This window comes from Diplotaxodon limnothrissa, linkage group LG1 (assembly GCF_057381915.1).
Source record: "Diplotaxodon limnothrissa isolate DT_005_m linkage group LG1, D_limnothrissa_male_GT1.1, whole genome shotgun sequence".
Lineage (NCBI taxonomy): Eukaryota > Metazoa > Chordata > Actinopteri > Cichliformes > Cichlidae > Diplotaxodon > Diplotaxodon limnothrissa.
This window is the reverse complement of record NC_140596.1, coordinates 37,898,252-37,956,960: the sequence shown is the minus strand read 5'-3', so window position 1 is coordinate 37,956,960 and position 58,709 is coordinate 37,898,252. Positions and strand designations below refer to the sequence as shown.

The 58,709-nt window shown below is 41.6% G+C and overlaps 6 protein-coding genes across 7 annotated transcripts; 3 read left to right on the top strand and 3 right to left on the bottom strand.

The window, feature by feature from the left end:
• Window positions 1-1,906: 1,906 nt before the first annotated feature.
• On the bottom strand, window positions 1,907-22,481 carry serinc4 (serine incorporator 4). Its single transcript, XM_085358120.1, has 11 exons — window positions 22,368-22,481; window positions 17,013-17,180; window positions 16,484-16,662; window positions 14,790-14,869; window positions 14,364-14,457; window positions 11,852-12,063; window positions 11,144-11,239; window positions 3,227-3,353; window positions 2,967-3,079; window positions 2,209-2,362; window positions 1,907-2,114 (listed from the first exon to the last, which is right to left on the bottom strand). Exons 1-11 carry the CDS (start codon window positions 22,479-22,481, stop codon window positions 1,907-1,909), a joined length of 1,545 nt encoding a protein of 514 aa, XP_085214246.1.
• A 5,720-nt stretch (window positions 22,482-28,201) lies between these two features.
• Window positions 28,202-30,941, top strand: hypk (huntingtin interacting protein K). Its single transcript, XM_085358097.1, has 4 exons — window positions 28,202-28,375; window positions 29,603-29,658; window positions 29,762-29,813; window positions 30,748-30,941. The coding sequence occupies exons 1-4, from the start codon at window positions 28,214-28,216 to the stop codon at window positions 30,841-30,843; spliced, it is 366 nt and encodes a 121-aa protein (XP_085214223.1). The 5' UTR covers window positions 28,202-28,213; the 3' UTR covers window positions 30,844-30,941.
• A 70-nt stretch (window positions 30,942-31,011) lies between these two features.
• mfap1 (microfibril associated protein 1) lies at window positions 31,012-36,088 on the bottom strand. Its single transcript, XM_085358108.1, has 8 exons — window positions 35,968-36,088; window positions 34,422-34,638; window positions 34,190-34,328; window positions 33,913-34,100; window positions 33,194-33,463; window positions 32,946-33,105; window positions 32,086-32,175; window positions 31,012-31,507 (listed from the first exon to the last, which is right to left on the bottom strand). Exons 1-8 carry the CDS (start codon window positions 36,047-36,049, stop codon window positions 31,328-31,330), a joined length of 1,326 nt encoding a protein of 441 aa, XP_085214234.1. The 5' UTR covers window positions 36,050-36,088; the 3' UTR covers window positions 31,012-31,327.
• Window positions 36,089-36,973: 885 nt separating this feature from the next.
• Window positions 36,974-39,809, bottom strand: hddc3 (HD domain containing 3). Its single transcript, XM_085358085.1, has 4 exons — window positions 39,609-39,809; window positions 37,670-37,725; window positions 37,342-37,582; window positions 36,974-37,150 (listed from the first exon to the last, which is right to left on the bottom strand). The coding sequence occupies exons 1-4, from the start codon at window positions 39,718-39,720 to the stop codon at window positions 37,020-37,022; spliced, it is 540 nt and encodes a 179-aa protein (XP_085214211.1). The 5' UTR covers window positions 39,721-39,809; the 3' UTR covers window positions 36,974-37,019.
• A 43-nt stretch (window positions 39,810-39,852) lies between these two features.
• On the top strand, window positions 39,853-49,500 carry vps33b (VPS33B late endosome and lysosome associated). The gene is made up of 24 exons (XM_085358055.1): window positions 39,853-39,883; window positions 40,171-40,310; window positions 41,021-41,101; window positions 41,210-41,271; window positions 41,357-41,406; window positions 41,517-41,584; window positions 41,675-41,720; window positions 41,800-41,894; window positions 42,508-42,612; window positions 42,731-42,821; window positions 42,896-42,973; window positions 43,161-43,234; window positions 43,318-43,404; window positions 43,986-44,076; window positions 44,156-44,230; window positions 45,504-45,568; window positions 45,643-45,697; window positions 45,775-45,821; window positions 47,814-47,946; window positions 48,063-48,136; window positions 48,665-48,766; window positions 48,864-48,939; window positions 49,054-49,173; window positions 49,312-49,500. The coding sequence occupies exons 2-24, from the start codon at window positions 40,215-40,217 to the stop codon at window positions 49,389-49,391; spliced, it is 1,851 nt and encodes a 616-aa protein (XP_085214181.1). The 5' UTR covers window positions 39,853-39,883; window positions 40,171-40,214; the 3' UTR covers window positions 49,392-49,500.
• Window positions 49,501-49,930: 430 nt separating this feature from the next.
• Window positions 49,931-58,156, top strand: prc1b (protein regulator of cytokinesis 1b). Of its 2 annotated transcripts, XM_085358066.1 has the most exons (15): window positions 49,931-49,941; window positions 50,163-50,295; window positions 52,272-52,394; window positions 52,663-52,896; window positions 53,100-53,270; window positions 53,359-53,508; window positions 53,618-53,765; window positions 53,843-53,979; window positions 55,622-55,717; window positions 55,807-55,953; window positions 56,035-56,148; window positions 56,240-56,353; window positions 56,823-57,005; window positions 57,136-57,170; window positions 58,085-58,142. In XM_085358066.1, the coding sequence occupies exons 1-15, from the start codon at window positions 49,931-49,933 to the stop codon at window positions 58,131-58,133; spliced, it is 1,845 nt and encodes a 614-aa protein (XP_085214192.1). In that variant the 3' UTR covers window positions 58,134-58,142. The 2 variants fall into 2 exon arrangements, with proteins under 2 accessions (XP_085214192.1, XP_085214200.1); XM_085358074.1 differs by lacking the exon at window positions 57,136-57,170 and having other exon boundaries at window positions 58,085-58,156.
• The last annotated feature ends 553 nt before the right edge of the window (window positions 58,157-58,709 follow it).

Below are 58,709 nucleotides of genomic sequence, written 5' to 3'. Positions count from 1 at the left end.
CTAAACCTGCCATTACTGTGCGTTTAGGTGACCATGATGAGAGAGACAGACAGAGTCTGGCTCAGTCGCTGGCAGTTCTCGCTGCAGTCTACCGGTAGCGTCTCCTTTCAGGCCAGGATAGACGAATGTCACGAGCAGTGACTAAGTTTGTGGTAAAAGGCTTGAACCCATTTGCCACAGCAGATGCCCCCGATTTTCGGTAAGTGAATGTGTTTAATTGTAGGCAGGGATATTACTGGATATTCTTGTGTAATTGCTACAGAATAATTTATGTTATACTTTGTTATTGCTACAGAAGAATATTTATTTTATTATTTTACATTTACAATTTCTTTTCCAGGGGACCCTGTGACACCCCATTGAAAAGCCGTAGGCTGTGGATCTCTTAAGATCTCACTGTTGGGTTTGTAAGGCCATGTTACTCCTAAATTTCTATCTTGTTCAAAGAGAAGATATAAAACAAAGTTCTAAGCTAATCGACCTTAGTGTTCTCCTTTTTTAAAAAGAATCGATAAGAGAATCGATAAAGAATCGAATCGTTAAACAGAATCGAAAATGGAATCGGAATCGTGAAAATCTTATCAATACCCATCCCTATTGAGAAGATCACCAACACTTTTGTGTCTGTGCATTAACAAACTAAAGCCAGAAGTTTACTGGCTTTAGCTTACCTTTACAACTGGCAGCATGGGGAAAAGCTAGGCTGGAAAAGCTAGGCTAATGTGTTAGCGATTTCTAATCAAGATGTTAAGCTAAAAAGAACGAGTTTTTTAGGGTGTGTTTGCAGCTACCATCTGGTTAACCGAGACTGGAGAATCCCTCATGTTGGACTGGCAACCACACACATCAGGCAGTTGTAACTGTCCTCACAATGAAGGAGCTGATTACTGCTATGCTACTGCTATAGCAGTTACGCCCTGCACCGACCACTACAGACATCAAGGCAGCGTCTACATCATCTTCAAATTGGATAAAGTTAACTAATAAAAGATAAAAGGTTAGTTATTACTGATGTAAACTTGAAGATTTTCACATGGGTCTGTCGGGAATGCCTTGTTTTATATGGAGCCAGTCTCATGTGCATTTTTCTTTCTTTCAAGATGACTGGATTATGCTTGTTTGTATGTATGCATGACGTTATTTTAGATGAAAGATGAGTGGGTCAAGTGTAGTTATGTGTAATGTGACCTTTTTTTCAGGTTTGCAGTTGTATGCGGAGGAGAGAGATTAGATGTACAAAAAGATTCAAAGTTACTGCACAGATTGAACTGTAAATGTGTCGGTAGGAAAACGTGTTGCTTTATAGGTAGTTCTTAAACTGTTTGTGTTTTTGCAGAATTTGAAAGATTTGTTCATGCTCCATAACCCTCAATTATTTGTCATAGGGCTAAAAAGGCTCTGTGCTTTAGGGCAAATTCTTTATTTGATATACATGAAACAGTTTTAAATGTTAGGGACATGCGCCTCTGAAATAGTAATCTAGCAAATACATAAACAGTGTTCTCTCTTACAATTTTAAGTGTCTACATACTGCAAAAATAATAAAAATACTAAAATGAAACATTCAAAATCTTTACACCTACCCTCTTACTGCGATACCCAGTATACTGAGTGAGAGTTCATTTCTGATCCCTTTGGCAATTCATATTGTAATGTGCTTCTAAACCACAGTTACATCCTTGTTAGTGGTTTAGGGTATCAAGCCTGTGACATCAGGCCTGTGCCCAGTTCTTCACATGTCAGCAGGGGCACCACCCGTGGGTTTCTCTCACAACACCGTGAGTCTTTGACCCCTCACCCCAGTGACCTCCACGCCTGAAAATTTCCTCCTGCTGGGCAACACGGGGAGGCCCTCCGACACCTGACCTCTTGTCCACTCTTCTCCTGCCAGGCTACTTCCTGAGTGTCAGACACTGACAGTGACATGGCGGGACGATGTTGAGCGGCGTTTGATGCGTGATCGGCGAGGTCTGGATTCGTTCTGACAGCTGCACAAAGGGCCCAGCAGGAGCCAGAGGTAGAGGATCACACAGGCCCAGCAGGACGACATCTTCACCCAGAAGGTAGACCAGCTGCCGTGGGTGAAAGTGGTCTCCAGCACTGCTGACTCGTAACTGGGGAGAAGACGGCACAGATTACAAAAGAAACATCTCAGAAATGTAAAATATATATGTATGAGAACAATGTCTAGAACTGTCACTTACTAACCTGAACCAGTTAGTGAGGGTCATCATGACGTACAGCGAGGCCAGGAAGAAGACAAAATGAAAGAAGAAGTAGCTGTAAGCCACCCTCTGTGTCTCGTTGTGAATAACCTTCTGACAGCCTTTGTTCTCGTCATCAATCGCAAAATCTTCTTCAGCTGGAAGATCACAAGTGATATGCTGGTTACTGCAGAACCATCAGTCCACTGTAGCATCAACTGTGAGGCATAGTTAGGATTACACAACAGCAAAGGTGTTTTTTTCTTCTGCACACACAATCATTTATGAGAGAGAGCACTGAGTCACAGTGAGCATGGTTGAAACATGACAAAGAACCACCTGGCCTACCATAATCTGCATTTAGTAAACAAGTGGAAAACATTATTCTGCTGTAACATTTGTATCATCAAGTGTAAGGATTGGCTAACAATGGTTGCAGCTTTTGTATTTAAACTCAATCAATAAATCTCCAGTGCCCATCAGCGGGACAACGTTAGCTCCTGATGTCAGGTGTCAGTTTCAAAAGTCTGCCGGTGCTGTTGGTGATCCTGGATCGAGCTGGTCTTTAGAAGAACTGCAAGTGCTTCAACATAGAGTTTACATTTGCACACTTCTTGTTAAAGACTGACACAAGTTGATACCAACCTCTTACCTTTACATCCTCAGTTTTAAGGGAGTTAATTTAGTTGCAAGAAGAGTTTTTAAATGGTCAAATGTAGCATAAGGACCAAATGAAACCAGGTTAAGTGTTTTAGTACACACCTTCTTCTTCTTCAGGGCAGCAGAAACAGCATGTAGCTTTCTGGAACTCATAGCGGTAAACTTTGATCATCCAAAATGGCCCGAACACCTCTGCCAGGTAGGAAGCTTCATTACTGGAGGGAAATTAGACATCAACACATTTGTTGCCCCAGCAGAGATATGTGGCTGTGATGTAAAATGTAATGCACGCTTACAGGACATTTTCAGTCACTTCTTTGTATCATGCAGATACTCTGTCTAAAGATGAAGTGTTTACTCACCATGCAAAGAGCACACAGCAGTACATGATGGCGGCTCCAATTATGGCCACAGCGTTGCCTTCTTTCTGGATGCCATCTTGTCCCACACTGGGGTAACAGACGGTCATGTTCATGCCCTGGTACACAACTGACACAAAGATAACACAGCATGCTAAGTTTTACCATCGCATCACACCAGGAAACTCAAACGCTGGTTTATATAATGTATGAATGGCTGAACACTGACAGTACAGGTTCAGAAGATGAAACAATATCACAATTTATATTAAAAAAAAAGAGAGAAATCTTTATTATCAGAATACTTTATTAATCCCTGAGGAAATGATACGGTCACAGTTCCTCCAACACAGTAACTGACTCAATATTAAAATATGACATCTTTTCAAAGGACTCTCGATCTACTGTGTACTGATTTTAAATAAACACAATAATAACATGGACTGAACCACCACCCACAACCACTAGCACTTTATATAGCCTCTGTAGAAATTATCCACATATTTCACTTAGCTTAACTGCACTACTGTAAATGCTGTAAAATACAATAATTATAATTCTACAACTGTTTGCAACTGTATATAACTGTTTATTAATATGTATAAGCTAACATAGCCTGTACACTCACTACAGCTGTAGCCTGTACATACTTATAGTATATTCATAACATACCTTCATACCGTGTACATTGTACCATACCTATAATAGTTCCATATTCTGTAATACATCTATATTATTGCTAAAGCAGTTTGTGGATGGATGCAAACTGCATTTCGTTGCCTTGTACTTGTGACGTGTGCAATGACAATAGACATGAATTCTATTCTAATTCTAATCCTTAGCTATGGTGGCCGCTGTAGGACCAAGAGCCCTGGCCAGCGTTGATCTGCAGTGAGTGTAGCCTGTCAGGCTGCTGTTTACCTCAGCTGTGCACATCTGCTCAGTCTTGCTCACAACAATGATACAAGTCGAGGAGTCGGTGACGCTCATTTGCTGAACATCTTCAGCTTTTCTGTTGTTAGCTGCTGTTAGCCGGCCTTCACAAAACTTTTTATTCTCTAAACTCTCATTTGTCCAGAGGATCACATGACCAATCTGGTGACAATAAGTAACTGCAGCAATATCAAGAATAAATAAGCATATTTATGCACAGGAATTAAAACACCGTGCCATTTGGTGATGTAATTTTGTGTATTTAAAATAATTTTGTTATAAATTGTTCCACAAATTATGTGGCCAGACGTTTGATCTGTTAGGAGAATTATTTACGCAAAGAAAATGTTCTGTTTTGTTATTGTTGAACAGTAAAAAGGACGGTTTGCAGTTATTACAGTTCTTGTTGTCTAAGGTGTTGTTGATGTATCCAAATCAGAGTAACTAAGAAATGAAGCAGAAACTGTTGGCACCTGTCCCAGCTTGTTTTCATAACCTGTGGTTACTGCTCTCGCTCTCTACAGTGTGCACACACTTTGATGTTTAAACTGCGCTTTAAATAAAACTGTAAAAAACTGACTTCTGCCAACCTGCACTGTGTGTTCTAAGGGGGGGGGGGGTAGTGCACCAACGAAAGAAGGACTATACCCCCACTGCTGGGGTAGAGGGCTGGCACGTTGTAGTAGCAGTTCAGCAGTGTTCTCACAGGCCCGCTAAATGCAGAATATTTCCTGTGGTTTTAGCAGAAAGCAAAGCTGCAAGAAAGAATTTGATGAAACTGCTTTGAGAGTTTTGTGCTGTAATATTTTTCAGCTGTCATGGCACACCACGTGGAAATTTTAGTTCACTCTTATCAAAAGCTGTGAGCATCATCCTCATAACCTTCTTCCTCGTTGTGCAATACGTATTTGACATGGATTATTTTTGCTCATGCAGCCCGGGTTTACATGTAAATGATGCAGTCTTCATGGCTGGGCCTCCTTTTATCCTCAGCATGTTAGTCGTGCGAATGGAGTCTCTCTAAGTTTATCAAACTTAGAAACAACGAATAGGAAGGGTAGGCAGTTAATAGAAATCCCTGTCTCTGGATTCAGCAGAGACACATAGACTAGCTGCCATGTGCTTTCATACCAGACCCAATGGTTCAAATTTGCAGAGGCAGTGATGAAAAGTATTTTTGGGTTTAAATTATTTTACTAAATATTGAGATGAAACTATCTGCATTCTGTGTAAAACGTAGAATATATTGTGTTTTCATAGACTACAGATATCAAAATGGAAAGTATAAAAGTGCAGGTTGTAACCCACCCACCTAAAAACACAGCAGACACAATAAAATCCCTCTGTTATCGTATGAAAAACACTCTCACATTAGCAGTGCACAAAGCTGGATGAAATCGAGTCTCAAAGCTGAACTGTTCTTCTACTACATCAAGAGTTTTTGACATTTTTCAGCAAGCATGACTCACCATGTCGAGCTGCTTCAAAAACTTTTTTCATCCTTAACTAAAGCTGTGAGCATCATCCTGCTTCAGTACTTATTGGACAAGGACTATGTTTGTTCCTGCGATCCACATTCACATATAACTGGTGCAGTCTTCATGGCTCTCCCACCTTTAATCCTCAGTTGTTTAGTCACCTTAATTGAGTCTTTCTACAAAAAGACGATTTATTATCAGCGCTATTGTAGTTGTGGTAATTACATGCAGCTTTTTGGCTTTTTTTTGGCCAAATATCTCTTTCTGACTGGCATTTGGGCAGGCGCTGTTCTGCTTGAGGGTGACTGGTACATCTGTCTGATAACAAACATTGGTAGAAACCACAGAGGAATTGTTTGTAAGGAGAATCTGACAAATGAGGAAAAGCACACCAAAGCTACATATAAGAATGAGTCAGTGGTAAGTAAATAAAATAAGATAAAATGCGTTTCTCTAACAGCTCTACCATACAGATGTATTTATATAGATTTAGGTATATATTCATAGATATCTTTGGCAGTTGTGCATTTCATGTAACATACAGATAAATAAGTTTTAACATTTTCCTGCCTTCCCTTGTAGGACATTGGCTTTGGTGTTTTGAGTGTGCTTTTCATTATTTGGAATATCTACGAATTTTGGAAACCCATTTGTATTATGAGACGGTTCAACAACATCAAGTCCTCAGGGTGCCCCTCATACTACAGATGGGTGTACGAAGAACTTCTTTCAGAGGAGGTGAGCAACCACTTGAATGAGCTCAAAAATATAGTAGAAGAAAAAGCAAAGAAACTCTGTGAAGGATACTTGAATCGCATTCGAAAAGCTGAGCTGCAGACACAAACAGAAAATCACCATAGCAACAGTTCCATTTATAACAGTAATGACGAGCCTAATCCCAATAACAGTGAAACTGACGCCATCAGTACCGACACCCTCTTTCCCAGGAGTGATGCCGCTAATCCTAACAGCAATGCTGAGCAAAATTCAGAAACTGACACCTTGGTTGCCTGGCATGTAATTTCTGAACCATATTTCTACCTGAACGATTACACTCAGGTGGGGCAGAGCTGAAAACAATGTTACTGTGACCAAAATAAGCTTCACAGAGACTGTTGTTGGTTCTTGCATTAGTTTCCATTTAGTTTCAAAAGTTTTTTAAACTTTAATGCCGGGCCCCACAAAGACAGACAAACAAGTACACTCAGATCAGGAGTTGCCAAAGCAGCAAGAGCATGTCTCCCTCTTTGAGTTGTGTCTTTTCAGTCACTAATTCTTTCTCTCAGAAACATGCAGATTACTCTGTGTGCGTCACGGTGAGCTCATAGAGCAGAATAAGCCTTCCAGGAACACACAACTCAAACAAAGGCCGAAGAAGAGAGTAACGAGACCCCCCCACACGCACACGCACACACACACACACACACACACACACATAGCTGGACTGGCCATCGGCCCACCGGGCATGGTGATTTTTCGTTCTTATGGGCCAATGGGTTTTGGGGGGGGGGGGGTTCGTTTTTTTTCCCGTAACGGCATAAACACTGAAAGGTGGTGGATTGGCCAGATGCTGGGAGATGTGTAAAAATAACTCAATTGTTTGGTGGTGGCTATTGCGGAGCTTCCACAAATTCAGTAACATTAGCAAGTGGTGGAGGCCAGCAGATGCAACACACTGGCAGGTGGATGACGGAAAGGCAGGAGGAGCAGAGACCCGAGGCAGTGAACTGAACTTCAGGTAAGAAGTTATGACCTGCAGTCTATCTGGTCAGATATAAACCAAGTTTAGGTGGAGTTTATTTTCGTTATGCTGACTTTTTACAGTCAGTTACAATAACTCGTACTGCATACTAGCTAGCATGATGGAGTTTATATACTGCTGGGCGGGTGCTATGATGTTACTGATGTTGAATTTGTTTTATCTTATTTTATTTATAAGGTTAGTTATTAGAGTTTCCAACTGTCCTGTAAAAAACGGAATAGTCTGGTATTCAGAGAAAATATTGCGCGTTTCGTATTGAGGTGAGAAGGAACACAGTTTGTCCTGGACTTCAGCTACAATGAAAAAATACACAAAGCTGGAGTTATTCTGTGTCTTTGCTGTCAGCTGCCTCTTCTTCTCTCATTCTCTCCCCTCTCTCTCCTGTTTCTACTTCAATCATGAAACTGATCAATGATCAGCTGATCGGCTTTTCTCTCTTGTTTGTTTATCGCCCACTTTGTGCCAGAAAGAGGAAACCAGCGGATGTCGCGCTAAACAACAGCAGCATATTTAAGCTTGATCAGCTGTTGTTAGAATTTATTTAATATTAATTTCTAGTATCAGCTGATGTTTGCTGGAGCCACAGCTGTAAAAGCTGCTGGTCATGATACCGGTTTGGATTGTGGTGAGAAGGAAACATGAAGATGAAACCAGGAGATGTCCTTACTGAATCATCAGAGCTGAACAGGTGATGGAGAAACAGGTTTACCTTTTAGGTCAGCGGTCTCCAACCTTTTTTGTACCACGGACCGGTTTATGCCCGACAATATTTTCACGGACCAGCCTTTAATGTGTCGCGGATAAATACAACAAAATAAAACTAGTACCGGTACCGAAAAAAAGAAGATTTATTCATAACCAGTGTTGGGAAGGTTACTTTTAAAATGTATTCCATTACAGATTACAGAATACATGCCCCAAAATGTATTTTGTAACGTATTCCGTTACGTTACTCAATGAGAGTAACGTATTCTGAATACTTTGGATTATTTAATATATTATCATGCTGTTTACAACTACATGAATGTGATTTATTACTATTACTGAAGGTCCGCGGCTCCGAACCGTAGTAAAGGGACCTCTGGCTAATACGTGGGTTCCGTGTTGGGCTCGTAGCTGAAAAATAGCTTTACTTTGTTGTCTGGGTCAACTTTTCTTGCAAGAGACAGAGAGAGGCGTTGAAAGGCTGCTCCAACGGAACTTATTGTTTCGGAGGAAAACACGAACACAGCGTACAGTCGAGTCTTAATAGCTTACTTACAACTGGGCTCGTCAGGAACTCTTCTTGGCTGCAGTGGTTATTATTATATTTACATGCTTCCAGCTCCCGTTTCTGCTCGATGACAGCTCGTACTTTCCCTTTTTCTCCCAATTAAGTTTTATTCTTTCTCACCTGTCTTTCTGTCTCCTTTCACTTTTTAAAGGTTGCCATGTTAGAAAAAATATTTTGCCCTGCCATGCTGTTTATTGATGTGGCAAATGAATGGTTTATGAAAATATATCTAAATCTGTCATCAGTAATCAGTAATGATCATGTCTCCCCTCTAGTCTTCTCTGTCTTAATTTCAGGTTTTCACCATGTGTTGTAGATAGTTCAGGAGGTTAAGTCGACCAAGCAGTTTAGAATACCAGAATAGGGAGGATGGTGTAGGTTTAAGTTTATTAGACTGATACATATATACCAACAAGACAGTCTGCATCACTGTGACAACAGCGTTTGTTTTCATTCAAAGGCTTTATGGTTTTTCCTATAATACCTGGTGGGCCGGTCTCTAGTCAAAATGCCCGGGCCGATTTTTTGTCCCAGTCCAGCCCTGCACACACACACACACACACACACACCCACACACACACGTGCACGCACACAGACACACACACACTTCCCTTCTGGAGACGTTTCCATGACAGGTCAATCCATGAATTAAAGGAAACTCAGCCACAGTAAGTGGGAATTAACTATTACAGTGTGTAAGTATGTGTGTGTGTCTGTGTGTGGTTCCCAGTCTGTGTTGAAAAGTTGTTTTTATAACAAACTCAGAGTGCATATTTTCTCAACATGTTGCTGCAGTGTCCCGAGCTGCCCGAGTGCCTCTGAGCTCTCACACACCTCTCCTACACACACAAACACACCTATAGTTTGTCCTTGTGGATAACAGCCGATTACCGAGAACATTTTCAAACATGACACAGCTCACAGTCTGCTGAGTGACCTTAAAGAAAGCGACAATCTTCATTTAGAAAACAGATGTAGAACTTTTCTGCTGGGCCTTCAGTGAGGGTTTCAAATGTTTTATTGAGTTCTGACATTTACCCATAATGTGTTTAAACAGCAACAGAAAGTAGTGAGAGTCCGTCCAGGACTGCAAGTGTATGCCAGATTATGCCAAAGCACCAACAATGGCAGACGATGACTCAAAGGTAGCTGCAACAGAGCCTCAGCATGAAAACATGCCTTTGCCTTTATACTTTGTGATAATTGTACAGAGAGTAAAGTTTTACATAACTCACTGGTTTCACAGCTATAGGCAGCTATAGCCCCTATGTGTTTGCGAGGCATCACTGCAGCTAATATGGACTGTAGACAATCATGCTGCTAGCATTACCTGTCAGGATTGAACTACACCCTCTTGTTGAATAAATTCTCATTTCTGTCACCTAAAAACAAGGTGGTGATGAAATTAACGCTAAAATTTAGACTTCAAAGACTGGAGTTCTTAAACCGTGGGTGACATCATGCAGTCTGTCGAAGTTATGATACAATTTATGGCTTTTCTGGAATAAGAGCATAAAATAGCAACACAAACAAATTTAGATTTCTCCAACATTTGTGTAAAATAACAGCTATTTAGATTCAAATCGTGAACCCATGTTGACTTTATTGATGTTTTACCTTTGACTAAAAACGCACTGTATTTAACCAAACGAGTCCAGAAGTAGCAAAAATGGACTAAAAACATCGAACTGCTACACTTAATGAGGGATGCATTGGTACTTTGGTTCCTCCTGGACGCCTGCTTTACATCACCCTGCACTTTGCTGTTCATCGGGACAGCTGTGTTTGGAAGTGTAACGACTCTACCAGCCAGTATTGTCAAAGCATCCATGTATGATTCAGACACATTTAGATGTAAAGCCTGGATAAGACTTGGGTTGTGTGATAAGCTGCTGCTCTAATGTCTCTGTTATGTGAAGGGTCTTTGTTTTACCTGGAGCCAACAGGTGAGTCACTGGGAAAACGGAAAGGCAAATTATAGAGGAGTATGTGTATGTGTTAGGGTTACATCCTGGTATAGCGCAAGCTGTCAGGCCTCGTCTGCCTCCATGTCTCTGTGCATTACTCTGTCTTAGTTACTTCCTTTTTTATTTTGAAGATGGATTATTTGTACTGAATCTTGTACTTCCCGTCTTTGTCCTGCATTTGGGTTATCTTCCTCTGTGAGTGTTACACTTTCAGTTTTTAAATTTGTGCATTGTTTCAATCCCTACATCGCAGTTATGCAGAGAAACGCTGCAGGAAGACAACCCTTATAACCCTCATCAGGTTACGCAGGTGTCATTTAATCCAACAACATTGATCGATTGCAGCTCTGAAGAAAAAAGCATGAAGAGATCCGGGTGCATGTGTGGGAACTTGTTGCACATGTTTCTCTTTTAATCAGCATGTAAGGGGAAAGTCCACGTTTCTGTGTCAGTGTCTCAGCCGAGCGATCTCTGTGTTTCTGCTCTGCGTTTGATTATTTACCGTACCTTTCTCTGGTGGACGGCTGGACAGTGCAGAGAACGTGAGGTACATGACATAACAGCTGATGATGGAGGCCTGAAGGAGCCCAGACCGAGGCTGTTCTGTAGACAGAGAGAAAGACAGAGGATGGTACAAAAGTTCTCAAAGGGGAGTCCTGAAAAGTCTGGCCATGATTATTTTTCATCTCGAGGAAGAAACCTTCAGCTCAGCACTTCAAACTGCTATAAAGAACCATCAAACCTGGCAACGCTACTGTTGTCCCAGCACAATGACCAGGATGTAACTGTCCTCCATTCCATATAGGGTCTATTTTTCTTTTTTTATAAATATTTTTATAAATATAGAATATAAAGATTTTTTACCAAACTACAGATTTGCACAGTACAAATGCACACTACACTACCTCATGCTGTGTGATAAATGCAGTGGAGTTAAAAGTCTTGATGTGTATTCCTAGAGTCCATAAACTCTCACAAAATGTAAATACTCATGTAAAGTACCAATACCATTACCTGTACTTGTCTGAAAGTACAGGCCTGTGTTTAATCCTGAAGCCCAGACATGTGTAGGCAAAGCACGTCTGGTTTAATGGGAGAAGCAGATAATGTTAGCTTACATCAGCTCTCCGTTCAACAGGTGTATGTTTGCACAGCTGGATGTGGACTAAGTGTTATTTGCAGATTTGTTGCCGTGAGCGTGTTTCATCGACTCACTCTGTTTCACACACGGTGTGACGGCAATGAAGGACATGAGACCACAGAGTCCCAGGTTGACCCACAGCAGGACTTTGTTGAAGTGGCAGGCAATGGGGTGGGTGTAGTACTTGTACATGAAGGTGAAGGCCATAGTGGCGATGGTGTAGAAGAACAGGGTGGCGCACATTACCGCCAGGTACCAGCGCTTGTTTTCTGCTGCTCCAGTCAACCTGAGAGGACAGATGATCGTCAGAGCTTGACTGAGTTCATATTCAAGTGTCATGGTGTTCCACTGCACGAGTGATTATTCCACTTTGAATTTGGCGAGACAAGGAAGCTGGTGGGAAAGTGGCATCCAATTATTACATCAGGCTTCATTTTTAACTGAGAGTTTATTCCAGCCCTGTTGTTTTACCTGTTAACACTAAAAACAACAGATCTGTATTGTTTTGACTGAACACATCACACCTGAACCGTATGCTTACCAAAGCAGAGCTGGGCTTTGAGCCATTAATAACACCAACTGGGACTGTAAGAACATTTCCTCTGCTAAGGTCCATAAACATTAAAGATGAATCTCTTAGTCTGCACATCTGCATCATATACATGAACTGTGGATAAATGACATGTACAGTAACATTTGCTCTCCTTGCCATCCTCATGGGTAGAACTCGGTGGTTAGTGGTTCAAACCTCTTGTTATGGAGATTTAAACTCACACAACTGGAAAACAACTGGAAGACAGAATGCATGTATACAGCCTACTTTGACGTGAACATGTTTAGCATCTTTAGCATGTAGCTGAAAGTAAACCTAAAGTTATGTTTAGAAGTGAATGTGATTTTCTATGGAAAAGGTTTCAGAGCCTTCATTATAACACGGTCTCAGTCTGTAGTTACTTTCATTAGTTTGTATAGTTTTATGTGTGTATTTGATTTTCGTTTAATTGTGTACATGTTTTTAATTTGCTGTACCAACAGGCACCTATAAATCAAATGTGTGACTGTTATTGTTATTAAGATGGAATTCGGAATATCTCACACAGTCACTGAGTCAGTCGGGTATTTAGGACTCACAGTGGTGAGGCCAAGGATTGAGAAGACAGTAAGAATAACACTGGAGTCAGCTTGATAATGCAAAGAGAAATCTGCCAGGTGCTGCAGCTGTGAACCAAAGAATATTTGGTAACATTTCTGACCTGTAAACCAAGACTGGAGAGACAGTGGTGAATGAAAACTCCACGTCATTGTAAAGAGAGAAAGAGGCTTTTCTGCCTGTCTGCAGTGGCCTCAGAAAAGGCCTGAATGAATAAATCCTCTTAGCTGTCGTGGCTACAACTCATCAGAGTTCAGAGGTGGCTGAGCCTGACAACAAAGGCAGCCGCAACAGCTGGATACAGTAAATAACATCTGGGATACGTCTGGACGGATAAATGAGGACATGACAGAAAGGATGCAGAGAGGATAGAAGTGCCAACAGAATTATTATTTCTTAGTCCGTCGGTTCTCCGGTCACTCGGAAACTGTTCAAAATTCATGAACACGTCCTTCTTTTCCTGAATATTTGAGGTCTGGATGATTTTCTTTGATCACAGCAAACTGAATACTTTTGGTTTCAACTACTCCAGACGTCTGAAGACAGACGTGTGGTTGCTGTTTGTCGCATGTTTCACCCACAGAAAAAGCAAATAAAAAAAGAAGCAGCGCTCTGTTTTACTTAGCTGGTGCTGAATGAGTCTGATTTGAGTTATTCTGCAGGACAGAAATGAATCATCAGCACTGGCTTCACACGAGGCTGGAAGAAGCTGAAAAGGACCCAGAAACCGTACATAACAAGAGATGGATGCTACAGGTCTGACAAGTCCAGCTGTATATAAATGTATGAGCGCAGTGGCTTTTCTTAAATAACACAACACTATGTTCAGTTTGGAAATGATGCACATTAGTGTCCAGAAGGATGATAAAGCAGTATATGCTGCACATCCCCAATTTATAAGCTTTATCCAAAATGTTTCCATTTCTCTTGTAAATATGCAGATTACAGAAATAAATAGATGTGATTGTGTGTATTGTTTCATTGGTATTTTGTGAAGGACTTGTGTTATGCTGAAAACCAAAAATATGTGTTCACTGCGAAACAAAGAAAACATGTCATTCCAACACCATGTGGCGCTCCTCCTCTGGATTCAGTCTTTCCAGATGTTTAATCTGACTGCAGGGATTCGCTCTCATCCAGCACTGCACCGAGGCATCCCAGAGCTGCTGGATGTGCTCATGGTCATGAATCGTTTTTTCATAAAGTTTCATCGTGCAAAGACGCATTATGATGTCAGCAAAACACAAGCAACACAGCAAACACAAAGTTAATGACACACTTTTTAACAACGTCAAGATCCCCACAGACGGGGTAAGTGTGTCCTTGTTTTGGATGATTGTCAAATGAGTGATTCCACACAGCTACGAGTTCGTCTTCTTCATTTCACAACATAAAATCACACATTAGGTGATTCTGTAGGACAGTCTTAGTCTTACCAGTTCTTGTTCCAGGTATGTGCAAACGCTGTGATGAGGATGAGCTGAATCAAGATGAAGGCGAATCCTCCCACCACACCAACATAATGCCAAGCTGAGGCAGGTAAAAGAGAGAGAGAAGCGCCATCATTCAGTGATTTATTTCAAGATGACAGAGGAAGCAGTTAACAGGAAAGGAAAAACAAGAGCAACCTGTATATAATAAACTGGCTGTGATCTCAAACTTGTTTCAGCATATTTATTGTCCCCAAACAAAGTGAAACCGAGCTGCAGAGATTTATGGCCCGTTGATGAATGCCCTGCAGGGTTTCGATAGTGCTCAGGAGCAGATCTCTGCTGCCCCCTAGAAGGGTTTAGAAGGAAGGTCATATCTGCTCTCAGGATGGATTTGCTTCCAATGAAAAGCCTGATAGAAAAGTTTCTCACCATGCAGGAAGGACTCTGTTGGGATGAAGAAGGCAGCAGTGCACATTCCCAGCAGTGTGATGAACTTAAGGAACCAGAAGCTGAAAAAAGAAAGAAAAAAGGAACTGTTAGTTTTTGGGGGGTTTTAAACCTTCAATATAAAAGCTTTTTTCCAACGATTTTGTAATTTTTTACTAATTTACAAGTGCTGTATTACTTCTCTATTGAACCTACAAACCCACTCATTTCTGATACCAAGAACAGAAACAGCAGAATCTGAAAAACGTACCTTTTGCAGACTTCTGAGCTCCAAATCGGCTTGTTTGCTCAAACTTACTTTATTCATCTGATGTGGAATGAAAATATATTCACTGTGGTGTGTTTTTGAACTAATAATTAGAATCAGCATAAACTCAAGCTGCTGTTGTAAAGATTTACAGCATCTGCTACCAACATGAACATTACATGTTTTATGTTATTGGATTTTCTTCCAGCTACTGACTGAATGTCTCTGTGCAGAATTTTAAAATGCTTGTGTGCTGCTCATGTTTCCTCAGAAATGAAATTCATTGTACTGACTTTAGTGGCCTCATACATTCAGATAAATACTTTATTTAACAAGAAAAACAATTGAAACACAAATAATAAACTCCCAAAGAGGGAGGTGCACGTTGATGAGCACAGTAAGTTTTTCCTCCGTGCAAACACTGTTTATGTGTCTGCGTCTGGTCTTTAAGAACGAGGGTACTCGGTGCTCTGCAGGCCACTGTTAGAGCTGTAACCTTTCACTGTGCTACTACTAAGACTCCTGTGAGTTTATTTATACCAGACAGAAGCAGCAATCCAGTCTGTCAAATCCTAATCCGAGTTACGTCACAGCTATAATCGACTGCACTGCAATGGAAAGTGCAACAACAAAGAGCTTTAATTAGAGCAGCAGCTTTCAGTAGGTACAGGCTGGAGTATTTAAAGGCGTGTGTGAGGACACACTCCTAAAGTCTAATTTAAATATTCAAGGCAATCACATAAAAGCAGGCGGTGCACATTTAGGTCAGATCTGCTGCACTTGCATAACAGTGTTACAATAATATCCTGCGTTATGCTTTTGATTGTTAATGTGAATAAGAAAACATTACAAAATGTAAAAACTGAATATTTTCTTGAGTATTTTTAACTGAAACATGATTGACTCCAATCTGCCTTCTTTACAAGACCTGCACAGGTCACATGACACATCATCTTCTGTCCCTGCTCATAACCTTCACACAATGCTTCATTTCTCTTTTATATCCTGCTGTCTGTATGTAGTTAGGACATATTCCTATAGTGTGTATTTATATTAATATCTATACAGAGATGTATGTATTATGTATAGTGTAAATAGATAGAATAATATGTATAAAATACACAAACACTACCATTGAAAAGTTTGGACACGCCTTCTCATTTACTGTTTTTTCTTTGTGGTCACGACTGTTTACATCATAGATTCTCACTTTTGTAAAGTGTAGAGTTGTTTGGACAAACATACGGTATTTTACTTTTAGGCCCAGATTGGGAAGACTCCTACAAATAGCTATTGGTTGATTGATTGATTGATTGGTGAACTACATTATTAACCTCTAACAGTCTGTACGTGTATCTTCTTGTCACTCATTGTAACATGTTGGTGCTGAAATGTGGAAAAAGGCTCATGTGTAACACTTCACACTGACCCGTTGTGTATGAGTGCTCTGAAGTCCTGACTGGACTTCACGTCAATGAGGAACATCGCCATCATCAGGTAGAAAGAGGAAGTGCCGAAGCAGACTCGATAGACCGCAGAGTAGCCCACCAACATCTCACAGTGGCCCCCGCCGTGCGCCTGGTCACACACCACGTTGAAGAAAGGCACCTGAAGTGACACATCACATTCATGATGACGTCAGAGATGGTGCTTCTCCACACTGACTGACTATTCAGTGTATTTCCGTCTACACATTAAATTCACACAGCTAAGACAAATAATTTGGTTTATTTATTCTTTTGTTCTTGAAACTCTTACCTGCAGCAGTTATTTGCAGAACTACGTACAGAATAATAATGTTTAGTAGTTATTATTCTGTATGACTTTATTTAATGTTTCTCACATTGTTCATTGGGGTTTGAATTCACTCATGACTGTGGACTTTGTGTATGGAGTCAGAATAGCTGCACTGTATAAAGCGCACTGGTAACATATTGAACAACTGAGCAAACACTCACATTTTCCCTGACGAGCTCGGAGACCGTGCGGGACAGCATGAGGCAGGAGACCGCACAACTCATTATGTGAAAGAGCGTGTACATGACCCGCGTGCTGGTGGAGGATTTGACCGGAGGGCAGAAGGCACAGCAGAGCGAGCAGGGAGCCGGCCCACAGCAGCAGCATATCTGAGGAGGAGAAGAGGCAGCTCAGCATCCAAACAGCACACAGGCCACGGACATATTTCTGTCTGCTGTTACAACTGTCACACATAGCAGCTGAGAAGATGTGAACTGTATTTCACCAAAATCCCACTTGATCTGAAACGTGTAATATGTTAGTAAATACACTGCATGCTGCAACAAGTGGAGATAAAGTTAGAAAAATAAAATCTTTGGCATGTGGTCACTTCCGGCACACAGCATCTCCTGAGTCAAAAGAGCATCTGACGGCCGTGGGTGATACATGAGGTCAGACAGCAGAGTAGAAATGATGTGCACTGATATTCAGTCCAGAGTGCTGAAAAATGAAAACCATGAACTACTATGAGCTCCATAAATTTGTTGCCTTTCAACAACAGGAGAACTCTTGATCCTTAAGCTCTAATTTACTTTACGGGTATTTGGAGTAGTTTCAAACTGCTTTAGTACTCATTGAAAGTTGAAGACTTTCTGTAGTGGGCACTGCAGTGTTGAATCGTGCTGTATGGTTAAGTTTACGTTAAGCAGAGTTTACTATCGATGCATGGATTGAACTCCCAGTGCTGTTCCACATCTCTGCAGACCTTTTGGTGAGCAGCAGACCTCTACAGGACAATGTGTCCTGCTGGTACAGGGACCCGGAGGATTGAAAATCCTAAACACTGCATCTGCACAATCCAAGTATTAAAAGCAAAACTGTCTGAAGACATTTAAAAGTCCCAGTCTCACACTGCCAATGATGGCAGATTAATGAGTCCACTGGCATCTGGCTGGTTCTGATTCTCATCAATCAGAGCTGTGGATGACTGAATGTAAGCCCGTGTCCACTGATCCTGAACTAAACCTAGAGGAGAAACCTGCACGCTCATCTGCTCATGTGCTTCAGCAGCCTCTGCAGTCTGTCTGTAGTAACTGTGTAGTTTTATATTGTAGATTGTATTTCTCTGCTTTGCTTTGTGAACTGTGTGCATATTTGCAGGCACTGGAACTGCACTAAATACTAAAGGAGTAAATCCAGATGTATTATCACTCATCATGTGCACGTCTTAATCTGATAGATAATGCAGAGAGGATTATCCAACATCTTCTCATTGAGGGGAAGACTGCATCAAAATAGATCTTTAATCTTGGTCAGTGGCTGAAAAATGATTTGATGAAAGACGATTAAATGGAGCGTATATCTCCTGATATCCCTTCCAGCTGAAGAATGGGTTTCCATTATGCACTGACTGCTCACATGGCTGCAAATCAGTCAGTCAGTGATGTTGCTCTGGTCATTTTTGTGGGGAACAGTTTCCGTTTGTTGGTGCTACCTTTTCTATTTTTGTAGATTACTTTAAATTTTGAAGAAGAAATATGTGCTTTATTAGAATTCTATAATTCTAAGATAGATTTTGGTCTATATTACAATATATGTATATATTAACACGTACATATGTGTGTTTGCTGCAGATTTTGGGATTCACACCCATGACTTGAATCTCCCATTCCACCACATCATAAAGGCTTTAACTGTGGAGCCCAGTGAGCTCATTGATGAGACTATTGTGATGTGGTGTGATGTCCTGCTCTGAGCAGCCGTCACAGAATGGTAAATGGACTGGTTCGTATATAGAGCTCTTCTACTCTGAGCATTCAAAGCACTTTATACGACTTGCTTCATTCACACACCCGCAAGCACCTTTATCTCTCTTTCCTTTGTCGTTTCTAACCTTCACACTGCGATGGATGAATCAGGAAGCAACGAGGTGAGTATCTTCTCCAGCAGCCAGGGATTGAACCCCCAACCTTCTGATTAGTAGATGACCAGCTCTACTGCTGTGGCTCCTCCTGAGCTACAGAATGGGTACACTGTGGTAGTAAAGGTCAGCAACACTACCCAGGTAGGCCGTGGTGTTTTAACAATGCCGCTGCTAATGGACTCGAATGGTGCCGAGACAATATCCCCCGCACTATTGAACCACCAGCAGCCTGAAGCCAGTGATGCCACACAACATGGATCTATGCTGTCCTGTTGTCTCTGACCCGGACATCTGAATGTTACAGCAGAAATTCATGCTATCAGAGCGGGCAGCATACTTCCAGTCTTCTGTGTGAACTGTAGCTGCAGTTTTCTGTTCAAAGCTGACAGGAGAGCCACATAATGTGAACTTCTGCTGCTGCAGCCCACTTGCTTCAAAGTTTAACATCGTACATTCAAAGACGTTCTTCTACATGCCGCGGTTCTAACAGGTGGTTACTGCTGCCTCAATGTCTGCTCAAAGCAGTCTGACCATTTCCCTCTGACACCAGCAACACACTTTCACCCAGAGAACTGTCACTCAGGTTTTCTTCTTCAGACCAACCTCCCAGAGATGATTATGTGGGAAAATACAGTAGATCTGCAACAGACCCGCCCATCAGACACCAGCAACCACATGCACAGTCACTTAAACCAGCTTTGTTTACCATCTCTGTTTACTTTCTTACATACTGTACACATTTACATGCTTATTGTTTATTTGTCTATTAGTCAAGTTGTAGATTTGTTAATAAAAGTGCTTTTATCTGCACTCTGACTGATGGTCTGACGGCCCAAAGAGAAGCATGGAGATACTGTAATAACTCCAAGTCACTTGATAATCACAAAATAAACTACTTTGTAAACTGAACACCTAAAACCATCTCTCAGCATGCAGAGCATGAGAAACCATAAATGCATCAGATGTAAATTGTCCTTTTTTGCATTCTGAACAAACCAGAACTGTTCATAATAAAGAAGTGCAGATGTTTCTGATGGAATAAAGAAAACTACACATAAACAAAAGGGAAACTTTATAGAATTTATAAAAAAGGTTTATAAGTTGAGCCACCTTACAGACAGCCAGGTGTCTGCCCTGTGGCCTAGTTTAAGGTTCATAATGCAGGATTACTGGTCACAGAGCAAAGTTGGGCCATGGAGATTAAACCAAAAACACGAATAATCACTTTCATTTAAAAACAGCCAAATAAAAGAGTGGGTCACACAGCATATTCAGGGCAGACCACAGACTGTTAGGTACAGAGTGAAGACTAAACGTGGAGGAGTTTGTGAGATAGAGACGGAGTCTTCATTCAGGCATTCATGGACGTTTGCATAAATGAGCCAGGTTGTCCTGTCAAATCACAAATGTAAGAATATAATTTCAGAAACACAGGAGTCACTCAACGTGTTACTTCTACATGATGACGATCTCATCTGCACCTTTCCAAGTATTAAGTGCTAATCCTGACCCACATCTGCCTTTCACTTTGTATCGCAAAAGGACCTCTGTCAAGTTTATGTATTTTAATCTATGTATATTTCTTATAATATGTCCTTTGCATTTTATTTTCATCCACTGAGGTTTGAGGGCTTCACCTTAATGGAAGAGCAACATGGTGGTGGGAAGGGTTTCGCTGCTTTGTGAAAAGGCAAGTTGTTCAACAACAGAACATTTCTCAGTGTGATAAAGTAAAGAACTACATGAACTATCCTGCAGAACATTAAAGCTTTACAGAATCCACAGAAACCCGTGTGCACAGTTTGAAATCTAATGCTGAGCGCCTTTAAGCCTCCATGCACTTATAAAGCTCCAACTGTACAACATGGATCTGACAGGACCTTATATTTTACAGAAAAGAAAGAACCCCAATGATAAGACAGTCCCCTATGGGGAAGAAGAACTCCCCTTTCAAATACTCACTGAATCATGGGAAACGTCCCTGCATACACAGCAGCAAAGCTAGTGAATGGTTCAGGGTCACCTGACCCGTCCCTAACTATATGCTTTATCAAAAGCAGAGCGGGTCTCTGTCTCCTGAACACAAACTGGGACAACTTGACTTTACTGGGACTCCCTGAAATATATCTTATATAAGAGTAATATGAACTCTTTTCCTTTCAGTATTCTTGCTGCACAGGTTCAGGAGCGCTGTCATGAACACAGTTCGTTGTTGCACAAATCCAGGTTAAAATTCTACCACACATGCAAACCAAGAAATAAGACAACCTACATAAAAACAATCTAGAAATACAGCTGATCCTGGCCTAAAGGTAATTCATGAAGTGTAGCAAAGGAGGAAAGTGACCTGAAAATCAAGCAGGCTTTCTTCTCTGAGCTAAAGAGGAGCGGGACCTTCCGGGTTTCTACCAGTGCACAATCCGTCATGGTGTGGGTGCACAGGTCCACATAACATCGATAAATGCATATTCATGAAAGCCCCATAAGCTAACATAAGCTGCTATTAATGTGATGTGTTCTTAGCAAAGGTCTTGCTTATTTCAGACAGATAATGCCAAAACCTCATTCTGCACATACTCTAACCTGCACCTCAGACCTGTCCCCCACTGGGAGCGTTTGGAAGTAACATTAAGTAAAGTATGGATGTATGGAAACAGGACTGCTTTCAACAGGTCTGTGGTTCTATGATAAACAGGCCAAATACAGCTTCAAATCCAAAATCCAAAAGTAAATCACCTTTTACTAATGGAGAGCAACATAAAGGCGAATGATGCAGAATGTTCAGAGTATCATGTTGCACATTACTAAACCGAAGACAACGCCGCTGCTACCGAAGAAAAAAACTGTTCTTTAGTTCTATACTGCTGAGCAAATGAACAAATCTGGATCTCGGGCTACGTCTCAACACTGCAATGAGGCATTGAGTCCCATTGTCACTGGTGAGAAAAATCAAACATGTAGCCATGCAGTCTGCAGTGAAAGAGTGCACTGCTGCAGTAGGATGCCAGCACTGCAAACAGTCAGTAAAAAAGCTTGTAGTTCACTCACGTACATTTATTGTTTAACAGCACTGGCTCAAAGTTATTGTCCAGAGTAATATTTACACATTTCTATAGCATCTGTACAATATATGTCCAATGCTGACCTGGGACCAGCAACAACATTAAAAAGCTCCTTACACATTAATATGTTTCTGCGTCCTGTAACTGATTATTTCTACATTACTGTCCTTCTACTTTTTAATAAAAACAAATACAGCTACAGAAAACTCTTAATAGCTACAGTGAATCTAACTGACTGGATAAAAGCACTTCAGTGAGTATGCACAATCATCTCATGAGTAAATTCCTTTAGTTTAATGCATTACAAACTAAACTGACACTGAAAAAGGCTCAAACAGACTCCAGCTGTGCTGCTGCTCACCAGCTCTCACCTGATAGGCCACCATGTTGAGGAAGTAGTTGTAGACCCCGCTGCGGTTCATCCCCTGAGTGGCCGACATCGTGAACTGCTTTTCCTCGGCCGCCAGCACCCTACATTTGGCCATGAACGTCCAGCACAAGCGGCTTCTTTTTCTAAGTGCCTACAAAGATGGCATCCTCACATCCTCAAAGAGGCCAGAACGCAGCGTCTAATGGGTTTTTCAGCAAAATGAAATAAAAGGAAAGATGCACAGTCCGGCAGCTTGTTTCTGCGCGCTCTCTTATGCTGGATTAGCGGTAAATCTAGTCCAACTAGGCTCTCTGCAGATGAGACATGAGAGCTGTGTTGCTCTCAGTCCAGCCTCACAGAGGAATCAGTTGTTTTTTCGCCCATATCCTGCGTGCTTTGGCTCTGCTGCCGAGTTAGGCGCTGCCAGAAAATAGGGAGAGGTGGTGGCGAATGCCCGGTGCCCTCCCTCTCTCCCCCAGTCAGATTAGGCAGAGAGTGTGTGAGGGGAGGAGGGAGTGGGAGAGAAATGACGAAGAGGAGGAGGGGGAGGGAGAGAAGGAGGAGGTCAACAGGGATCATGTGCCAGTCCCATCTGTCCCTTTCCATTCCATATTCCCAGCATTGCACAAAATCCACAGCACAATGAGATTGGGCATGTTTAATCCAGATTTGGAAAATTAAACAATTATCCTGTGTGACTTCTGGAAGCTTGACTCGCAGTTTTCTCCGAGACCTGGGCCAAGTCTGAGAGAGAGAGGCCCACATCCGTAATCCCAACGAGTTTTCGTGATTGCACTACGACCCAGAAATGTTAAAGCAGGACGCGCTGGACGGCTTTCTGCCGTTGATGGGTCAACAACGGTATCGGTACATGTGCTTAATGATAAACAGGCCAATGGATTTGGAAGGCCTCTAATGGGAGAGTAATAAGGTATTAGGCAAAAATGAACAAAAGACAATATATTTATTATTAAGTTACCCAGACAGTGTGTGTGTGATGTTGGGATGGACTGCTCAGCAATCATTTAAAGGACTTACAGCTCCACAATCCAAGCTGCTGCACTCTGCAGCTCCATGAACTGTTAGTATTTTTCTTTGTGCTTTTATTTGATGAGTTTCTGTGTAAAATGATATCAAATATCGAATATCGCATGATAAAAGCCGATTATGCTCGTGGGGGGAAACCATACCCTGCAAGTTCAGCTTTCCCATTGCAAAGCTGCTACACTCCTCGTCGCCAGCTCTGTTCTACAATCTGACATTTGTGAAAACAGTCCATGAATTCCTCAAAGGGACAAAGCTGGTCAGTACTGAGGTGTAAAAGCTACTTGGAGCTGGATATGTGCTAAAACACTCTTCTGTGTTGCACAGCGGCAGGGAAACGAGACGACGGCAGCGGCTGAAAAGCGCTGAGTGCATGAGGAGAGAGTCAGATTAGATCTGGGTTAGTGTGCAGGGTGGCGCACTGGGATAATCCCATCGCTGTTCCAGCCCTCCTCTCAGACAGGATGACCTTCACCAGCGCAGGCACAGCATTATTGCAGCCTGTTACTCTATCTGAGTGAAACCTTCTACTGAAGCTGCAGAGATTCTCCAATGTGCAGCATGTTTAGGAAATAATACACAGCAGTCTGTGCTCCCGTATGGAGACAAAAACCCAACATGTTTAGCTACAAGTTTACTTAGTTACTGCTGTGTCTGATAGATTACATGATGAAGGCCAAGTGTCCTCAGGACCCGTGGGATTTAGAGCCCCTGCTTCAGTAAACAGCCATCTGAGTACAATGCATTACAAAAACATCCAACTGTAAAAGATCACTTTGTTATTTGCAGATATATTAAACTGTCTGTTCACTGTTATGCTGATGCAAAGCAAAAGCAGAGAGTCACAATGCTGTCGTGTTCAGCTGCTTTAATGAGTTGTTCTTGGTACTGAACCTCTGTGAATGTACGCTGGAAAAAAGCAGCTTGTGCCAGGATCGTGTAGCCTCTGGAGAGGAGACACAGTCCTACCAGATTTACCTTCATGGGACTGAGCAATAAAGAAGAAGTTGAGTAAGAGGGAACATCAGAGGTTAACCTGGTTCAGGCTTGGATTTACAAAGCCAGTCAATGAAGACTCTTCCAGAATCTCTTCCAGTTGTAGGATTATCAGTGTGAGGCTCATGGAGACACACGGAGCTCTGTGAACATGGTGAACATGCTGACCACAGCCAGCATTACCAAGAACAAGCTCACTGCCACATATTCATTCACAGCGATTTCACAGAAAAGTACTTTTTTAACAATATACTTGAAAAAACTAGCTGACCTAAGATGCTTTGATAATGTCTATCCCTGTATATAATACATTGTAAATAAATACAGATACACAAGACGATCAAAGAAATGTAAGATGACCAAAACGAGAAGAATAAACACTAAAGGACTGAAAGGTGATGCACGCTAGCTGTGAATGTACACAAAGACCAGGGGAGGAAACTGTGGAGGACTCAGGACACGACTGTGTTCTGCTGTCTCCCTGAGTGTGGGTGTCCCGCTCCCAGGATTCATAACCTTTCACCTGCATGCATGTTACAACTCAAAGTACTTTTATTCAAATCTATTTAGTAAAAAATCCAATAAAAATGACAGAAATGAACCAGATGATGTAACTTTGCATGTGTTTGATAACTCTCTCTTGAACCAGTAACCCACTTAGGAAAGGGATGCCAAATGCTGTCATTTTTCTGTAAAGCAAATTGACCCTGCCTTTGGGTATAAATAAAGTTACCTTGACCTTGACCTTGAGGAAGGCTTCTCCAGGCCACAAACGTCCACACTAACTTTAAGAACAAACATTGTTTGATGTCATTTCCTTAATTTCACTTTAGATTATCCCCTCCAACAAGTGTGGGTGTAAACCAGTTAGTCACTGTGACAAACACGTGTTGCTCTCAGCGCTCCGGTCGGCTGCGCAGGGTCCGGCATTCCTTGGGGCCCCTTTCACTCTTGGATAATTACTGCTGCCTTGTGGGAGAGGAGGAAGTGCCAGCGAGAACAAACAAAAGCAAATTAGAGGATGCAAATCCGTGCTTGAGTGAATGTGCTCGATCTATGGTTTCAATAGGCCTGTGCAATGACTGTTGGCTGAAATCCAAGCCTTGTTTTCATTTATCACAAAAAATTCAAAATTGATCCCTTTGTTATTATTTAGGAATCTTACAGACAAACCTGAGCGCTCTAAGCAGCGCTGGTCCTGGTGGGTAAATAAAAGCTGTGACTTTTTACCAGATTTTACAAACAATAGGAATGTTTCTTCCCATAGAGACACAATGTACCCATTCATAGCTCTGACAGAACGGCGTGTTCATACTCTGAAGGATTACAGACGACAGATTATTACACACAGCATTTTTTCTACTGACAGCTTAACTTTGGGGAAAGTGCTGCTTTCATTGGTCTAACATCAAAATCTGATGCCATCCTTTTTATTCTAGCACAGGAACATTGTGTACATACACAGTGCTCAATAATTATGTTCCTGAAAGGTGGTTTCCAATATTTACATCAATTGCCCAGTACAATTGTTTGGCTCTGTAAGGGGGGGTCTCCTAAATAGAAGTACTTCTCACTGCCATCGCTCGGACTGACAACATGAACGTATACAGGCAAAGATGTATGAGGATCTAAATATGACATTACTTTGGACCTCTGACATCTTCTTCAAGGCCAAATAAGGTCACACTTTCATAACTATGATCTACTTTTACATTTCACATCTGCTTTTCTTTCAAGTTCACACAGAAATGATTTGATCTTTAAAGGAAGTTTCGTTAAGAGAAAGAGAATGAGCTGCTTAGTTAGCTAGAAATGTACTGTAGTACATAATAGACTTAAGTTATTCATGTCCAGTTATTAACAAACTAAACTAACCAATAACTTCATTGCTAATGTATTATACAAAATAAAATGGGAAATGACAAAAGCCTCCACTTTGCACTTGTTTTTACTGGAATACAAACTTCTTAAAGTACATTTAAAAAGATCAAAGAAAACTAAACATATAAATATACAATATTTCCTGAAAAATAAATACTCAGAGAGTGAGCTGCCTCAGCGGCGGTCTGCACTCTCTGAGTATTTCTTGTTATATATATAAAAAATATATAATTACATAGAATCTGTTAGTCCCACTGGTTCTCAGCGCTGACTGACTGACAGTTAAGGGCAGCAGAGGTTGTATGCAACATTTTAATCCTTTTGGGAATCAGAGGAATTTCATTTCATTAGATGATTTCTATTCTTGTGTGTTTGTCAGGCTGTTTGCTTTCTGCAGAGTCTCACCTGTGGCCGAAGCCAGCGTCCTGTCATCACGTTCCTGAGGCCCTGGGTGATGAGATCTCCAAAACTGTCAAGCAGGCATCAGTCATAAAGCAGGATGAAAGGGTTGGTATGACGGGAACAATGTGTCTCCGGCCCCGGTGGCATCCCTCCAGCTGCTCGCGACCCGACGCACCTCCTGAAGGAGGAAACCACAGAGCACTGAGGTGGCTTTTCAGTCCCACTCGAGGCTGAAAGCACCAACAGGTTTCTCTTTCTTTTAATCTGATTACAGTGGTGGGTGGATTGGAAAAGCTCAAATACACAGAAGGGCTGGAAAAGTCTGGACACACAGGAAATCTGTTGCAGTGGTGGAAGAACAGGTAAACCTCTTAGAACAGACAGGAATAGAACAAAGAGGAGTACAGAGATTTAGTTATCCGGAGACAGACGGCACGTAATCCGGTTATTTGTTTTTGTCTCAAAAATAACAAGACAGTAAGTCATGCTATCCTTCCTCAAACATGTGGGTAGGTTTAAATATTAGTTTAGATCCAGAATTTTAAAAAATAAAATAAACAGACATTTCCTTCCCCAGCATCTCTGATGCATCAGACTGATCATCTGATCAACTGACTGTTGTTGGTTTACTGGAGCCTTCCACAAACTGTTGTTTATGCTCTCTGCTGTTATCACTGTAACACATTTCTCTGCTCAGTGTCACAGGGGACCACACTGGATTTAATCGTTGTGCTGTATTTTGGATATATGGATCATCTGACTGATCATAAATATTGATCAGACTGACGACAAATTCCTTTTTCTTAAAAAAAAATACAATAAAATAAATCTGGTGTCCTGTAAGACATAGTCATGGTGACCAAACGCTTACCTAAATTATGGATACACATATCCATTACAAGGTTGAGCAACATTGCAGAATCATATTTGACTACATGAATTATTCTCTTCCCCTCTGCTGTTGGACACATGAACAATAAACGTACGACTGTTCCCACCACTAACACATGACCCTACGCTGTGTTCACTGCATCATTCCATGTTTTGGCACTGATCACCACCTGCACTCATGTATATATCTTTCTACGTAGCACTTTTAATTCTTATTCTTACTTTTATTTTTTCATGTCTATTTAAGCGCAATTTATGACAGTATGTTTGCACTGAAGCACCGCAGCAATTTCCTAATGTTGTAAACCTGCTCAACATTTGGCATTAAAACCCTTTCTGATTCTGATTCTGATTCTGATGAAATAAAGATATAGTATCTACGGACAAATATGAATGAGTTCTTCCTCACAAACAAGTCTCATGCAGTATTTTTAAACTGAACACTTTCATTTTTGTTGTTTGTATCTTATGATTTAATTAATTTTGTTGAGTTTTTTGTTATTGCTATTTTTAAAGAACTTTTTGTTTCAAGGGAGCTGGAATTTTATTTTTTAAAGCTTTCCGGTTCTACCTCGTATTCCATCCGATAGTTCTAGGAACCGTCCTCTTTGTTCCGGCGTTACTCGAGCAAACATGGCGGCGGAAGGAGATGTCGATTTGGACTTGGAAGCCGAGGAAAACTGCACCGGGAAGCCGGCAGAGAAGCCTCGGAAACATGACAGCGGGGCCGCTGATTTGGAGAGAGTGACAGACTACGCGGAGGAGAAGGAAATCTCCAGCTCTGATTTAGAAACGGTGAGCGCAGCGGGCTAACGTTAGCACCGGAAACATGCGGTCCGTGCTGCCGTTTCCCGCACAGCATCACTGACACAGAACCAAGTCTAGTGTGTTTGGTGTGTAGCTTGTGTTTTATACACACTTGATCTGCACGAGTTTTGCCTGTTTTCATGCTAGTAGCTAACGTTTGCGCAATTATGTAACGTGAGTGATAAACTCGGTAACTAATTGCTTCGTGGCTCGCCAGGTAAATCCGCACACCGGTTTTCTTTAAAACAAGTAAAATATGTTTTTTTTGAAAAGACACGACAGCCTCACAGCTGAGACAGAGCATGCTGCACATAGAAGAGCAGCGTTATAGAGAGCGCACATGTCCTGTCAGGCTTCTGTTTTTAAATGTCTCTCATTAGCTCCGGTATGAAAAACGAAAACCTTTCAAACGTTAGGGACGTAATCACAATCCCCCAACGTTGATTCTGTCCATCTGCACGTGGGAGAAACGTTTTGTCACTCAGCCAGGTAACTTCCTCATTCTCAGCTGACTGCAGGTTTCAACCTTTTGGGGATTTCCTTCCCTGGATGATTGAGCGACGTAATCACAACTTTAAAGTAATTGCTCTCCCATTATGAGGCACATCTAGTAATCAAATAGGGTTTACCTCACTGATGCCTGCATCAGAAAATAGTAAAATGCTGCCTGACATCATTTTCCAAGCCCACTCCACCGCAGCGCCTCCTGAAGACCTTCAGGTTATATTTCGACCTAAAGGAAAAAATTAACTACTGCACACTAACTCACGATATGATAGAGCAGCACGGAGTGAGACCAGAGAAGTATTTCAGTTTTTCTCACCTTGAAACCTTGTTTCTTGACAAAATACCAATAATTAACGCCTTTTGGATAAATGCACATTTTAATATTCATTCGTAAACATTGCGTGTGGCACACACAAATATTTGTGGTGCTTCCTAATGAGTGGTGACGTGACTAGATTATTCCCATCATTTGTGCGACCGTCTGTTGGTGTTTGAGTCATGAAATGTGTACGCACTGTACACTTTGAGTTGTGAGCAGGACTTTATTTACTTGTAACATTTACTATTTTAAAAAAAAAATCATTAATTTGTGAGACCAAATGCTTGGACGTGTAGAACAGAGATTGTCTGGGTTGCGACATTCTTCATGTTTGACACATAGGAAGGTGAAAACCATATAAATGCTATAAACAGAGTTTCCTGTCACAGGCCATGTCAGTGATTGGCGACAGAAGGTCGCGGGAACAGAAAGCCAAGCAGGAGAGGTAAGAGCAGCTTCATCTGTAACTGAAGTGTTGGCTCCTTGTTGCCTCAGTCACTGTAAAAGACCCAGGAGAGTCCCGATGTTTTATTTATTCCTGCTTTCAGAGAAAAGGAGTTGGCCAAAGTCACCATCAAGAGAGAGGACGTAGAGCTAATTGTAAGTTGTTGTTTTTAATTATTATATTATTTATTTTACTCTTTTTGTGTATTAATCCATTTAGCTGTTATACAACCACACAAATGCTGGTTCACTACATGGTCTAAAGCATAGGTGTCAAACTCTGGCCCGCAGCCTAATTACATTTGGCCCGCGAAGTCATACCAAATTACTATTAGAGCTGGCCTACTGGTATTATACAGCTAATATATATATTGTTTAGTATTAAGCTTTGCTTGTTCCAAATTCAGTTTTTCAGCAAAACTTGTTTGAGTCCATAAGAAAAGATTCATTTTTATATCTGGAGGAAGTTTTTTTTTTTAAAATAAATATTAATGTTAGCCCGCGACTTTGTTCCAGTTTTGAATTTTGGCCCACTGTGTATTTGAGTTTGACACCCCTGATCTAAAGTATGTGGACACTAACGCCGTGTGACCCAAACCCAAAAAGTTGATTCTGTTTTTTAGTTGTGGTGAAAATGATAAATATGAGCATCTTGGACCAGAATCAAAAACACTTCTATTGATAATTGACAAAAATCTGATCTCAGCGATCTGAAAGTAGCAGAATTCCTAAAAGCTTCACTTGAAACGATTAGAACTGGAATTCCTTTCCTTTGATTTCCCAGGTGATCGCAGCGTATGAGCCTAGCTCTACAGTGGAGTAGTTCCTTCACACAGTCACTACATGTGTGCACATATGACTTATATTACCTTATTAAGTCCCGACTATTATTGTAAATTGGTGATCTAAAAATAAAATTCAAGTTGGACCAGTGCTGTCTAACGTTTGTTGATTGGAGCGTTGGTAATGGAAACTATCAAATATTAAACCTACGTTTTAAATTACATCAGTGTGTTACAGAAGGAATCGTCCTGAGCCAAACTGTAGTTTTTATAAAACCAGTTGTCTTTACGCTTCTTTTGGTGTCCAGATGTCTGAGATGGAGATTTCGAGGGCCGTGGCTGAGCGCAGTCTGAGGGAACACATGGGAAACGTGGTGGAAGCTCTGGTGGCTCTGACCAACTGAACAAACATGACTGACACTGGACTGCTTCATTAGGCTCATCGGTCACGCTGGGTGGTTAAACTGTCGTGGTGTCACCTTGACAGTTGTTTTTGTGTTTTTGTTTTTTAAATAAAAGTTGACATTTGGCTTCTTTCATGTCCATTTATGAAAAAAGAAAACACACTGCTTTATTGAAATAGTCATCAAACATCAGTAAACAACACCGAGGAAAAAGGAACGAGTCAGTGGGAGACTGTGTGTACTAAATGTTGAATTTACAAAATTACATAAGCCATCGTCCAATGACATAGAAACCTCTTTTTGATGGTTTTACAGCTGAAATCCCACCAGCTGCATCTCCTGTAGATTTCATGGAGCCAGCAGTCCATCTGCTGATTTCCTTCCACGTCACAGTCCAGAAAAACAGACCATCAGGCTGCAGCTCAGTCTCTCAAAGTCTTTACAGCTGCACCGTGGGCCTGCTCATATCCTCTTCGTGTGCATCTTAAGTCTTCCTCTTCTTCACGGTGGGCCGGTCAAACACGTCCCTCACGCCTGCTGCCTTCTGCTTGAAGAACTTGGTGTTCTGAGCGCTCTCTTGAGCCCAGGCAGAGTCGAACGACGTGGTGTCCTGGTCCACCAGGTGGGTGTACTTTGTGCGTCCAGACCGACCAAAGTTTTTCACCTTTGCAGGAAACACAAACCAGAAAAGATCAGAGAGCCCCGTGATTGAAGAGAAAAAGAAACTTTTTTTCTATTGCCTGAATAAGATGCACTGTTATTGTCTCTACTGCTCTGTGCAGCACAAGAGGTTCTCTCAGCTGTCAGCACATGTGAGAAGAAGTCAGTGGAAACAGCAGCAGGTCAAAGACGACTGTTTAGTCATTAAAGCTTCAAAACAAGTACTGATTTATGAAAACGCACAAATAAACAGATGCAGATTAACAATAAATATCTGCAAGTGCACCAAGTAAGCAGGTCCAAGCTAGCTGGAGTGCCGAAACACCCGCAGCACACAAGGACATTTAATTTCACAACATAGCCGTCCAAATGTCTTCAGAACAACAAGACACAAATGTAAAAACATGGTTAAGTGTTTACATCCTCCTCTCCAAGGTTCCAACTAGATCTCCTGAGAAACAGCACAAACACCTGAAAACCATTTAACCTTATTTTTCCATATGAACACAACGCTGTTATAACAATGTTCAGTGAAACAGTCCAGGCTACGATGAAGATGAGGAAAAAGCAAACGCCACTGACCTGCATAACTTTGGGTAGGATGGTTTTGTTGAAGTGATCCTCCAGAGTAGGTGCACTGAAATCTCTCTTGTACACGTCCTCCTCCTCGTCCTGCAAAAGAAAAACATCCTGACACTTAGACTTATCGCTGACATCATCAGCTAATATCCTGCAGCTTGGATCAATGTTCCAGGGATGAGCCAGAAGGTCAGAGATGTTACGACTATAAAAGCGTTTTGGTGTAAAAAAAAAAAAGTCAGGACATTTTAAAAAGCTCACTGATACAAGAGTTTGCTGTTGAGGACAAAACAGTACAGGCCTGGTGGTTGTTTAAAGTTCACATCCACAAGGATTACATGCATCTCCTGCACTGTGTGCGGTGCATATATCCTGCTTTTTTTCAGACAGTACCACCAGCCCACTGAAGCTCAGCATCCCTGTGTGCACGCACATAACATACACAAAATATCCAACATGTACTCAACTTTACTGAAAATCATTTTATCATCTGTCTCTGGTTGATTAAACTAAACTACAGTCACCTGACCTTTGGCACACAAATCCAAATTAATTCATTTCTAGGTGAACTAACTCGGCTTTACTCAACTACATGCAGGTAAATGCACAGAAAGTATTTGGTGCAAAGAGATCCTCCTCAAATAGTTTGATTAAAAAATACAAGAAAAGGGGGATGGAAATCAAGAAATTCATTCAAAGGTAAGTCATATAATGAGAAATTAAAGTATTATTGCTTTGCTACATGTAACAAATGTTTTAGGTTCTTAGGAGAAACTCAGCAGAAAAGCCCTGGGTCAAGCTGGGACATTTGGGGGAAGCTCAGTTAGATGGTGCAGCTAGACTGAAGCACTGTGGTGACTCACCATGAAGAAGGCTCCTCTGTGGTAGTACTTCTGGAGGAACTTGTATTTGCCTTTGGTGGCTTTGTTGGTGACGACCTTGCCGTTGTTGCGCAGCTCGGCCCTACGCTCCTCCTCAGTCAAGCTGTGGAATCTCTCGATTTCAGACTTCTCCTTCTCGAAGCTGAGAACAAACAACACTCATGATCTCTTCTCTGGATGTTCCTTTATCACAAATTTATTTTCAGTCACTCAAACTGGTGTTTACTTACGCTTCTCGTGCCTCTCTGTCCCTTTTGATGCGCTTCAGCTCTCTGACCTTCCAGGCTTCGTATTCCTCCTCCTCGTTCTCTCCATCGGTGTCCAGAGCGTCCAGAGCAGCCAGCGTGCGCCGGTTCTCCTCAAACTCCTTCTTGGCCTCTTCCTCCACGATCTTGAGGGTATAGCGCCGTCGCTCCTCCGCCTGCCTCTTCGCTTCGGCCTCCAACTCTCTCTGCCTCTGCTCCTCAGCTTCACGCTCTGCCACTGTGACTCTCTCTTTTCTGTGGAGAAAACAGTTCATGTGCTCATTAATGTTAAGGGCCTGGTATTCAGGCCGGTGTTGTTGTGATCTGCTTCCATCTAAAACACAAAGCGCACTGCAGCTTTAACAGGAATAAAGTGTTCAGGAGTTACTTTGACAGAAACGTTCTGCTCTGCTCGAGCTCTTTCCAAACACATTTTTGAGTGTGAACAGCTCCAGACTGTACTGTATGTTTCCAAATGACATGACTGTTCTGGATAAATGAGACACAGCACACTTGATAAAAGACTCATCATTCACTCATGTTTTCTCCATGCTGTTAATTTTCGTTCCTTCAGTAATGCAAGCAGACACTTCTTGTGTGTCTTGATCTGTCAACATTCTGCACAGAAAACTGACCGTCGCATGTCTGCGACTGATAAATACGGTCTTTGGATTTACGTTGTTCTACAAACTTTCATCTCGTACTTGCGGATGAAGACAGGTTTGAGCCGCGGCTCTGCTTCGTCCTCGCTGTCGGTGTATTCCTCGTATTCAGACTCCATCTCCGACTCGTCTCCTGATTTCCCCTCTTCCTCCACCTCCATGACCTCCATCTCTTCATTCTTTCTATCCAAGGCTCGCTGACGCATCATTGCTCGCCTCCTCTCGATTTCCTGTAAGTGACCAGAAGAAAAGAAACATGTCTTAGTACAAACAGGTGAAGAAAAAAAAAAAAAACTGACAAATTTAAGCTTTGAGGCACCTCATCATCCACTTCTTCTTCCTCCTCCTCTTCATCTTCACTGCTCTCCTCTCGCTGTGGGTGCCACGTGCCTTCATCAGAGTCTTCGCTGCTCTCAACCACAACTTCAGGCTCTGCTATCTGTCTGTGTCTTGCAAGCCTGAGGACAAACAGGCACAAATCATGTTCACGTCAGCTTTCCAACACGATCGTTTTGGTGAACTTGAATCAGATTGTAAACATTGGGCGCCACCTCTCTTCCACGTCCTCAGAGACACGGTTTAGCAAACGCCTGAGACGTGGATCAGAGACGTCCTCCTCCTCCAGCTCCACCTCTGGCTCCATTTCTTTTCCCTTCTTCACAAACTGGAAGTCTTCTTCTTCTTCATCAGACGACTCCATCGGCGCGTAGTCAGGGCGTTTACCCGACACATACCTTTTCACCTTCACCTTCTCCATGGAGAGTTCACCTGGCACACAGAGACACACAATCCTCTTAATCACACTTGAACCTACGTAAAGTTTTCCGATTAGGAATACCAGCTCAGCAGAACCACAAATAATACCAACTTTGCAGTTTCTCATTTTAATGTTTAGCTAAGACCAAGTCATAAATATCATCATTTATTACTGCTAAATAAATCTTTACATGACAAACTGATCACCAGAAGACTGCGCGACATATAGATTTAATACCTTTCTCACAGGACATGCAAATCATAAAAAGTCATCTTAAAAGTACCTAAACCTGAATTGATTTAATATTATACAATACTGGTAACCCCAAATGAATGATTACACAGTTTGTTTTTCAGTTATTATTTAAGTCACTTCTAATATCCAATTTCTTTGTATGTAGCAAATCTAGTAAAAACCTTTAAAAAAATACTTTTATTAATCAATGAATCCACTGACATGAAGCATAATTTTAATTCAGAACAATTTTCTTCTTCTGCTAAGTAAGAAATAAATCCACCTTTTCTTAAGCACACGTGACATCAAACTGAGTGTATTTACATGTATATATTAGTGCTATTTCTTACATTTGTAAACTCTGCAACATATTGTATTATTTAATTAGTTTAGTCTGTTGCTGTCTTGGAGCAACTGTAACCCACATAATTTCCTTGGGGAGTAATAAAGTATTCTGATTCCGACTTTGGGGTCACTGGTCTTTAAGTAACTGCAATGCCTGACAGTGCTGGTGTCTGTGTATTTACGTCCTCACTGGCTTCAGGCCGCTCGCAACACGCTGATGCGGACAGTTTTTTCTACTCTTGACTCTGTATTATGTCACACAGAGGAAATATCCCCAACTGGGTCATGTCACCTGCTCTAAAAACCTTCTGTTTAGGAAGACCAGCCAATGAAAACCGTTGGCTTAAAGACGGAGCTCGTTTAACACGGAGTGGACTGAGAGTTAATCTGAAGTGTAAATCGTGCAAACCACAAACTGAGGCACCCCGCAATAAAAACGTGGCTCTTTTTTAATGCAACTCCACTCTGAGGCCGCAGGTAGTGCAGGATCCCATCAGGTTTATTGAGACCCGTTATCCAACTACAACACTACAGATATGTAGACGAAGATAATTTTGTAACATGTTCCGTCAATTCTTAAATTGTTACAGCCAGGACACTAATGTTATTAAATTAAGTAAAAAAAAAAAAGAAAAGAAGAAAGTACAGTCCAATTTTTTCCAGCATATATCTTCGTACATAAATTTACTATCAGCTTTGCTACTCCAGCTAGCTAGCTTAGCACGCAGCTAACACCCTGCTTGCTAACCGCACAAGCTCACCTTTTTCATTCCGGACCGGCACGGCTCCGGCCGTGGACTGGATCGGTGGAAGCTTCATGTTTAGGGCTTCGCGACTAGACATGACCGCCCGGTCGACGATATGCAACCGTACAAAGATTAAAAAATGAGTATTTCACTTTAACAAAACGAATTCCTCGTCGTCGCTCAAATCAAACGGAAGTTCGACACAGTCGGCGAACGGACAGGAAGTAAATTTGCTCCGACAGTTCTTCCGCCGGTAAGCGGTGACTGTGTACATTTCACTTTAATACAGAAGATAGGAAGTATTTGGTTTACACAGGAAATATGTTTCCGAAAAACGAAAAGTTAACTTTCTAAAACAGGGAAGGGTGAAAGTGAATGTTAATATTCTGAAACGTTTTAGTGTAACATCGCCCTCTGCAGGCTGCTGAGCTAAACACATTCATTCTTTTTATACGAATATATCAAATTATTGTTTTCTTGGTTAAAAAGTAGAATAATTTCAAATTATCCCATGTTTTAAATGTGGACATGTAACATGTAAAGGAGTCACTAAAACTCTTAAATCATCTTTAATGAAGTAGTTATCAGGTCGCTTCAAGAGAAAAAATGCAAATGACCTACATCTCCTTGTTGTTTTATATTAGCTTATTTATTTTCTGTTAAAGAAAATTACTGAGCATCCTGGCTTTCTTCAATGGATTTAAATATAACCAATAACATGTATAGTGAAAAACACTTTGTGCCAAATTGTTTGCTTTGTGTAATGCAGTCCTGCAAATGTGTGTTATATCTAAATAGGCTTTTTTTTTTTTTAAACGCACCATCACAGTCCACAAGCTACAATTACCAAATGGGGAATAGTATCTTTTACTTTTTCACTATTACTAAACACCACAACATCAGACACTCGGGGATTCAACTAGCCTGCAAAAACATTACAAACAGAACAGAAAACTAAAGGACACTGTAATGTACATGAAATTTGATTTATTTTGAATATTTACAAACAAAAAGCATTTTATTTGCATTCGAAATAGCCCATTCTCCACTGTGTTGTGGCCCTCCTGTCAGAGCTGGACTCCTCTCTCTTTGAAGAGTTCCTCTAGCTTCTTCTCCAGAGCCAAGTTGGTTCCTTTCAGGCAATTCACCACCTCAAAGGCCCACAAGAAATACTCCTGCACTCGCTCAGCTGTCCAACCTGCCAAGCACATTCAGAAACATAACTGAACAACGTTTGTTATGTTGTCTTTTGCACTTCTGCCAAATAAATAAAGTGTTCCAAAGCATTTCATCCTCTTCATTTTTAATTTTAATTTTTTTATTTATTTTTTTTTTACACAGCATCCCATTTATTGTAGGAAACAGCACTGTGTCCAGAGACGTACTGACCAACAGGAGTGCAGCGGTTCAGATCCCTCAGGTTGTACAGTTTATCAGCCAGTTTAACCAGCTTGGCCTGTTGGCTGCAGTGAGGTGCGTGTTCCACCTGTAGACGCTTCCTCTCCTGCTTGGGCAGGCTCTTGTCATCCGTCACCTCCTGAACAATGCGAGCCACAGTTACACCAAATTTAGCTTCCAGCTCTGCGGGGGTGGTGTCGGTGTCTTCGACTGTGTCATGAAGCAGGGCGGCCTGCAGGGCAGGAGGAAGCACACAGGATTACTGATGCGAGAATGCATGCACGTGACTGTGACTAACAGGTAACAACTGATAACTCACCTGCAAAACCTCGATATCTGTGACGCCCCCTTCGTGGCTGAGGATTCTCGCTACTCCTTAAAAGCACACACAGAGAGCTGTGAGTAAACAAGACTGTAAACAAGAACCTTCACTGTTTCCAGACTGCTAAGAGAAGTCACTTATAGAACAAGAAAACTCATTTATAATCAGACATTTCCTCTCTGAAGAGCTCCTCCAGCACTTTAAGTTTCTACATTCAGTAAAAGGACTAGATGTTACAGTCCCTGATAATGCATTGCTTTAAATGGAGAGAATCTTGAGGGATGGCTGTTATGAGGAAAGCCCAGAAACTTTGCCAGCAGCACACATCGTTATTCCTCAACTTTAGGTCTTTTACCAACGCTAATCTGCCATTTTTAATTCCTTGGTTAGGTTTAGGGATTAGAGATCTGATCTACATTTTCATATTAAAATTTGGGACACATCGTCAGTAGTGGACCTTGGATTCATCGGGTGTTTTGGCCATTATCACTAGACACCCTCATCCAAGGAGGCCCTGCCAGGGTTGATTCAGCCCTGGAGTGTGTCACTGGTTTATGTTAACATTGTTATTTCTCTTCTTCTTTCTTCTGTTTAGGTTTCTATGGTTTATTTTTCTATCTAATCATTGCAACTAAAAACTAATACTTACCTCTTTAGCATTTATGGAGCCTCACTTCTTCAAAGGGATAGAAAAGGTGATAGAGAGAAGTAAGACAAAAGGGACAAGACAGGAGTGAGCAGAGAGGAGAGCCGGAAGGGGGGGGCGCCTGATCTGGCTTCCCACACCTCCCCGCCGGATCGGGCTGTACACTCTACCTCCCCACTATAACATAGCTCATAGGTCTCATTTGTAAGTAGGAAAATAAAACTCAAACAGAACAAGCAGACGAACCATCAGAAACTTCCTTTACACACAGGGACACAAGGAGGGAGCTTAATCACTGGCTGCCCATCTATGGTGCTCCTTGCTAACACCACGATAAACAAATCCACTGAACTGTCGTTTCAAAAGATATTTTGAAACAATCACTAGCTCCTCTTTTGCATAATAAAGCAGAATGTCTGAAGAAATGTAAAAATACGAATTTGGGGGGAAAAGGTAAAAAAAATAAATAAAAGCAAAGACAATATAATAAAAATCGATACATGGAAATTAGATTTGAGGGAAAATAATTTATGTTTTTCAGTATTATTTTTGGTGCGTTCCTTTATCCTTTCAAAGTTTGTCCCTTTAAGTCCCCCACAGCTCTAGTGGTCTGGAGCCCTGACAGGAAAAGCACTGCCAAGTGCTATCATTAGCTCAGCAAAGAAAAACGGAGCAGTGAGTAGTGGAGGAGATATTAGGTTCGTTGCAATCTGCGGCATTACCACTAGATGCCGCTAAATCCCCCGCACACAAAAAGCCATTAGTTTTGTACCCCTGAACAAAAAAACAGATCAATCGACCTCCACCTCCCTGTGAGACTATACACTATACAAATTTAAAGTCGAAAAATAACGTATCGCTATTACACGGCAGGGTATTATCACTAGAATCAAATAAAATAAAGGTAAATAAAGGTTTTGCAGAAACATCGTTTCTGCAAAACTATTTGTTGCCATAAAATGGTAAACATATAATGTTAGTGATATAGCTGTAGTAGGCGAGTAAACCCTGATAACTTGACTGGTTAGTTCTAATATACCGCTCCTTTCGGCGACTCCCTTGTTGACAAGGTGTCGCCGCAGCAGATACTGTTAAATAATGTCCACTATGAACATAATTAAGTTTGATAACTGGGTTTTAATTCAATCTCCTCCTTCCACGGCTTCCGGTATCGTATCAGTTAAACATCAGAAACTTTTTTTTCTTTTTCTTTTAAAGATAAGAGTGAGAAACTTCACGGGTTTACGTACAGGCAGTGAATGCATCATACTACCGTAAAAACACACCTACCTATGGGGTGATTTATATACGGCGTTCCCTCTGGATCTTTACGTCGCTGGTTGCGGTGTTTCTCTGCGGCAAATTGAACAGTTTCTAACAACAAAGCTGCGTCTGAGTTCATGGTGTAAAAATCACGTCCTGTCAGGTCAGTGACAAAAAAACCGCGTTATTAGGTTATTTAATTTTCAACGTCTTTCGAGCAAGTGTAGCGGTCCGTTGGTATTATGATCCGGGGGGAAACAACTGTTCGTGGGATCATTCCACTTATTTAGCTACGGAAGCAGGTAGCTGCTAACTTAAGATAAAGCGTTATGTTTCAAAAGACATAAACGGTCAAATTTCTGGCATTAATTTTATATTTCGAGGGAGAATTTTACAAAGTACTGTCAGCGTATTCGATTATATCAGCATTTATATGATGAATGTGTTTTTAGCTTTGAAGCTAAGCCAGCAGGGAGGATAATCACAGCACAGATCTCTGTCTTATATGTTTCTGCTGGTTTTTGTATCTCCATTATTAAACATTATATTTGTATATGAGTTATTTATTTATTTTCTTTATTTATGCCAGTCGTGGATGCCTGAGTGTTGTCCGGTCTCCGTCGTGTGTCCAGCATGGCTCACAGTGCCAGGAGAGACTCCCCGGAGCTCCCCGACTTCTCCATCCTCAAGAGGCTGGCCAGAGATCAGCTCATCTACCTGCTGGAACAGGTAGGAGCACGTCACAGCTCCTGCCGAAGACATACACATCAGTAATATGACTGGCATGTATAGCATGGATATGGCACTGTTCTTCTTTTTTTGTTTTTTTATTATTATACTTTATCATTTGACTGCACACCCATTCACGACACGTCACCACAGACTCATCAAACATCCTGAGCAGCGTCCGGTAGATGTTGAAGGACCTCAGTGATGTCAGAAAATAGAGACTGCTTTGGCCTTCTATGTTTTTAATGAAGTCTACTGTATTTCTTGTTTGTTTTATAGAATTATAAATTGTGTTTATGGAGATAACAACAAGCAGTTTCACTGGCAGTGGCTTTTAAAAGTGCCCACCAGCTAATGGAGTGAATTCTGCTGCAGAATCATGTCTATTTCTAAGGTTGCAGCGATTCACTTGAGATTTTATGTTGAGAAATATTCCTATGTGCTGAACTATACTGTCTTAACATGAAAATTGTCCCCACCAAACTACAGTTTACTTTTGCCTTAGGACTCAGTTTTACAGTTTAATTTCATTTAATTAGGCAAAAATGAACATTGTCAGAATCAGTGGAGAAAGTGTAGAAGCTGTGTGCAGACTAAGCCATGCACGCATTAGTTTGTGATGTACTTCCAACTCGGTGAAGACAAAACAAGCGATGCTTTTTGTGTTGTGAAGAGCAGATTGTCCTACAAGCCGTTCTCTTGTGTCACAGCTGCCCGGGAAGAAGGACCTGTTCATTGAGGCAGACTTGATGAGCCCGCTGGATCGTATTGCAAATGTATCAACACTAAAGGTGAACTGCATCAGCTGCTGCTCTCCTGCCTGTTCTGATCTCTTCAGGATTACTGCACTTTCAGCAGGTCTTTAAAAGCTTTTTGTCCCCCCCCCCATTTTCTTTCAGCAACATGAAGTGGACAAACTCTACAAAGTGGAACACAAACCTGTTATCAGCACCTCAGATCAGTGAGCCTGCACCTTCATACCTTACAGAATTGTACCCACACACCTGACGCGCCCACCTGACAATGTGGCGTTGCTCTTTTTCCAGGCTCTGTTTCCTGATCCGTCCAAGAATACAAACTGTGAAATGGATATGTGGTAAACGGAGATTCTTTTTATTTATCTCTTGTCTTGATGGTTTTATTATAAAGTCTTTTGGGTAAAATGGATGAAACTGAAGCAAAGTGACATCTGCATTTTTGTTGCAGATGTAGTGAACACAGACAAGGTACCTGGAAAATCCCGAAGATACAAGATCATCTTTACCCCTCAGAAGGTATTTCTCTTTCTTGTCTTGTGTCCGTGCTGTACTTGTAATGCTTCGAGTGCTTGATACTGACCTGCTGACCCTTCTTTGTGTTACCAGTTCTATGCGTGTGAGGCCGTGCTGGAGGAGCAGGGGATCTTTGGCGGTAGGCATCTTTCTCTTTTTGCAGGAATGACGAGTGTGAGTGAGGAGAAGTGTAAAAGCTGTTTTTGCCTTTCCTGTAGATGTGTCCATAGACGAGTGGCCTTTCTACCTGCTTCCTCTTGATGATGACATCATCAGTCTGGAGCTGCCAGAATTCTTTCAAGACAACTTCCTGGTTAGTAGAGGCCAATTCCTTGTCTAAATCCTTTTCTAGTCAGTGTTTTAGTCATCATTTGTTAATGTGAAGAGGTTCTGCAGCAGTACACAGACTAATGAGTGAACACGAGCAGCTAATGAGCTAGCTGTTTCCCCTAAATGATGAAAAGAAAAGAAAAGAAATATTGGCCTCACATGCTCGTTGGATGCATGCATGACTTGTTGCTCTGCATCAGTGTTTGATTCAGTTTTAGACGTTTGAATAAAACGTTATAGACTCAGTCTGAAATCTGAAGTTCGTTGTGTTTTTACTGTTCCACGTGGTTTACAGACACCTTGACATCCAAACATGTTTTTGTGAGAAACACAGAGCTGCTCGTACCGTTGTCCAGATGTGTCACAGTTTTTGTCCTCGAGCTTTAGTTTTGAGTTTTCGTCGTTTCTTTCCTTAATTTCCTCATTTCTGAAGCCAACCGCACAAAGGAAGTCTGGGCATTGTAGTGTTACTAATGTGTTAATAATCATAGTGAAACAAATCATCACATTTGAGCTGTTCATTGCTGAATTTATAAGCCCGTAGTTGAATCAGAAGTGTAACTACAAAATCTCTGATGCATCCTGTATTTTTCCAGGCTGGAGACCAGCGCTGGGTGAGGACCGCCGGCAGTGCTCTCCACCTCCTGTACTCCCTGTACGGCCCATTCTCAAAGGTCTACGGGATTGGGCGCTGCTCAAAGGTGCTGTAAGATTAGAGACCAGAAGCTAGTCTGATACAAACTAGTTTAACTTTTTCACGTCCAGTTTGTCCGTCACCTGCTTTGGTCTGTTGCTGATGGTAATTCTGTGTGATCCCAGATGGCGTACGAGTCGTGGAGGGAGCAGGTTGAAGAGGGAGAACAAAAAGCTCGTCAGGCTGAAATTGGGAATGTTTTCCTTATTGACAGAGGTGAGGAGGCGCAGTGATCTCAGAGGACGATGGGCCGTGCCGTTCCCGTTCTAATGTCGTCGTTATCATTGCAGATGTGGACTTTGTTACTCCTCTGTGCTCACAAGTTGTCTACGAAGGACTTGTTGATGACATCTTTAGAATCAAATGTGGTAGGTGTCAGTAAATCGAATCCACTCACACGTTCACTTTATGCCTGGAAGAAACACGTCACCTCTGACCTCTTGAGCAGAGCATTTCGCCCTCACATTCTTAGCTCTTTTGAAGCCACGCTGCTGGTTGTGGTGTTTCTTTTAAAAAATATCCATATGTTGTGTGATCATTCCAACTGTTGTGCAGGATGTGTGGAGTTTGGACCTGATGTTACCGCCTCTGACAAAAGTGTGAAAGTGATGCTGAACTCTCACGATAAGGTAAGGCTCGTCTTAGTCTGCGGTCGGCTGCACTTTGCTAATTGTCGTGATTCTAATAGAAAAGTGTGTCTAATGTTTTGTAGGTGTTCAGTGAAATCAGAAATGAGCATTTCTCCAACGTCTTTGGTTTTCTCAGTCAGAAAGCCAGGAATCTGCAGACTGCATATGACGTGAGTGAATGTTGATACTGCTTAGCAATCATTGCACCCGTGGCTCGATTTGAAGAGTCTTTGTACGGCACAACCTTGAAAAATGGCATTTATATTTGCACTGGTGCGTTACGTGTTTATTACCTCGTGGTCGTGTTTTATGTGCGATGCCAGCCAATAGAAACTAATAAAATGCTCCTGCGTCTGCGCTCTCTGTTTAGGTCAGCAAACATTTTTGTCCCTCTAGTTTTTCCTCTTTCTCTGTACGTTCCAGTAGTTTCAGTGATCTCGCTCCAGGAATTTGCTGGGGTGACGTTTGTGAGTCTTTATCTTGACACTTTGATGCTATAATTGTTATTGTCTCAAAAACTACAACAAAAAAGTATCTGGAAATTGTCTGGATGATCTGATGGTGCTGAACCCCTCGCAGTAGTGTTGGGCTGCGTTGATGCGATGTGTAGTTACATTTAGTTACATAGTTACATAGTGTCAGGTTACCCTGCAGTGTTTCAGTGGGGTAATTATGACGTAGCTGAAGCATTAGTGACCAGTAAGGATAACAGCTAACACCTTTTTTCTGGTTTTCTTTAATAACTCTACAGAAACGTCGGGGCATGGACATAAAGCAGATGAAGACGTTTGTGTCAGAGGAGCTGAAAGGGTTGAAGCAGGAACATCGACTGCTGAGCCTGCGTGAGTGTTACAGTATCCTACCGCTGACTCCGAGCCATATCTGCACGGCTGCGTTGCTGAAGAGCATTTTCTCTTCCAGACATTGGTGCCAGCGAGTCGATAATGAAGAAGAAAACAAAGCAGGACTTTCAGGAGCTGCTGAAGACAGAACACTGTAAGAATCCTCCGCTCTGCTCTTTGTTCCAATCACGTTTCATTTAACCTCCTAAGACCCTAACTCTTCCACAGCAGCATTTTTAATTTCTCTTTGATATTTGGGCATATTGGGACCCGATGAATGTAAAAACAAAGAATTACCAGATATTTTCTTTACCTGATTTTTGTTTCTAAGAAAAATGAGAGCCACATATGAGGATATTCATTTCGATCGAACACTAGCAGTATAATGTCCTCATAAGTGGATATCACTTTTGTAGTGCAAAATTGTCTATTTTGGTCTAAATAACCCAAAATGTGATGCCCACACATGTGGACGCCAGGTCCTAGGAGGTTAAGGGACTTTAACGCCTTAAAGCACAAAACAAGCTCCATGTTTGTTGGTTTCATACGTGTGTGCAAGAACATGAAAGCTCTCCAAAGACTTTGCTGACCGATGAGTCTCATGTTTTCAGTACTTTAAATGAACTAGAGATGATCCCATTTGAGAAGGGTGTAACTTGGGTTATCTTTTTTTATTACTACAATTTACAGATGCCCCCTAAATGCATCACAAGCAGGCAGTCATAAACCCAGCAAAGGTCACTGAAGCAGCAACATTATCTCCCTGGGTTACGACGGGGACTGGTGACGATGTGATGCCTAAAACTGCTGCATTGTTTTCTGTGTGCCCTGTTTCCAAGACTGGGAGAAGAACAGTAAGATCAGTGTTAAGAGTGGGATTATAAGCAGTGACAGTTTAGACTTGGACCATAGTTAAGTTAGGTTTATGGTAGTTTTTAGCACTTAAATGTGAGGCTTGAGAATGCCATACAACCATAAATCTATTTCCTTAAACACTTATCCAGTTTAGGGCCACAGGAGGGCGGAGCCTATCCTGTCACAGGGCAAGAGGGAGAGCACACTCCCTGGACAGATTCCTAGTCCAGTGCAGGGCCTACCACACAGACAGACAACCATTAATACTCACAGTCACACCTGTGGCCACGTCTCTGTGAGCTGCCAGAATAACCTAAGAGAACAAACTCCACATAGAAACTTTTACTGTGAGACAACAGTGCCTGGCTTGAAGTGCACTGATGTGGAATAAAGTCCTGCAGAGATGGGTAAACAAACACACCTGTGTTCCTGTGTGTGCTCCTGTCTCCATGCTGCACGTTAAGTGGTTCAGTTCATTTTGTGTGTGTCCGCTACTAAAAGTTGTCAAAGATAATAGTTTGTAGTGTTTTAACCCCAGGAGCAGCAAATCTTGTTTCCTTGTGCTTTCCCAGTATTACTGGAAGGATTTGAAATCCGTGAATGCATTTCTTACATAGAGGAGCACATCAACAGACAGGTGAGTGTTCTTAAAAGAGTTCAGCAATAAGCGCACTGCCAAAAAGTCTGAATGACTCTTTTTCTCCTTTCTAGGTGTCCATGATAGAAAGTCTGCGGCTGCTTTGTCTGCTGTCTATCACAGAAAACGGTGAATCATCCTTCACTGATTCGTCACAGACTGTTGTCTTTCCTGTTTACAACTATTGTGATGCTGTTTTCCTGCAGGACTGCTGCCAAAAGACTACCGCTCATTGAAAGCACAGTATTTGCAGGTGAGGTACAACAAATCTCTCAGAGTATTTTTGTTGTGGGAGACAGAGATGGGCAGTACACGTTACAAGTAACGCGTTACTGTAATCCGATTACTTTTTTCAAGTAACGAGTAAAGTAAGGGATTCCTATTGCAAAAATGGTAATTAGATTACTGTTACTTTCCCGTAGGAACGCTGCGTTACTAAAACCGTGATTTTTTTTTAATTTTTTTTTTTGCGAGAATGTCTCATGACAGTGACGTAAGCGAGTGCGACGTTCGTGACAACAGCTGTGTGCAGATCAACAATGGATCATATATCGAGTGTGGGAGAGAGTATGAGCGTGCAGCGTTTAAAGCGTGGAAGCACTGACCTTACTTTGAGTTTGATTCCATAAAAAGTGACGAAAACATTAGTGTCCGCTGTGCGTGGGAAGAAAACTTCTTTTTACAGCGAAAAAACCCTAAACGTCCGAGCAAGCACCGAGTAGCTGCCACGTAATGGGAAATTCACAGAGAAACTCGCGGATTCTTCCACTGACCGCTGCTGAAAATAGAGCAACAGGACCGCTGAGTCTTTGATTTTATTTATTTTCTGCTGTGTTTTACTTGCATCTATTTGAAGGAGTGAGTGTAAACACAAAAAATATTTTATTTTATGTGCAGGAATGTGCAGAAAATACATTTAAATGTTAAACAAATTTCTTCCAGTCAGAGAATGCTGCATATAATTAAATTTTTGCTTGATGCATAAAGTTAAAAGATTAAAACTAATAAAACAAGTTTTAAAAAGAGACTTTTCCATTTGATTACATTTTATATGATAGATTATGTAGAAAAAGTAGAATTGGGCTGAAAGATCTATCGCTTTATCACCTATTCAGGTTGTAAATCGTGTTTTTAAAAAGTAACTAAGTAACTAATTTGAAAATAAGTAATCAGTAAAGTAACAGGATTACCTTGGGGGGAAGTAATCAGTAGTTAGTTACTGATCACTTTTTTCAAGTAATTTGACCAACACTGGTGGTAGAAGTACAAAAGCTTTTAGTGTCAGCATTTTTGTACCTTTGCTTGAAATGGTATTTTCTGCTGTTTATTTTTATTTATTTTTTAATGCTATTTTCTGTTCATGTTTGCTCAAAAAAGATTCAAGTATACAAACAGCATGTAGGCTGATACTGGCCGTAAGGGATTTGTGCCAGAAAACACTCCTATCTGTCATTTTTGGAGCTCTTGGTGAATAAAAGTCCAATCTGTTTGTTGGAAGACCAGAGCGCCGAGGAGAAACCCGTCTGAGACGGAGAAAATCAGGCTGACAGCAGAACTTCTCACAAAGCAGCTGCACAGTTATAACACAGTTTCTACATTTGCCTGTTAAATAGCAAACACACACACACACACTTCTTTCTTTGCTTTGTGTGTGTTTTGTGCAGCTCAAATATGCCTGTAACCATCTCAGTCACCCTGTAATGTCTTCAAACAAAACAACCTTCACATTTCATCAAATGCAGCATTGTGTCAATGATTGTCTTGGAAAGAGCGGCTGCTTTCTCAAATGATGTTTGTATCTTTGTAACCTGAGATGACAATGAAATGTATTTTTTAAACAAAGACTCGGGACTTGTAGGCTCACAAATATCTGATTGTAAAAGAATCTGAGTTCAGCTTAAATCATCACTAAATTTTTCATTTATTCGTTGTGAGCTTTCACTTAATTTAACAGTCTGGCCCCGTGGGGAAAATAATAATACAGCCTATCCCTACACTGGAGCATGAAATGTAAATCAGTCTGTAGCTGAACAAAGATCATTTCCTCCTCTTAGAGTAATGCTTTGGAGAACGTGCAGCGTCCAGCTGTTTGGGGACATCACAGGCTTTTGTCACAGATCTGATCAGGCAGCCTGTAGTGGCAGATTGCTCTTTGCTGCCAGCCTTGGCTTGTTAAGTGTGTGCTCATTTTGATAAAGAGCCATGGGTCCAATGCCTGACATTTTTCTCTGTCTGACCTCATCAGAGCTATGGAGTGGATCACCTGCTCACATTTTCCAACCTGAGGCAGCTTGGGCTGCTGGTCGAGCAACAGCCGGGAGAGACGCTCACTGTAATGGAGAGCAAAGTGGGCAAACTGGTTAATGATAAAACTGCAGGTGACAGTGGCTTCTCAGCGCAGTTTTAGCCTTCTCCACTTACAGGAAACCCTGCATTGCTCTGTGCATCAAGACACACGTGCTGTTTGACTTTTCTTCTTCTTCTTTGTTTCCAGGAAAACTGACAGATGCCTTTTCCTCTCTGGCAAAGAAGAGCAATTTCAGAGCCTTGAGCAGAAAACTTAACTTGGTAAATTATTGTTTAGGTGAACATCTTTGGTTAGTTGTATTTGTGGACTCTACAAGAACAACTTTGTATGGTTCACGGTTCAAAATAAACCTTATCTATGGTGTACTGAGCCTTGGTGAAGCACTGTGTTCATCCTGCTTGGAAAAAAGGCTTTTAAAAAAATCTCCTCTCCTTGTAAAACATCCCTCTCTTTAATCTTTTTTCTGATTGGTTGGCCCAAACAGAGAAACGAGTTTTAAGTTGGGATGACCATATTAGCAGTGTCCTCTCAGTGACATCAGACAGAGCCACAAGTAAAAAAAAAAATCACTGTTTACTTCTTTCACATAGGCTGACCTCATGGTTTGACACTTTTAACGAGCATCTGCAATCATAACACTATATATGACACAAAACAGTAACATATATTCTCTTTAATTAACTTTATTTAGTTTAAAAAAAATACAGCACATACTTTTCCTAAAGGCATTTTGTTTTTCATTTCTGATTGTGTCAAATGGTAACGTGCTCATCATATTTTGCATCAAGGTGCCAAAGACGGATGAAGAATATGACCTGCGTGTCCCTCGAGACATGGCTTATATCTTCAGTGGTGCCTACATCCCTCTGAGCTGCAAACTCATCGAACAAGTAAGTCAACCAGGACACATTCAGTCTGTGGATATGATGGGGGGGGCAGCCATGGTAACTTTAAAATAAAATTCTATTCCCGGTATGTATTGCATAGGTGCTGGAGCGAGACGGTTGGACGGGGCTTGAAGAAGTCACCAGGCTGCTAAATGGTCATGAATTTGCAGTTACAGGTTAGTTCAATGGCAGGTATAATGGATCCGTTTGAGGCTAATGCTAAAACAGAAAAGGAGACTGTTGTAACAGACGTCTAACAGATTTGATCACTGTTCTCCTTCTCTGATCAGGGAGCAGCGGAGTGGATTCAAGGGGAAAGAACGACACTCAGCGTATCATACTGGTCATGTTTCTTGGTGGATGCACCTACTCTGAGATTTCGGCCCTTCGGTTCCTCGGCAGAGAGAAAGGTAAACATTGTGATGGGGTGTAGGGCCACTTAAGCAAAAATAAAAAATGTGAAAAACATCTTCTGAAATGGGAGATGTATTTTTTATTGTATTGTTGAAAAGCAGAAAATAACAACCGTTTCTATTTTTTTCTCTCAGGTTATAAATTCATTGTGGTTACAACTGCAATTACAAACAGTTCCAGACTCCTGGAGGCTTTGCTGGACAACCACGTATGAAGCCTGGCAGCACTTCATTATGGACAGAACTGCTGAGGAGCCGCTATGCATTCCTCCAACACTGGCATTAAAGATAAAGAAATGCTTCATTCTGGTCTGTTTCTGGTGACGCGAGAACTGTAAAGATGTGTAAAGTGAATAAACGTTTCTTAACATCTTCGTTGGTTTCTATGTAGTCGCGTTTACCGGCTGCCCGGCTCTGCTGTGAGTTCATCAGTTTAAAATTAACTGCAGTTTCTTCTGTTCTACTACGTGACGTCAGCGCACCGCCCGTGCGATCGTTGCGTTTGTTTTCTTGACGACGTGCAGTTCATTGCATGCAATGGGTAGAAGAAACCCTGGCGGCCCGATGTGGTGTAACAAAACGAGCGCACTGGCAGCACGGGCCAATCGGAGAGCGGGACGCTGCGAGTCGCGTATTTTGAACTGTGTACAAACGGACTGGGCGCAGGAGAGAAGCGGCCGTCTGAGGCTTGACTTTTCCACAGGTGTTTTAAACGGTTTTTACCTGTAATTGTAACGGGCTCTGGAATTTAACGATGAGGAAAAGGTATGTTTAAGTCTCTTTGTTTCTCGCAGTGGAGTCAGTGTTTGTAAACTATATATTGGGCTCTTAGCAGCTTACTGTTAGCTAATGTCAAAGGCAGTTCGTAATTGATGTGTGCGTGTTCCACAAAAATCCTGTTGTTATAATGTTACGAACGGCTGGATTATCGATAGCTTGTGAATCCTGTATTAATAAACGACGGTGTCTCCTGCGTTTGTTTTTAGCGAGGTACTCGCAGCGGAGGCTGTGTCGTGCCTGAATAAAGCGCTGTGCCACCTGAAGGACATTTGGGAGGAGATCGGCATCCCGGAGGACCAGAGACTACAGAGAACTAATGTAGTCAAAAGTCACATAAAGGTGAGACCATTTCACATGTAACCGTATGTGTAACCTCTGATCACTGCTGATGTGTCAGTGACTCAAATGCACCTGCTGGATTGTGACCGGGTTTAAGTTTTAGGCTAGTGGTGTTTCACGGAGTCTGGGTCCTATCATGGTGTAGGATGGTGCAGGGTGCTTTGGGTGAGTGTAAATCTGAATGACAGCAATAAAGAAGGATGGGATTGATGCTTGCATTCATTATGAGCGAAACGAGACTGGAGACATTCAAAGAATCCGGAAAATCTGCAATAGCAAAGGTAGTGGGAGAAGGTAAACTTCCCGGGGGAGGGGCTTTTTAAAGCCTTGTGTTTGGGCAAAGTCATCACACCTGTGAGCAGTTTGTCATCAGATTGTAGTTTTTCTGTTCGAATTATCTGTTGTTTACATGCTGCTCAGTTTGATCTTCGGTGGATAAAAACGGTCACACTTAATGAATCATCCATTTGCAGAACAGAAGAGTGCAACATGAGACCTCTTAAGAAACATGAGTGCATTCCTTTAAAAGAAATGTAAATTGTGTGTTTGCGTTTTTTTTTTTTTGTTTTTGTTTTTTTTTTTGATTTTTTAAAAACACTTCGTCAACTCTGTAGACGTTACGTGTGCATCACTGTGGCAAAAAGAAAAACCTGTCTCTTACATCTTTGTGGAACAGCTGTGCTCTTTGTCAATGACAAGTTCTCTGTGATGTTCACCCTTTGCTATCTCATGCTCTTTTTTTGACTTGCTGACATCAGGGGAGTTTGGACAACCCTAATTTAGACAACGCTTCAAAATATCTGCCTGAACAAGTACTCAGAAATATTTCAATATGACTGTAGAGTGGCAAGGCTTGTTACTAAGAGATCTTTGGCAGTGGAAAATATTTACAGCTCTGATGATATTAATACCTCAGCCGGTCGCAGCAGATGGCTTTTACACTGCAGCTGCAGCCACTAGAGCGCAGGGCGCATCACCTCTGCCTGTTCGGTCAGCAACATCAGTTTGTTGCTGATCTGACTACAAAGTAAAGCGTCTCCTTCATTATGCTGTGGTAACATTTAATGTTTCACTGTTATGTGTGCAGCACTAACCTTAGAAATAAACAGCAGCACTGAGAGTTTATTTCACTGCTCTGTGTGCTGCATCGTCAGGTTGCTGCAGCATCCATTGCTTGATCTTTTGCAACACTTACATTTTACTGTTTATTTTTTCAGATTCTTTATAGAAGATCATTTTGTCATCATCTGATTGGAGTAGACATGCAGCTCATTTTGTGTGGGAGAGGAGTCATGTGACCCATGAAACACAACATTTTATGAGTTTGTTCAGAGTTGAAAGCTCCGCTTCGGAAAGAAAGCTGATAGCCACTGTAGTGATGCCTATTATAGTCTAAAAACTACAATAGAGTTAAAGTTATCTGCAGATCAGATGCATCTGGAAGTAAATATATTTCTGTGCTATTGACATGAAGTTTTCACCAGAAGTCAGTAACAACCTGTCCAATCCACACATGCAAAGAATTCAAAGCCAAGGAAAGTCATGACACCAGCAGAAGTGCATCAGGACTGAAAGCAATTTTTGCCACTCAGTGCAAATTAATATCAGCTGATTCAGTCCCAACTAGAATTGGTGATTGTTCAAAATTTATTTTATCCCCCTTATTTCAGTAGAAACATCAGAACTAATATCTAAACAGATACCATAGTTTGGGTAAGTTGTTGCTATCCTAATGTGCATTTTAAAACGAAGAACTGTGCTAGCTCTTTGGTTTACCTTTACAAGGAGCAGTATGCTAACCACCAAAGTCTTTGTTGCCGATTATATCTGGATTTCATGAACTGAAATGGAAATTGAAATGACTGTTTCCTAAATAATTACAGGAAGCGTGATTATTTAGGTGCGTGATCAGCTGTTGAAGAGAATTTTGATATTTACACTAAACTCCTGTTTGATTTGCTGCGTTTCTCCAACAGAATTTATTAGACATGATGATTCAAGAAGAGGAATCTCTGAAAAAGAGGCTCATCCTTAGCCTTCAGACATGCAAAACAGAAATGGAGAAACTCTGCTTGGAGCTTCAGCTGCCCGTGTTCGAGGTAACAGCGCGTTTCCATCTCAACGTGTTTAACTGGAAACTGAATCAAACATTTAATTACACGTCATCGAGCATCTTCCTTGGCAAATGACTGATTATATCATTGATATTCAACAAGCCTAACCTGCTTCCTCCTTTTGCTGTAAAACCATTTCTAACTTCATGCCTGTCAGTCACTGTAGTTACCAGCTGATGTCTTTAATGACAATTTAGTGACTTTAAAAAAAAAAAACAAAACTTTTTGCTGTTAAATTTGTTTGCATATTAAGGAAGAGGCTGGCATCAGCATGCTCCAGCAAGAGAAGAACATCCGCACACAGATGGAGGCCCTGATAAAGGAGAAGGCTCGGCGGATGCAGCAGCTGAAGGCTCTGCTGGAGCAGGACCAGGACCTGTGCGACGTCCTGTGCTCCGTGCCGTACGGCATCGCTCCCGACTCCGTCCCCTCACTGGAAACACTGGACAACTTCCACCAGCACATCGCCAACCAGAACGAAGAGAGGGTAGGACCTCATAGTTCAAACCACACCTCTAACAGAACATTAATGTGGCTGCATGAAGAGAAACTGTGGGATGAACACTGCTACAAGCAGGAGAGATGTCACTGGACAGGCTGAGATCAGTCTGGGTGTGCAGCACTGTTTGATGAGCAGGTTTTGTTTCTTCCTCTTTGTTACGTCACATTTTGACTGCTTCATGTTTCCAGGTGAAGCGACACGCTGAGTTCACGGAGCTCAAAAAGCAGATCATTTTATACATGGAGGAGCTGGACCGTGTCCCCGAAACCAGCTTTGAGAAGGACGTGGTCTGTGAGGATGAGGACTCTTTTTGCCTCTCTAGAGACAACATTACATCACTCAAACTGCTTCTTTGCCAGGTGAGCAGAATCTTTTTCTTTTTTTGCATAAATCGTCATTTCAGCCCAACCTGTTGAGTTGCTAACTGATGCTGTGTTGATCTTGCAGCTTGAGGAACACAAGGCAGAGAACGAGGCCATGTGTGAGAGTCACAGAGAGAAGATCCAGCAGCTGTGGGACAGACTGCAGGTTCCACAGGAGGAAAGGGAGGCTTTCAGCCAACACATGGTCACGTCCAAGAAGAGGAATTTGGACGCGGTGAGAAGATGCTGCAGATTATTTTTCCTGTTCTTTGTGGACAGCTGTGAGTTCCAGTTCTGTGGCTGCTGTTTTTCCGTGTTGTTTGATCTTTATTTGTCCTCCTCAGTTACAAACAGAAGTCCAGCGTCTCGAGGAGCTCAAACTGCAGAACATCCGCAATGTCATAGATGCCATCCGCTCTGAGATCGCTGTCTTCTGGGAGAAGTGCTTCCTCAGCACAGACCAGCGGCAGGCTTTCACACCATATTTTAGTGGTGGGTTTTCTTGTTTGTCACACATTCTTTTCGCCTTTTGTTCAGTTTTTTAAACTGAAGCTGACTGATTGTTTTAGAGGACTTTACTGAAGATCTGTTAAGTCTGCACGATGCTGAGATCCAGCGCTTGAAGCAGCATTATGAGGATCACAAAGAGCTTTTTGAAGGGGTTCAGCAGTGGGAGCAAAGCTGGAGACTCTTCCTGGAGCTGGAGGTGAGTTTGACAGGAAGCTACGTCCATGTATAACACTGACACAAAATTAGGTTGTTTTATGTCTACTGAAACATTTGAATTATAGTTAGATCATGGACACGATGTGTAGACTCAGCTTTCATTCTAGAGTCTCTGACGTGTTTAGGAGCTGAAGCTCCTCCACGTTTTTTTTTTTGTTTTGTTTTGTTTTTTTAAAGGGACCATGGGCAGGTGTGTGCGATTCCTCCGTTATATCATTATTAATTAAGCAGATAAAAAGCCTGCAGTTTGAGGTGCGGTGCTTGCATTTGGAAGATTTTGCTGTAAACAGACCACATTGGTCAAAGGAGCGCTCCATGCAGGTGAAACGATCCATCCTTAAGCTGTGAAGAAAAAAAACATCCATCCAAGAAATTACTGCAATATTAGGAGCGGCAAAATCTACAGTTTGGTGCAAGAAAGAAAGAAAGCTGTGGGGAACTCAGCAACACAAAGACCTGGATGTCCACAGACATCAATGTGATCGCAGAATCATTTCCATGGTGATGAGAAATTCTTCACAAAGTGAATAACACTCTCCAGGAGGAAGGTAGGAGGTAGGCTTATCAGTATCCAAGTCTACCATAAAGAGAAGACTGCATGAAAGTAAATGCAGAGGGTTCATTGCAAGGTGCAAAAAAGAAGTCATCTCAAAAAGCCAGCACAGATCTGGACAAACAGATGAAACCGACATCAACCTCTACCTGAATGGAAGGTGTGGAACAGCTGATGATCCAAAGCACACCACATCATCGGTGACACACGGCGTCATGGACTGAAGCACAGGGACACAGGAGCAGCTGAATGAACTCTGAGGTGTTCAGAGACTGTCTGCTCAAATCCAGCTAAATGCAGTCAGATTGATTAGCCGGTGTTTCATAATACAGATGGACCACAAGCCAGAACATACAGCCAAAGCAAGCCAGCAGTTTATTAATGCAAAGAAGAGGAATATTCTTTATTGGCCAAGTAAGTCAGCTGATCTTAACCCAACTGAGCGTTTTACTTGTTGAAGACTAAACTTCACAAACAAACAGGAAGTGAAACGCGCTGCAGCAAAGGCCTGGCAGAGCTTTAAAAAGGAGGAAACCAGCATCTGGGGATGTTCAAGACTTCAGGCTGTCAAAGCCAGCAAACAGTTTACAAGCAACTATTAGTTTGTCCAATGACCTTTGAGCCCCTGAAATGAAGGGGTTGTGTTAAAATGCTTTATTTGGTCACATTTTTATCCAGTCTTTTTGTTCAACCCACTGAATTTAAGCTGAAAGTCTGCACTTGATCTGCATCTGAGTCGTTTCATTTAAAATTCACTGTGGTGATGTACAGAACCAACATTAGAAACAAGTTGTCTCAAAATATTTATGGACCTCTGTATGTGCTGTGACTGGTCTTAAATCTCACTCAGATAATTGTTTTTAATTATAAATCTGTTATACAGATTATGAACATGTGTGGCAGGAAAAGTTCATACAAATAAAACATGAATATCCATGTTTCATCACTTTAAATGAACATTTCTGAATTCATTTGGAAACATTTGTCACTCCCTTAATGAACATGTTCTATTTGGTAATGCTGCTTCCAGGTCCATCTCCATTTCTTTCACTTTCTTTCTTTTCTTCAGAAAAAAGCAACAGATCCATCGAGGTTCACTAACAGAGGAGGAAATCTTCTCAAAGAGGAGAAACAGAGATCTGACCTGCTTAAAAGCCTGCCAAAGGTAAAGAGCAAAGCCACCTCTTTCCTGAGCTGATAATATCCTGTAGCATTAATCGCGTGTGTGTGCGCGCGCGTCTTTCCTTTTTAAAGATTGAAAAGAGATTAAAAGCCCAGATCGACACGTGGGAACAGGAGCAGGGTCGAGACTTTCAAGTAAACGGCCAGAAGTTTCTGCAGTACGTGGAGGAGCAGTGGGAGCTGCACCGAATAGAGAAGGAGAAGGAGAAGCTGGAGAGGGTAAGAGTGTGTTTGTATTAAAAGCTTACCCACGGTGTTTGCTAAGGGTGCTGATGATTTGTCTTTCCACAATCTCTGCAGCACATTAAGAAAAGCAAACAAACGGAGGAGGACATGTTGTATGGAACCGCAGTACGAACCCCAACCAAACGCAGGTTCCTGGGCACCGCCACCCCAAATAAATCACGAAAGATGGTAAATGTCAGCTTGTAGTCGGGGTTTTGATTCTTGCTGTAATTAAGCCGCCGTCTCTGCAGTACTGACCCTGCTTCGTCTCTCTTATCAGGGTAATGCGACCTCCAGCATCTCTAGTGGCACCTCTAACAGCACAATGCGCTCTGTCTATGGTGGGACTGTCTGCCGCTCGCCGGCGCCGCGCCCTCCCCTCTCAGCAAACAAGGTTGGCTTGATTTTTGGGAAACTTGTTCACATCGAAAGCATGCTCACTGATATTTGAGCCTCGGACGTAAAATATGTTCGATGTTTTTCCTGGTTTGTCTTTGGAGTCAGTTAAACACAAAGTGGTCAAATTGATCCATCAGCTCGATATAGACACCAATTGCCTAACTTATTATAACCTGTCTATTTTACTGCTTCATGCTAAAATGTACCATAGTTGCATCGTGTTGTGCGACTGTTATATTTTACTTATCAGCAGAGCATGCCTATAAATGCTTCAGGACGTTTACACGTGTTGTCTTATTTTTCGTCTCAGTACTGCAGAAACCTTTCATGATTTAAAAATATTCTGTTTGAATGAATTAAAGTACAAACAGTGTATTTATCAGTGCTTTGGGGAATTGAGTGAGTTGGTGTAAAGAAGCAACAACTCTGTATTTCTCTGATGTGACTCTGTCCTCCTCCATCAGACCCTGGCAGTGCGGACACCGGGGGGCTGTAAACCCCCCCACCCGAGACTGCAGGGATGCAACAAAGAGAATGAGGCCCAGCTGAAGGGCAGCAGCCCTCTGAGGGGTGCGTTGCTGACTCCTGCTAGTCCACAGCGTAACTTCAGCATAGCCTCTGTTGCCAGCACATATTCAGAGTTTGTGGTAATTTAACACTTTTGTCTCTGCATGTCTTTATTATTTTGGTCCCTCTGTTTCTGTGCAATAACATTTTAAGGCATAAAGTCAAGGATGAAGTACACGATAATGCTTATGCTGTACATTTGTATTTTAGAGGGACTTGGTCAGCACTGAATCTGTTCAATCAAGGTGTGTTTAAAGTCCTGAAACTTTGCATAATCCTAACTAATTGCCTTAATCTGCTCTAACTGCATGCTTCAAACCAAAGACAGAAATCACCTTAAAGATAAAATTAGCAATTAACTTTCTTAAACGTGATGGCACAGATTTATGGGTAGCATAGATTAACAGTGGGTTACTCAGACACTGTGTTAATTTACTAATCATTGATATAGTGGATGTGAATCAAGGCTTCTGAGCCCTCTGTATCAGGTTTCTTTGCGCTGCATGTCATAGACTGGGAACCTCCTTAGTGTGGAGCTGTGGGGTCTACATTAGTGACTGTGAGCGCAGGAGCTCCCGTCCATCTCCTGTTCAACTTTTCTGCTTATCGGATCAGAAGAGATTTGGCTCGAAGGAGCTGAAACACATTGTCCAACTGAGGGGCTCCACGAAGAGCAGTGTGACGTGAATAAAGATTTATTTTAGACTGTAAATAATCCAAAGCTGTTTTGAGTTTACTTTATTTCATCAAGTCTTCACTGTGACAGCACAAGCAAACTAAACAAATCCACAATCATGACCCTGTCCACAGAGGAAGCACGTACATGTGAGAGCAGCTAGCTGAGCTCATACTAACAGCTAAACGAGGCTCTCTTTGGGCTTCTGTGATTGGCTTTTGCTGCCATCGTCACTGAAGGTTCTCCAAAATGTCACCATTAACCGTTGTTGGGTGTGCCGACATGTCAGCGACGGCTAATGCAAGTTCAGTGTTTAGACACCTTTATTCATCTGCACTGCTGTTGCTGCTAGCACTACTTAGATGAGCAGCACTTTAATATCTGTGTGATTGTCTGATTTACACTAACAGTGTGTGTCTTGTCTTCTCCAACGGCCCGCACACGTATGTGACGTCACGCTCACGCCTGCTCGTTTTTCCACAGCGAGACCTGTCCAAGGCCTCTGACGCCAAGATCCAGCACGGCATCCTGAACTCCACCACCACCAACCTTTGACCTCTCCGCTCTGATTGGTTAAAGTTGAGGTCTCGTTCAACAAGTGTCACTACCTTTCACAGCGATCTGCTTGTCCATGTAAATGAAGGCATTAATATATTATGTGTTAAATGTTTGAGAGCAAAGGCCTGAGGAAGCTTTTTGATGTTTGCCTGTCACTGAGAACAGTCAAACCAACACTACTTTGGCTGTATAATTTTACAGTTATTCTAATAGTATTGTCCATATCTTATACTGCACATTGTTGTTTTTTAGAGAAAAAGTTGAATAAGAAGTTTAGCTTTATAAAGTTATGCAATCTGGAGCTGCAGGCCATATATGTATGACTGTATTGCACTTTGTTTAGAAAATATATTGCTGCGATTAGTGTAATTTCACACAGACTCACACTGTTCCCTCGGTCTTTTTTTTTTTTTTTTTTTTTTTTCCTTTTCCTAAATGTTTCTGTATATGTCTCTATGCTGTTTGTGTTTTTTAAGCTAATTCATAAAGATTTCAGGCTGTCAGGACTTTAAAGCCCCTTTTTGGACATGAAAAGGTTTCAGTGACACAT

Coding starts and splice junctions, on each gene's coding strand:
- mfap1 (XM_085358108.1), bottom strand. CDS start 36,049: ATGTCTAGTCGCGAAGCCCTAAACATGAAGCTTCCACCGATCCAGTCC. Junction 33,464..33,912: donor AAACCTGTCTTCATCCGCAA/GTACGAGATGAA, acceptor TTTTCTCCACAG/AAAAGAGAGAGTCACAGTGG. Junction 33,106..33,193: donor GACAGAGAGGCACGAGAAGC/GTAAGTAAACAC, acceptor GTTTGTTCTCAG/CTTCGAGAAGGAGAAGTCTG.
- serinc4 (XM_085358120.1), bottom strand. CDS start 22,481: ATGGCCAAATGTAGGGTGCTGGCGGCCGAGGAAAAGCAGTTCACGATG. Junction 12,064..14,363: donor CATACCTGGAACAAGAACTG/GTAAGACTAAGA, acceptor CTGTCCTCTCAG/GTTGACTGGAGCAGCAGAAA. Junction 3,080..3,226: donor TGCTGTGTGCTCTTTGCATG/GTGAGTAAACAC, acceptor ATTTCCCTCCAG/TAATGAAGCTTCCTACCTGG.
- hddc3 (XM_085358085.1), bottom strand. CDS start 39,720: ATGAACTCAGACGCAGCTTTGTTGTTAGAAACTGTTCAATTTGCCGCA. Junction 37,726..39,608: donor GTATATAAATCACCCCATAG/GTAGGTGTGTTT, acceptor TGTGCTTTTAAG/GAGTAGCGAGAATCCTCAGC. Junction 37,151..37,341: donor GAACCGCTGCACTCCTGTTG/GTCAGTACGTCT, acceptor TGTGCTTGGCAG/GTTGGACAGCTGAGCGAGTG.
- vps33b (XM_085358055.1), top strand. CDS start 40,215: ATGGCTCACAGTGCCAGGAGAGACTCCCCGGAGCTCCCCGACTTCTCC. Junction 41,895..42,507: donor TCTTTCAAGACAACTTCCTG/GTTAGTAGAGGC, acceptor GTATTTTTCCAG/GCTGGAGACCAGCGCTGGGT. Junction 42,613..42,730: donor GGATTGGGCGCTGCTCAAAG/GTGCTGTAAGAT, acceptor GTGTGATCCCAG/ATGGCGTACGAGTCGTGGAG.
- prc1b (XM_085358066.1), top strand. Junction 50,296..52,271: donor TAGTCAAAAGTCACATAAAG/GTGAGACCATTT, acceptor TTTCTCCAACAG/AATTTATTAGACATGATGAT. Junction 57,006..57,135: donor GCACATATTCAGAGTTTGTG/GTAATTTAACAC, acceptor TTTGTATTTTAG/AGGGACTTGGTCAGCACTGA.
- hypk (XM_085358097.1), top strand. CDS start 28,214: ATGGCGGCGGAAGGAGATGTCGATTTGGACTTGGAAGCCGAGGAAAAC. Junction 28,376..29,602: donor CCAGCTCTGATTTAGAAACG/GTGAGCGCAGCG, acceptor TTCCTGTCACAG/GCCATGTCAGTGATTGGCGA. Junction 29,814..30,747: donor GAGAGGACGTAGAGCTAATT/GTAAGTTGTTGT, acceptor TTTGGTGTCCAG/ATGTCTGAGATGGAGATTTC.